Source organism: Populus trichocarpa, chromosome 3 (genome assembly GCF_000002775.5).
Source record: "Populus trichocarpa isolate Nisqually-1 chromosome 3, P.trichocarpa_v4.1, whole genome shotgun sequence".
NCBI lineage: Eukaryota > Viridiplantae > Streptophyta > Magnoliopsida > Malpighiales > Salicaceae > Populus > Populus trichocarpa.
Genome location: NC_037287.2, coordinates 16,077,505 through 16,148,614, shown reverse-complemented (window position 1 = coordinate 16,148,614; position 71,110 = coordinate 16,077,505). Strand labels below are relative to the sequence as shown.

Here is a 71,110-nt window from a genome sequence, read left to right as displayed (position 1 = left end):
CTGACAATGACTTTGTAACTCATTCGTGTTTTCAAAGCCTTTTGGAGAAAAAACAATACCATACAAACGAATAGTGAACTACATAAATCTCAGTGCATGTCAACATTTTGTCGACAGTTTATTATTTGTCACTTTGTACGAGATTTAGTAAAATTTATTTGTTTGTAATTAAGTTGCTCTCAGTTCCAAGTTGATATCCAGATACATTCAAGCATTTCAGGGGCATCAAGACACGGTAGTGAAGTTCATGCATCCTAATAGGTATCCGAATCAACAAAGTGCAGTAACCATGCATGTGCTTTCGCTGTGTCCTGTAAAGGGAGCCAGTGCTGTCTTTCTTTCTTTGTGTGAGGAATCGTAAGGGTACATAAATGAGAAAAGGAACCCTGTTAGTTCAAAATGGGTTGGTCTGTCTTGTAGTATGATATTGGTAATTGTAATTATCTATTTAATCCCGAAGAATTTTCACTTAAAATAATGATATATTAAAAAAATAATATAAAATATATTTTAATAAATTATTTAATAGTATAAATTGTTGGGTTGAATTGATTTTTTAACAATAACTTCATACGACGATGATATTTTAATAATAAAATACAAAAGAGATTTGAGAGTTTTTTTTTTTTTTTTTTTTGAAAGAGAAAATAAAGTTATTAGTATTAGTTGAGTTACATTTTTTATGTCAAATGTTAAGGTTGTTTCATCAATATTAATGTTATGTTTATTTATATCTATGTTTTCAAGAGGAAATGATTCTCCACCATTTCAGCAAAACAACAAAGTTCAAGCACTATAAATATTCTATAGATCATCCAGGTAAAAGGCTCATATTTTTTTAATTCTTTATAGTATTTTTATTTTTAGAGCATTTATGATACATAAATAAGAATAAATATTTTTGTTCTTAATTAAAAAGCTCATTCTCTTATTTATTGTGATTCTTTATAAAAATTCATTAACTTCATCATTGAAAGGTCTCTAAATCCCATAAAAAAAATTGTTTTGCAAGTATCAGGTTTTTTGTTATCAACCAATAATTTTATAAACTCTAGAGAAGAAAATATGAAAATGAATGTATAATCATCTTTTATCCTATCACTCAATATTCTCATTCTTAAGTATAATGAAATTTTATAACATCATCAATGCGAGACACCATCAAGGTGGTGGTTATAATTGAATAATATCGTGATTACAATTAAACTAAAGCATATATATATATATATATATATATATTCAATTCGAGGATAAGTAATAATAATAAAAATTCAGTATTTCTTTTCTTTATTTAATTATATTCTTTTTTTAGTTTTTTATATTAAGAAATGATCACAAAAAATTATTTATTCGAAAAAAACCTTTATGTCACGAATGCAATACTATTTTCAAAACTTTAATGTATAAGATCTCAAATATTAGAAATTAAAACGTATGAACTCAAATGAAAATTCTTATAAAGTACATTTTTGAAAAATATGTTTATCTCTAACCAACATTATTATTATTATTATTAAAACGAAAGGAATATAGGAATGGTTTTCATTTAAAAAAAAAAAAATGGGACCGTGAAGGTCCCAAGTCAAGCATAGGACTGCAGCTTGAAGGGGCCCGAATATAAGAATATTACTATTACTAATTCAGAAATGAAGAGAGTAGACGAATTAGTAATTTCTGAATTAGTAATTGAGGTATAAAGCCCAAATAGTGAATGGGCTATTCCCGGTAGGATACAAGCCCAAATACAATGAAAATTACTAATGGGAACTAAAGCCGAAGCGTAGGTTACAAGCCCAACAAGATTATTACTAATGGATCGTGAAAGAGAAAGATTGTGCTTAATATCATTTCCAGTAATATATTTGAGAGAATTATTTGTTTTTTCTTATTTTTTTTTTTTAAAAAAAAAAGAACGATCAATTTCTCTTCTTGTGGCATGCTGACATGATCAACAAGACTATATAATAAATTTCCCATTATTTTCCTTAAGACAACCATACCATAATAAATTCTCAATTCAAGAAGCACCACAACCACGACATGGACCCTTGTCCCTTTAAGGGTTGGTAGCTTGGCAGGTGAATTGATACTCATCAAGAGTTGCATGACCATCTGGCTTTATTAATTACTAGCACATTTGCGGAATGAGTATTTTTTAAAATTTATTTTATATTTAATTATATTAAAAAAACATTGAATAAAATTATGAAAGAAAAATATATTATTTATCAAAAAATTGTTTTTCTGATTCATGATTTGTTTTTTTTTTTTTTTTTCTAACAACAGAACAGTTTCTTTATTAGCAGTATAGTTTATTAGATAAAAAGCAACAACAGTCATAAAAAGAAATTTGGAAAAACTATTATGATTTGAACTAAAAAGGAAAAACACATATTTTTTATTAAACAAAAACTATATTTCTTATTAATGCATTTCTTTTTTATTTTGATGAAAATATGTTTGTTTACAAGAAGTATTGTTTTTTAAGTAAAAACTTGTTATAATGTGAAAGCAAGGTTCAAATAAAAAATAAAAAATACAAGAAGCTGGATCTCTTCCCTCTCCTCATTTTCAACGACTCTCTTTCTTGTTAAATTTTAGGAACTAAAACATAATAAAATGAAGTTTTGGATTGAAAAACAAATCCCTCGAAACACAAGGACCAAAAACAGAAAAAAAGTAAAATTTTATGGACTAAATTGTAGTTTTTCACACTCATAAACAGCAAAAAAAGGCAAAGGGACTTTTTTTTCAAGAGTTAAATCTGGTCCTTGTTGTTTAATTTTTTGAATCGTTAAAATTAAACTCAATTTTTAAATATTAAGCATTAACTCAATATCAAGATATTTTTTCACATCATGAAAATGCCATAGCACATGAAACATAACAAATTATTAGGCTTAAAACCATATTAACATAACTTGGAAGGGTGAAATTAAATAAAAAAATTCATTAACTGAAATAGATAAATTTGCAAAGGCTAAAAGAAATAAGGATAAAACTCAATGGCATTGTAGTAATCTTTAAGTGAAGCTAAATCATAAACAACAATAAAAGAAATAGTAAGACATTGTCTTCTTTTAGTTTATTTATAATACTAACTTTATGAGTTGTGTTTCACTACAGTTCGTATATTTTTTTTTAAAAAAAAAACAATATTTATACAGAATTTTACATGTTTTTGTATATAAAAAAATCTCAAGGACAATTCAAAAAGTTTAAGCACATGTCTAATTAAATAAATCAAAAACTATTTATGCAACAAAAAATTTAAAAGTGATTGGAAAAAAATCAAATTGAAACAAATTATATTAACTAATTAATAGTCAATTAAATATTAAATAATAAAATTATAAAAAAAAGGAGAAAAAAATGCAACTATGATGGATATATATATATATATATATATATATATATATATATATATATATTTTCCATGGGGTACGCAAATGATAACTGTACTTTCAAGGAACCATTTCTTTTTAATTGTCTCTGCGACAAGCACTACCAAAGCATCAATGTCTTCGCTTTGCTGATGGGCTACAGTGGACGTAACTGGATCAGATCATTTTAATTTCTTGCAACTAATGGGCCACAAGGGACGTTATCCTGGAAGCTACACATATCTGTTCAATAGCTAGGCAGTTTTTTATTATTATTAATTTAACTTCTTTTTTTTAGATTTTTTTTAAAAAATTAGTTTTTATATCTTGATTTCATATGTAAGTGGAGGGTTAGCCGAGTGAACTTGGATTTTTTACTTTGCTGTTTTTTTAATTTATTTTTAATTTTATTATTTAACATTAGATTATCAATCCTTGAATTTTATGATTTTTTTCCACGTATTTGTATCTTTATTTGAAGAATGAAAAAAATCTATTTGGTAATGTATCATAATAGCTAGATTAAACACTAGTACCCCATAGAAAGTAAAATAAAAAGTGTAACTAATTTAACTTTAACATTCGGCATTTTACTAAAAACTTGTGTGTTTTGTTTTATTTTAGCATGAATTTTTCTTTATCCCAACTACAACTATCAAAACATCACAGGATATGTCAAAAGGTAAGCTGGTTGATCAAAGAGATTTGCTGACTCGTTTAATTCAAATCTTTGAAAATCTATTCTCTCAAAATTAAGCACCAAGTGCACCTTAAAATTGTTGAAGAGAGAACTTAATTTCAAATGACAATTAAGCTAATCCAAGAACAAACTCCGACCATTGAAAAATAATAATAAAAAAAAAAAGATACGGGCAAAAGGTAAGCCGAGTGATAGGAGGTTTGTTTACTCCTTTAGTTCAAACTTCGAAACCAACACTTCAAAAATTTATTCTCTTGAATGAAAAACAAAGGCCCATGAATTTCCTAGTATGATGCCATGATACTTGGGGACTCGAGCAGGACGAGTTGAGAGTGACAGATTGTTTTGAGGTGTGAACAACGAATCTTGAAGAACCAGATTACATGTCCTTGGCATTAAGGGTTCAAACGCTATATTTCAAAACGAAGCCAACATGTTTCATATTAAGCATTCACGTGTCCAAAATTCCAAATAATTGATTAATGACGATAACAACCACAACTAATCAGTGGCCACGTTAATACGAGGAAAGAAACACCTACAACTTTTCAAATGAAAAGGATCATGTTGAAGGGGACCCGTTCTTTTGACCCCTACAACTGTGTTGTTAACCATTGGGTCTTGAAGGACCGCGGGACAGCTTTAGACTAGTCTTTATCTTACGGCCAAAGCTGCCATTTTCATAAGGAAATGGCTTCTGTATCAATGTTGCAGCCTAAGACTGTAATCCCATTATGTTTTTCCACCAAAAAAGGACCTTCCTCGGTCCTGTAATTTAAGAGATTATGATAAATCATCAAAAGGATGATCTTAGGACTCTTGATCATAAAGCAGTTGAGAAGGGTATTCAAAATCACATATACGATAGATCATTTAGGACATATCGCCATGTGGGCTTGATTGACAGGGGTTGCAAAAAAAATTCACAAACAATAGTACAAATTGATCAACAAGATGCTCTTCTTCAAAGAGTACAAGTAATCTCTCCCTATCAATTCAGGCCCTCCATATGGATGCGTATATAGACACGAGTTGCCTGGCTATTTATTAAATCACATTCCCTTGGCAAACAAAAACTCATCAAAGCAATGTTAACAAAGAGATAAAACACCCCCAGCAACGGCAATAGTAAAATTATCAGGCAACAGATCGAGGCATGCATTCTTTATCAAGTGTTCAAAAGAACGTAAACAAGAGAAGGTTCAGCAATGAACAAATAAAGTTCCTGGAAACTATTTTTCGAGTCAGAATCAAGACCAGAGTTGGAGATAAAACAACAGCTGGCTAATGAAATTGGACTAGAGCCTCGCCAGGTTGCAATATGGTTCCAGAACAGAAGAGCTAGACTGAAGACTAAGCAGATTGAGAAAGAGTATAGTTTACTGAAAGCAAATTATGAAGCTCTAGCTTCTAGATTTGAGTCCTTGAAAAGAGAAAACCAGTCATTGCTCATCCATGTACCTTTTTTTTGGTTGTTGGACTACAAGCAGTTTTTTAAGTGTAAAGGAAAACCAGTCATTGCTCATCCAGGTACCTTTTTTTTTTGTTGTTGGACTATAAGCAGTTTTTTAAGTGTAAAGGTACCCTTCTGACTGAACTAAACTGTCTGGGATGCATGCTGAATCTAACAAGAGCTTCAATTTTCAACAGTTGCAGAAACTGAAAAACCAACGTGTAAAGCAACATGGGAATAGACACCAATCTGAAAGCAGCCATGATGGCAGATTTGAGGATAAGGGTACTGTCTCAGAATCAAAAAGGAAACCCAGCTTTCAACTGGAAGGTAATGACCGTAAAGAAGACAAGACTTCAAGTGACAATAACAGTAGAAATATTGAGTGCACGAGGGAAAAAATAGACATTTTGAACCAGACCGAAGATGCAGTCGACTCAATGACATCATCCGACTGGCAAAGTTTTCAGTCTAATTGCTTTCTTGACGAGTCGAGATGCAGTTCACAGTGGTGGGAACTCTTGTCATGATCGTTGGGACACTACTTCAAATGAAAAAAGTATGAAAAAACACAAACATGTTTAGCATCTACATCATGGAGAAAAAGTCCACTTGCATCCAATACTTCTAACTGTCTCTTCAAGCAATCTTGATAAATTATTTAGTTCCAAGTAGAAGTTTAATCAAGCATCAAATATATCCACTTTCAATGTGTAATAAAATTGAGGATATTTATCCTTCCTAGGTACTAATGGGAAAAGTGTCAATAGCACTATATCACAACAATCTCCAAATCAAAGCATGCATACAGAGAGTGAATAACATTTAACATTATACCATTAGAATACATCATAAGTTGTCACATTCACAGATTTAAGCAAAAGGTGATGCTACATGGAACAAGTATACAACGTAATCCGGCATAGACTGACTCCTAATGCTACATGGTGAAGTCAAGTTGGTGTAAAACAAAGAATCTGATTCACAGTGGTGTGGCAATAGATCATAAGTTGTCACGTTCACAGATTCTACATGGAACAAGTATACAACGTAATCTGGCATTGACTGACTCCTAATGCTACATGGTAAAGTCAAGTTGGTATAAAACAGAGAACCTGATTCACAGTGGTGTGGCCCCTTAATGCTCTGGTTTTACCTTCACATCTCCGTTGGGTAATGAGCTTTGTGATTGAGCAAGCCGTTTTGCTTCCTGAAAGATGTAAAGAGTCTTAAAATTATAAATTTTTCTTGGGGAAAAAACAAAGAAAGAAAAAGAATAGCTTCCATGTTATTGTTATCTTTTGAAGCACAACTTGCTTCTCCAACAAAGCAACTGGGTTGTCAATCAAAGATCCCAACTTGCAGATGTTTAAATTTACAGGCTAAAAATGTGTTATTTTAAGATTTTTATGCCAATCTAAGCTACAAAGAATAAGTATGTTTGTTCTTGATTCTTGTTGTTGAACAATGCTGCTCGCCTGCTCCATTCATAGGTCAATTAGCACATACACTCATCCACACGTTTTAAGGGTATCTTATGACAAATGATATCTGCTACAGAAAACCTAAAATGCTATTAGATAAGCCTAGGCTAGTTGACACCATTTTACATGAAACTGCTTCCATGCAATAAATTCGGGCTCCTATACAATTTTGACAGGTGTTATGTAAATAATTCTCATTTCTAAAACTGGAAGTCAACAAAACTGCCAAAGCTACACCAGGATGTAGCAACCATATTGAATATGATAAGGTTAATGTGTTTGAGACCACCGAGGAGGCATAAATTTCAGTTGCTAGTAGGTTAATAAACACTAGCTGCTTCAATAATTTCACTGTTCATCATAACAAAAAACATTAAGGATTGTTGTTCCCCACCATAATAAATCTCATGCTTAAGGATTTGCATTGCTGAGAAATCCATCCAACATGTCATAAATATAACTTACAGCAGCAGACATTGCACGTATCTCCCTGTATGATTCAACTTCATCTGGAAAAGTCTGTTCAAGTTCCTCCAGTAGATGCTTGCGTAAACTCTATAAAATCAATGGTTATATAATGAATTTTATCAAATGCACACAAAGCAAACTGCACGCATGAATATCTAATGGAATACATATTGCACAAATACATCCAAAGAAAACAGCATATCATAGTGGGAATCAAAGAAGTACCTTGAAGCCATCAGTTTTGCCTTTGGTGACTTGATTTTTTGTGATGCAGCTGTTTATAACACCCCTTGTGAATTCATCTGGATTCTTCCCATCATCAATCAAACTACGCACAAAGCAATAAACTTGCTATCAGTTTGCCAATGCCGACAAGCTAGAATTGGTTCATCTCAAATAACAAATCACAAAGATACACTCACTTCAAGACCTCCATAGGAACCTGAATGTTGCACCTTTCAGACAATTTAACCATATTGTCCAGCTCGGTAACAAGACCATTACTGCAAATTCACACCGTTATATCATAACACAATGCATCGAGTAACGAACCAAAACAAAGGATTGATAGAAAAGTACAGTCTCTGTAGAAGAGGAAGCTGTGAAGCAGTGTTGAATGAAGAGACTGTTAGGTAAAGCTGATGGAGTTGACCAAGAGTCTTCTGTATGGAATCAATAACTTGGTTCAAATTCTGCTTCGGATCATCCACTGCTGCTGCTGTATCATTCAATGGAGTGGCCAACATTCCATTACCTCCACTCCCCAACACTGTATTCTGCGACGAATCCATTTTGAACAATGCGCCTGTCCAAAGAAAAACAATAAATAGGCCATTGAACATACAGTAAAGAAATTGACAAAATTAAGCAAACAAATGATCAACCACGGCATATACAGAATATAGGGTCCCCTCAAATTTTGTCAAAGCTTCGGAATTCATCCAACAACCTTAAATTAAAGTTCCGAGCTTTACAAATGAAACAAATCAATGAAAACATGCATATATGTTCAGAACATTAAACAAACACTAACGTTTTCCAAATGCATCCAAAATCCTAAAACTGAAAACCCACAAAAAAAAACTGATAATCTAGCTCCATAATTCCATTACTATATTACAGTTAGCAAGAACCAGATCATAAAATTTAAAAAATAAAAATAAAAAACGTGAAAATTAATGAGTTCTACGCGAACCCTGATTGTAAAAGCAAACAAATGACCAAACACTTAACTTTAAAAAAAATGAAACTGGGTTTGCTTTACCTGTTGAAATTGGTAAGGGATCTCTGTTGCTTTTGGGTTTTCAGCAGGGAGAGCGATCTCTGTCGAGAAGGAAACAAAAGTTAGTTCTTCTACTCACATGCCGTTTACATTATATCTACATTGAACCACACGTTGCTCATATGACTAAGGTTTTGGGCAAACCTCTTATAAGTCCCTACGCTTTGGGGTAAATCTTGATTAGCTCTCCATCCTAATTTTCATCTCAATTAGGTCCCTAATGTATGCATGAATTTTTAATCAAATACTTCTTTCGCTTTTAGTCAACAAATGAGTGATCGCGTGAAGTTTACATAAACTTTTCCATAAAAGAACTAGTGGACTTCATTATAAACATTAAAAGAGTTACAAAATCTCGATGATATAATTTTATTTTTAAAAAATGACCACATGCTTCCATTGGGAAAAATTATGACAATTACCAAGCGGATAATAAAAATTTGGATGCTTAATTTTTATGAATTATTGGTTAGAAATAGCATAAAATCATTTATGGGGCTTCACCAAACTTAATTTCTGGTTTAAAATAATTCTTTAATATCGCATTGGATTTTTAATAACTAAATAATCAATAATTCAAATTTCATCATATATATTTTATCTCTAACCAGGTAAATAAAGTTTCAGAACATAATAGTGGTACATCTATGTAAGTTACAGGCTCACGACACTTAAGAGCATAGTTTTGAAACCCGGACCGGCCCGGCAGGTCGACCCGGGACCCGGCCGACCCGGGCATGGAACAGGTCCAGGTCTAAACAAAAACCCGCCTGGAAATTGGCCCGGTGAAACCCAGTCGACCCGACGGGTCAACCCGTGACCCAGCCGACCTGGGTAAACCCGGCTGAGACCCGGCCTCCTTTTTTTTTAATATGTATAAAGGTCACACGATGTCGTTTTGGCTAAAAGGCCAAAACAACGAGATGAACGATGCACTGAATCAGTTAAGTATCATAATTTAGCTAATTCACTTATTTTTAAAGCAAGATGTCCATTCAGTTCCGGATTCTGCTATGTTAGAGACTACATCTTCGTTTGGTTCGACTTCTTCTTCGCCTTCGCTTGCGTATTTGCCTCCGATAAGGGTTCACGTGGAGGATGGTGGTGGAGTTAGAGATCAGAAAGTGGTGGGGATCGAGGATCAACTTGCTCAAATGACTGTTGGTGGTGGCCGTGTCAGGTGAGGCAGGATAAGGGATTTGCGGCTCTGTCATCACCGTCGTCGATGCCTGTTTGAATTGCGGTGTTGAGTGTGTTTGTTGGCGGTCAAATGGTTGTTGGTGAGTATCAAAATCGGGTTTTCTCTGATGATGAAAGATCCGACCACGGGGTTCCTGTTTGTTATAGAAAGCCACCGCAGCCACAGCCTCAGACTCAAATGCAGACTTTGACTCCCCAGAATCAACAGAGGTCAGGCAGTGGCGGCGGTGCTGCTATTGATTTTACCTTCTCCTGATTCAATTTCAAGGTACTTAATTTTCTACTCTTTTTTATATTATTTTGAGCTTTATTTAATAAATAAATCTAAATGATCGAGAATGTTTTGTTGGTATTTGTTATATTGTTAGTTTTCAGACTTAGATTGTTAGTTTAAATGGGAAGAAAATATTTGATTTTGAATTGGGTTTTGCTGGTATTTGTTGATCGAGAATGTTTTCATTCTTCAAATGATACGCTTGTATTTTTTTTTTGTTGACCCGGGTCAACCCATCTGACCCGTGACCCGGTCACTAGACCGAGTCGATGACCGGGTCGGGTTTCATAACTATGCTTAAGAGGTGTTAGGGAACTTCATTACTATTTGTTATAGCCATTAAGAAAATGGCTAAATAAGATGAGAAAGAAGAACAATAAATATAGTATCAGATACTTAACAAATAAAACATGAATCAAACAAAATTTAAAAAACTTCTATATTAACCCACGGGCATAATCAAAAGTAAAAAATTAAGATACCTATATTTATATTTCATTGAACTCTCCGCTTAATCAAATGATCCACGGTCTCATTCATCTTCTTATAAAAATATGTGTAAAGTTCATTAAAAAAAAATATTACAATCAATGACATTAAATATTTCACAATTCAACCTTTATAAGATGTATAGAAATAATTAATATTTAATTGAAGAGCTTTTCAAATTGTCAAAACATCAATCACATTAGATTTCTTTATACATATAAAACCAAACAAGACACATAAGACTATCAATGAGGATTCACCTAATAACCAATAACAAAATTTAAAAAACTCCTACATTAATCCACGGGCATAATCAAATGTAAAAAACTTAAGATACCTATATTTATTTTTCATTGAACTCTCTGCTTAATCAAATAATATGCGGTCTCATTCATCTTCTTATAAAAATATGTGTAAAGTTCATAGAAAAAATAATATTACAAGCAATAACATTAAATATTCACAATTCAACCTTTATAAGATGTATAGAAATAATTAATATTTAATTGAAGAGCTTTTCAAATTGTCAAAACATCAATCACATTAGATTTCTTTATATATATAAAACAAAACAAGACACATAAGACTATCAATGAGGATTCACGTAATAACTAATAACAAAATTTAAAAAACTCCTACATTAACCCACTGGCATAATCAAAAGTAAAAAAATTAAGATACCTATATTTATTTTTCATTGAACTCTCTGCTTAATCAAATGATCCGCGGTCTCATTCATCTTCTTATAAAGATATGTTTAAAGTTCATAGAAAAAGTAATATTACAAGCAATGACATTAAATACTCCACAATTCAACCTTTATAAGATATATAGAAATAATTAATATTTAATTGAAGAGTTTTTCAAATTGTCATAACATCAATCACATTAGATTTCTTTATACATATAAAACAAAACAAGACACATAAGACTATCAACGAGGATTCACCTAATAACCAATAACAAAATTTAAAAAACTTCTACATTAACCCACGGGCATAATCAAAAGTAAAAAATTAAGATACATATATTTATATTTCATTGAACTCTCTGCTTAATCAAATGATCCACGGCCTCATTCATCTTCTTATATAGATGTGTAAAGTTCATAGAAAAAATAATATTACAAGCAATGACATTAAATATTCCACAATTCAACCTAGATGTATAGAAATAATTAATATTTAATTGAAGAGCTTTTCAAATTGTCAAAACATCAATCACATTAGATTTCTTTATACGTATAAAACAAAACAAGACATATAGGACTATCAATGAGGATTCACCTAATAACCAATAACAAAATTTCAAAAAACTTCTGTATTAACCCACGGGCATAATCAAAAGTAAAAAATAAAGATACCTATATTTATTTTTCATTGAACTCTCTGCTTAATCAAATGATCTGCGACCTTATTCATCTTCTTATATAGATACGTGTAAAGTTCATAGAAAAAATAATATTACAAGCAATGACATTAAATATTCCACAATTCAACCTTTATAAGATGTATAGAAATAGTTAATATTTAATTGAAAAGCTTTTCAAATTGTCAAAACATCAATCACATTAGATTTCTTTATACATATAAAACAAGACAAGACACATAAGACTATCAATGAGGATTCACCTAATAACCAATAACAAAATTTAAAAAACTTCTACATGAACCCACGGGCATAATCAAAAGTAAAAAATTAAGATACCTATATTTATTTTTCATTGAACTCTCTGCTTAATCAAATGATCCGCGGCCTCATTCATCTTCTTATATAGATATGTGTAAAGTTCATAGAAAAAATAATATTACAAGCAATGACATTAAATATTCCACAATTCAACCTAGATGTATAGAAATAATTAATATTTAATTGAAGAGCTTTTCAAATTGTCAAAACATCAATTACATTAGATTTCTTTATACATATAAAACAAAACAAGACACATAAGACTATCAACGAGGATTCACCTAATAACCAATAATAAAATTTAAAAAACTTCTACATTAACCCACGGGCATAATCAGAAGTAAAAAATTAAGATACCTATATTTATATTTCATTGAACTCTCTGCTTAATCAAATGATCCGCGGCCTCATTCATCTTCTTATATAGATGTGTAAAGTTCATAGAAAAAATAATATTACAAGCAATGACATTAAATATTCCACAATTCAACCTAGATGTATAGAAATAATTAATATTTAATTGAAGAGCTTTTCAAATTGTCAAAACATCAATCACATTAGATTTCTTTATACATATAAAACAAAACAAGGCACATAAGACTATCAATGAGGATTCACCTAATAACCAATAACAAAATTTCAAAAAACTTCTGTATTAACCCACGGGCATAATCAAAAGTAAAAAATTAAGATACCTATATTTATTTTTCATTGAACTCTCTGCTTAATCAAATGATCCATGGCCTCATTCATCTTCTTATATAGATATGTGTAAAGTTCATAGAAAAAATAATATTACAAGCAATGACATTAAATATTCCACAATTCAACCTAGATGTATAGAAATAATTAATATTTAATTGAAGAGCTTTTCAAATTGTCAAAACATCAATCACATTACATTTCTTTATACATATAAAACAAAACAAGACACATAAGACTATCAATGATGATTCACCTAATAACCAATAATAAAATTTCAAAAAACTTCTTTATTAATCCACATGCATAATCAAAAGTAAAAAATTAAAATACCTATATTTATTTTTCATTGAACTCTCTGCTTAATCAAATGATCTGCGGCCTCATTCATCTTCTTATATAGATATGTGTGAATTTCATAGAAAAAATAATATTACAAGCAATGACATTAAATATTCCACAATTCAACCTAGATGTATAGAAATAATTAATATTTAATTGAAGAGCTTTTTAAATTGTCAAAACATCAATCACATTAGATTTCTTTATACGTATAAAACAAAACAAGACATATAGAACTATCAATGAGGATTCACCTAATAACCAATAACAAAATTTCAAAAAACTTCTGTATTAACCCACGGGCATAATCAAAAGTAAAAAATTAAGATATCTATATTTATTTTTCATTGAACTCTCTGCTTAATCAAATGATCTGCGGCCTCATTCATCTTCTTATATAGATACGTGTAAAGTTCATAGAAAAAATAATATTACAAGCAATAACATTAAATATTCCACAATTCAACCTAGATGTATAGAAATAATTAATATTTAATTGAAGAGCTTTTCAAATTGTCAAAACATCAATCACATTAGATTTCTTTATACGTATAAAACAAAACAAGACACATAAGACTATCAACGAGGATTCACCTAATAACCAATAACAAAATTTAAAAAACTTCTACATTAACCCACGGGTATAATCAGAAGTAAAAAATTAAGATACATATATTTATATTTCATTGAACTCTCTGCTTAATCAAATGATCCGCGGCCTCATTCATCTTCTTATATAGATATGTGTAAAGTTCATTGAAAAAATAATATTACAAGCAATGACATTAAATATTCCACAATTCAACCTAGATGTATAAAAATAATTAATATTTAATTGAAGAGCTTTTCAAATTGTCAAAACATCAATCACATTAGATTTTTTTATACGTATAAAATAAAACAAGACAATCAATGAGGATTCACCTAATAACCAATAACAAAATTTAAAAAACTTCTTTATTAACCCATGGGCATAATCAAATGATCCGCAACCTCATTTATCTTCTTATAAAAATATATGTAAAGTTCATAGAAAAAATAATATTAGAAGCAATGACATTAAATATTCCACAATTCAACCTTTATAAGATGTATAGAAATAATTAATATTTAATTGAAAAGTTTTTCAAATTGTCAAAACATCAATCACATTAAATTTCTTTATATATATAAAACAAAACAAGACACATAAAACTATCAATGAGAAGTCATCTAATAACCAATAAACTTTTTAGTTAAGATAAAAAAATTTATAACCCACTAGTTGGCATGAAAATAAAATAAAATATATTTTGCAATGCATAAACATAAAAAATAAATAAATTGTGAAGCTGTAAGCTGGAGATACCAATTTTAAGCCCCATAAGCTACAACTTTTTATTGAACAAGGTTGATGCTTGTCTCGTGAATCCAATCGATCAAGTTTTACTTTCTTATTTTTCATGGGTTTGATCTAATCCTGTTTTTAACATTAATCTAAATCAGTCAAGTGATAGAAGTATTAAAAAAAATATTCTATCAAACTGATTGATTGGATTGGAGTAATTTTACTTTTAAAAATATTTTTTTATTTGAAAATATATCAAAATAATTTTTTTTTATTTTTTAAAATTTATATATAATACCAGCACATCAAAATAATTTTAAAAATTAAAAAATTATTTTATAAAAATTAAAAAATATTTATTTTTTTAAAAAAAATATTTTTAAAATATAAAAAACAAACCAGCACTAATAACCCTAAGCCCGACACCAAGAAAAGGAATTTAAGAAAATGTGTGCATTGGGCCCTCTTACATTTTCTTTATGTTTCATTGTAATACTTATGTTGAAAAAAATAGTAATTATTGATATGTTAATATGTAAATTGAAAGGAAAAAAAAGAGAGAGAGTTAAAATACCCAATGCTTTTTGTTTTTATAGTTTTCAAAGCTTTATCCAAACTTGCCATTTAGCTTCACACTAGTTTTTAGCTTCCCGTTCCTGAAAATTATAGAAATCTTAAAAATAGTCGTATTAAAATTAAAAGGAATACTAAATGATAGAGTGTATGGAGGATTTGTTAATGTGGTTTGTTGAAATGATTTTTTTATGGTTTGATAAAAGAATGTAAAATCATAAAAGTGCTTTTTTTGGATTAAATAAAATAAAACTGAGAAGCACTTACAACTGCATTATTTGATGTGTTGTGAGACCACATACTTCAAAGCTGCTGGCAGAGAAAGCCCGAGGAGCTTCCCTTCATCGGCTTCGCGGGAGCCACACAGCACTTAGCTGGAAGTTAGAGGGCCTAAGCCTATACCACCTGCCTAACCTTTCGCTCCGAGTGACTGTAAATATTTTGGTAATAAACTGATGTGTTGCCGTTGACTAAAATTACTCTACTGTTTGATAATCTATTATTGTGATCTTTGAATTAAAATTGCCATTAAGGACATAAATTAAATCTTTTTCTTAAGAAACTAAATAAATTGCTTAAGAAATAAATTCTTTCTCTGAAAAACAAACAATTATTAAGAAAAAACTAAAGTAGAAAAGAAACATAAATATAAACATTATATCATTTCTTTTAGTAAATAGAACTTCTAAAGAATGTAATAAGATATATTAGAGTAAACTGCCTATTTTTATAATTTTAATATTATTTCTGTTTTTTAAATAAAACAAGTAGTTTATTATTTATAAAAAAAAACATTATTTCTTGTTGTTTGAGAATAATATAAATTATATCTTGAGACTTCATCTAAAAATTTAAGTTATTAGGTTGAGATTGTTCTTTGATATGATATCAGAGCCTTGATGATCAAATGATCACGAGTTTGAATCTCACAATCCTTATTTATTTGATAAAAATTAATTAACCACAAGGTAATATGGATTTATACAAGTTTCAAACCCAAAGGATTTTTACTTGAAGGGTGTGTTAGAGAATAATATAAATCATATTTTGAGACATCACCTAAAAGTTTAAGTTATTGGGTTGAAATACTTTTAACACTTGTATTTTTGAAATGGAAGTTAACATACATTTAACCTATTTTTTTTAAAAAAATTACATTTCACTTTTAAATTTTAGACAATTGGTTTTTTAAAACTCCTTACCAATACTTTTATAATAAATAAAGGTGATTTTTTTTTTATTATGATTCAAAATTTATCGAATGCTTAATTCAATTAAAAATAAGCAATTCACGTGTCATAAAGTTCCATTGTGAAGAAGGGGGCAAACTGATGATGCTTTTGTAATGGAGAATAATAATAATAAAAATAATAATTCACGTGCTAATTAATATATAATATGTGCAGAAAAATACTCGAAGATACTCTCTTGGTTACTTAGGTTTCAAGGCTTTATCCAGTCTTAATCAGATTTATTTGCACTCTGTTACAAAATCAAAAAGCAAAGTGAGTGTGGCGGCCTTTAGTGCATTTCTGGACATTCATCAAGAAAAACAATTTTTTTTTTTTTCATCGAAAAGAGCAGTTGTGTTTTCTCTACTATATATAATCTGGATGCCAACACGCATATATGCTATGGAATATATAGCAGATTTTCAAGTTTTTTTTTCCTTGGAGCTTTCTAGATTTATGTTGATTTTATTCTTATCAAATCGTATAATATTAGCTAAACGTAAAAAATGAAAGTGTTAGTATTGAAGTCGTTTTCTAGCTTGAAGAAAACTTTTCATTATTTTTATCATAGCGGTTAATTATTGTTATTAAAATCAAATGTTTTTTATTTTTATACAAAATCCATATAAATACAGCTCATTCATATAAAATACAAGAGGAAAAATAATTCAAGACAAATCAAATTAATTTCTTCAAAATATCATACAACTAAAAAACAATATAAAAAGATAAAATACTATCTTAAAAAAAAGTTGATTCAATTTATTAAAAGAGAGAGATATGGAATAAATTAATATTTAAATAAAAACAATTAATAAAAAACAAAAGACCAAACGCTAATGAGCTCGGCGTGCATGGGTCGGGAAAATTAGGATATATATTTTTTAATTTAAAAACCTAATTTGCAACCTATTTTTTACTTGAAAACATTTTTAAAATGCAATATAAACCTTGAAAAATCACTTAACAACTCCATAACATTCCAAAATCACTCTAAAAATAAATCAACTACATAAGAAAAATACCAAACATAACCCGATTTGTTTAACTTATCATGTTTAGAGAGGAAAATCATTTTTTTATGGATGAAATGTGGTCTAATAATAACTTTTTTTTTCTCATTATTTTCTAATGAGTTTCTTTTTCTTGTCTCAAAATTAAAAAAAAAATTAAATAGCAGGGGAGTAGTTTTACTTTTCATGTGAATAGTGAAACTGACACTGGGATATTTAGTAATTTTTTTTAAGATAATTGACTAATTATATTCTGCATATGCATAAAGGTTTCAGAAAAATCTAATTAAGAACAGGTTTTGTAATAAAAAGATTTTCATCCTTTTTTACTTTCAGTTCAAACATTGAAATTAATGCTTAGAAAATTTACTAACTCGAACACATCAAACCAGTATTAAGATCACATCTTTGAAATCGACTGTGAAAAATATTTCTTAACAACAAATTGACGTAAGAAAAGTAATGACCATCCACTTGAAAAAAATAAAAGAAACCATCCCATCAAACAAATGATCCTACTGCAACATGATTGCCTTTGTCAGGGGTCCCCTTAATTGCCCGTGGTTTTATACATGTACAGTTCACTTTCTGTCCTCGAATGGAGCTTGAAGACGTCAATATTATATATCACCACCTGATAACCTTAATCCTGGATCGAAATCTATGGACGTTTGCAGTTATACATAGATTTGTTTCAAGTACAATCGAAGTCTCTGTAAGATATTACAATGTTTTATTCAAGTTTGACTGCAACTTATGATTACAATCCAGTATATGAAGTTGGATAATTCTCTATGCAGTAAGAAAAAGAAACAAAAAAGATGAATTCTGGAGCACAGTTGTATTATGAAACACGGTATTGACAATACTGCTAAATGATCATGGCTAGGGTTCCTGCTTGAAGTGAAATACTCGTAATCTGATTCCAACAAGAATCTTTGATTTAGAAAGCTAGTGCCCATTGATTGACCGGTGTGGATAAGCTAAGATTTGATAATTATTTTCTTTTTAGCAAGCTATCAGATATCTAAATGAAGTCTCAAACGCTAAACTTCGATGCTACGCTAGCTCTACAAGATCATAGCATGGGCCCAGATTAGAGAAAGCATCAATGTGCGATGCTTTAGCCAGCTAGTGAGGTTCATATTAGTGCTTGTGATCTGGACTCTAAGAAAAGAATTGGCTTAGCTGATCAAATCCCAATGCAATTAAAATACAAGATCAAGTTGTCTCAATAAATCAATATGATAATAATCATTCTCATGAATTTGGTTAGTGGCATTTTCACTGGTCCAGCGCAATATAATTGTGATTTGCTATCTTTCTTGATCACAACTAATTAGTATGATGTAGACATGGCCAGCTTAGCCAGTCGTTTGTCAACAGCCATTCATAAACAAGATTATTAATTAGATGAAGGTGGATATGGTGCCCAGGAGGGACTTACTTTGAGCTTTCAAGTTGAACATAATTTAAATGCTGAAGCCACCTTATCTTCCATTGGCCCCGTTTTCTTCCTTGTCATTTCATTATTATTACATACCTTTCATAGTACTTTTCCACCAATGAACTTCTCCAGCAATGCATCAATGTCTCTCATCGAGCTGGACACCATACGCGTGGCAGGAACCACATTTTTAATTGTAGAAGACAGCAGCACAAGTCAGAATCACTATTCTTCAGCCAGAATACTAACGGGGTACGTAATAATCCTGCTGCTGTGAAGAAGATAGGTTGCAGGTTCTGTCCCTCAAAACTAAAGTTTGGCTAACCGTTAGTGTTCGTGTTTCTTCCAAAACGTACGAAATAACTTTTTGTACATATTGTTAAACAATCAAAATACATGTCCCACCGTTCACAGCGAATTACACTGTTTCAATAAACAGTGCAATTCACTTACACTGTTTATACGGACATGTTTTTTTTAAGTGTGTTAATTTTTTTAATAGTTTTTTTAAAAAACTAGTTTAGAGTGAATTAAATTCACTTGCATTGTGATGTGAACAATATTTTTTTCCCGAAAAACTAGTATATATAGAGTGAATTAAATTCACTCACACTGTAATATCAATTTTATACCTGATAATATTTTATCTAATTTTATTACACGCTCACAAAATTATGAAAATTGTAGTTCTTATCGGTTGAATTTTGTACGTAATGGAATTATAAATAGTTTAATGGAATAATAAAAAATATTTTATATAAAATATTATTTATTTCATGATGTAATAGGAGTAGTTAATTCTACAATATTTAAATTTAAAACCATCAATATATATATTTAAATTATTTTATAACCTCAATTTCAAAAGCATTCTTAACCAAACACATTAAATTATTTTTTCTTCAACCTCAATTTCAACCACAGTTTTAACCAAACACCTATTTTTTCAAACCAACCTTAACTAAAAGTACTTTTTATAAAACAATGTTTTTCAAACCACAACCACAACAGCTATCGCAATACCAAACACATTTAATCACTAAAAAAAATATATAATTAATTCAGCCAAAATTAAGATGAGACTACATGAGATCGAGCGTATATTTTTAAAGAATTATCTAATTAATTTCAATTTAATTATACATGTATACGTATGTATGTATGTATGTATAAAGTGTTGAAATAGAGTTCTTGAATCATGGGTCAAATTGAATGATAATGTTATTGAAGAGGTAATTTGTTTTTATATTTTATATAAAAATAATTTTAAAATAATTATTTTTTTATTTTTTATTTTAAATAATTATTTTTTAATTATTTTGATATGTTGATATCAAAAATAAATTTTAAAAATTTTAAAAATATATTATTTTTAATTCGTGAATGGCGATAACGAAATCTGAGTGTAAAGAGCAAGAAAAAGCATCTCTCAGCATTCAAAGATTCACATTTTGAACAAGTTGAGTTAATATAGACCTTCCAAAACCACCTTTAATCACCATATATATTATACTTAGATTTAAAAAGGAATCCGATCATCTCGTGTGCTTTAATTAATTAATTTGCTAAAGTGGAAAAGACCAATCAAATCCACTAAACGTTAATTAAATCATCAAGCTAGGAACTCATAAAATGCGACCAAAACGCTATCTGAGTTATCCTTGACGAACCACTCTCATTCCTTTAGCATCAAATTTTCCATTATAGATCATATAATATGCATATGTTAGAAGTTGTTTTGTAAAAACAATGATTAATTTGCTGAATAATAAAAATATAACCAAGAAAATAGCATACAAATTATAAGATCATAAATATAAGATAAAAAACAATACATGTAAAACACTTGCGGAATTCAAATTAAAACAAGAAACTAAAACAGTTGTTGTCAAAGATGATGATGATATCCTCTTTTTAAGAATAAATTACCAGTTAATTAGTACAAAACAGTCTCAATACAGGTAACTTGTCATAATTCCAACAATAATACCTCAAAAGAATGAATTTTTTCTTAACACAAGGCCTGAAAACTTAAAAAATACAAGTCTGAGCACGCGCAAGTGTTTTTAATACAAAACTCACATCTCCTGGCCCTCTCCTCTACGGGTCCAAATTTCACTTTTCAAGACACCGCTGCAGAAACCACTAGAAAACCTTGTAATCTTCTAATATATATGGGATTTGGCTTTTAGGTTTAAAATCTTGGACAACTAGTAGATTAATTTGATATTCACCTACAATAAGTTTTGACATGTTAATATTCTAAATTATAATTTATATTAGAGAATATTTTTCAATAAAATCCTAATCTTAATCTTAAATATGAGCAAACTCTATATATTTTCAATTTAGTTTCAAATATCTTAATATATATATATATCATGTCATAACCAATTTCCCAATAATACACACACACACACACACACACACACACACACACGATGACAATATGCAAGGTTCTTGATCCCTGGTGTAATCCATATATCATCAAAGCAAGAACCTCTCTCTTTGTGTATGTTCATGGAGAAGGAATCTAGCTAGAACTATGTTGCTCGATGCACAAACCAATTAAATTAAGAAAGAATTAAAGCAATATTGATCAGCTCTTATGTCACCGCTTTATATATATAAATATATGTGTGAAAGTGTATTGTATCGATCGAATAAGATTTGCTTTTCATGTTCATAACTGCACCTTCACTTAATCAATTTCTTTTTATTGCAGCTTAGAAACCACTAGCTAGTGTGGCGATTGATATTATTTAATTTCTTACTCTGGCACTTGCAATTAGTGACGACTTTGAGCGATGACCACGCTGACTTATTAAATTATAGCGTTAAAATTAAATAATATAAAATTATTTATTAAATTATATCTAACAATTTAATTTTTTAAATTGAAATATGATTTTTTAATATATTATTAATTAATGGCGAAACGATTAGCTAATCCAATCTCGTCACTTCATTTCATCCAATCAAATTAATAAAATTAAGTTCAAAACGGTCATGCATGGTCTATATAAATCTTAAGTTTAATAGCATTTCACTTGAGCAAATAATGTAAATTAGATAAAAGTTTTGAATTGAAATTGTTATTTCAACAGAGAAACACATCTAAAAAATGCCTCTTAACTATATATTGGATTCATGGGAATTTTGTCTTCAAAACAATTTTAAATACAAATACAAAGGGTCGACTGAGAATATCCATATATAGGGGTTTCAGTTTTTCATGTTTTCCAAACAAATATTATACACGAAAAGCCTGTTCTTGGGGCCGGGGGAGTGCAGAATGTTGTGAAAAACTGTTCAGTATATATATATATATATATATATATATATATATATATAGTGGTCTTGGTTATAGATACCAACACGTATTTCCTTAGTAACAATTTGAGCGTATGCACAGCCTGAAAACCATTAGCTGTGCTCTAGGAATCTTCTTCCTAGGAATCAAAAGGAAGTTGACAATTAACTAAAAATATCTTTGGTGTAACTAGATATGGGAGATCCATATTTGGGGAAAAAAAGAGAAAAGAAATGAGAGGTATTAGCACTAATCTTTGATTGGAGATGGCACTTGTTGCAGCTTTACGCAAGGAATATATGAACATTAAGAAATATAATTTGGAATAAAAGTATAAAACAAAGTGAGAGCTAGATTTGGTTTGTGTGTATGGATTTATTCTGATGATGTCATTTTAGATTCGAATTTAAAATAAAATTAAAAGGAAAGAATTATTGTAAATTAATTAGCTCAAACGTGAGCACCAATTCATCTAAAATGCAATTGAAAAATTCTTGATAGGTGAAAGTTAAAAGATTAAAAAACAAAAACCCTTCATTAATTGTTTATCTTTTACTTCATTTTATAATATTATGACAAAAGCTAAAAGATAATGGCCTTTTTCACAGCATGATACTGTGGATTGGCAGTCCTGTAATCTTTATCAACTTTTTTTTCTTCTTATCTTCATGTATATGTGGCATCTTGCTCCTCTACCAAAATATCAGCCTCATAATTTCTTTTTAGAAAGAGCGCATCAACCATATTATTCTTTTAACCTTTTCAGTTTCTGTTCTTAAGTCATAAGATGCTACCTGACTGCCTTTTTTCTCCACACAACAGTGTTGGGAAATTAAGTCTAATCGAACCTCCCATCTGAGGAGGATTCAGAAGAAGGGCATATTTCACCATTGAGACTAGAAGGGACAACACGGCCAGCAGTGAAGTGCCAATGGACATTGCCACCATCCAGCACACAAATGGATTGTATTTTGCTGTTGTTTTCTGGCACCTTTTCATGCTTAAGTAGGGCTTAGTTCGTGAAAAAATATGTGATATATAGTCCTACTCAGAACAATTTTGTATTTTCATTCAAATCTTGCCATTTGCACCTGACAGACCTTATCACTTTTTTATACAATGTGATTGCACGTTTAGTGATAACATCCTTCTTCTTGATGTTGCGACAAATTTTACAAGGCCACTATCATATTTTCTTTCGAGAAATTAAATCATTTTCTGTTAAATTGTTTTTTAATAAGATCACTTTAGTCGTGACCATTGTTTTACCCTGCGTTTGAGTTTGCTTTACATTGCGAGAAATAAGCATGGTTGTCCTACATTACTTTGTTTGCTCTTTTAAAACATAAATTGGTGATAAAATATGTTGTGTAAGAACATGTTTAGTCGGTTGCCTACACTCTCGCACTATGTTGGATTTTTTCTTACATATTATATGTTAATTATTGTTTCATTCATTTCGACTTCAAGTCTACATGCTATCATCACTCCTACCAGTTTCTTTTCGTTGTTGCAGCAACCATAGTTGAGTTGGGACTTCTTTTTGTGCATGTTGTCAACATTATCTACATGCAGATGTCAGTCTATGCTGTGCAAACCCAACCACATTCAGTGCTCTTGCTTTTCTTTCATTATTTTTTAATCCAACAAATCACACACTCATCGCATCAATGTGTTTGGTGTTGATTTTATAAATATATTGTTGCTTTTATTTAGCTTAAAGATACAGTAATCATTGGCCTCTCGACCATCTTTCTATGTTGATTTTCCTCTGATCTATTCTCCTATCATGCTTGGATCTTCTTTTTATCTTTATCATGCATGGTTCACTGCCAAACAGTTGCTTTTTAACCCTTCATATCCATGTGTTTTTGTTTGCTTTGTTTTTCCAGGTTATTATGATGTTGTTTGCTTTGTTTCCTCCTCCATTTATTTTCTTTATGAATCCTTAATTTGGAATTTGGTTGCAGGAACAGTCAGCAAGTGGCCACAACTCTGCAAATTGATATATATATATAGATCTTCGTGGAGGTTTTATTAGACCTTTTTTGCTCTTCTCCAGAATCTTTTATCAAGGCCTCTTCTGCAGATTCAGATGAAGGATGCGCATAACAATAGCTTCATTGTTTGTTTCCTTTTTTTAATTTTCCAAACAAGACTTGCGAGGCACGCTAAGAAAATCTATGCTTCTTGAACTATGATCGTCCTAAAAAAATGTATGGTGTATGCATTTACTGCTGGTTTTGGCCTTTTTCTTGCTATGTCTGTTAAAATTCTTCCTCCCATAAAAATTCATTTTTAACTGACCTCATTGCTTTCATTCCAAACCATTGTCGATGAACTTTATTTCAATTGCCTTTCGATTTCAACCAACCGAAGTTAATGAACAATTCAGTGCCTAGCTACATAGCGCAAGCGCAAATCTAGTTATAAACTAAAAGACATAGGCATTTTATTATACTATGTGCACGGTTTACCAAGACATAAAACACCATACAATGCATAGTTCCCTTACAAAGCAATTTTTAAAAGTTCAATTTTCTTCCTGAAATTTTTCAAAAATTTAATTTGGTACCTAAAGTTTTTTATTTTTGCATTCTTGGTCCCTGTAGTTCAAGTGCATATGTTTCAATTTTTTTATTTTCTTCCTGACTTTCCGATCATCTTTTAATAAATAACATTACATTTGTCCAGACAGACAACATATAATTCACTGATTAAAAAAAAAACAATGCCCGACTAAGTTGTCATTTTAGGCAAGGCATATGGGTCTGGCCTTGCAAGCCTAATGTGCCTTGATTGTCTTTTAAAACCTAGGCATGCATGAGTTTCATTCTCTTGACCCTTAAATTTTTATTTTTTTAAAATAAAATTCTTTTTAGATAAATAATTATAATAATATTTAAAAAAATGATTCAATTATATCATGCTTTTTAAATAAGATTAGAGTTTTCTTATGGTAATATTTTTAATTACTTTATGAATAATTATATATGAATCTAATTAATGTGTAAAGTTAAAAGACAAATTAACATATTCAGTAGTTCATTGCACCTATGTTATTTTTAATTAGTAGGACCCTATATAGCTTATATTTATAAAATATTTGTATGTATATTTATTTTTTTGCTTCTTATTAGAAAAATCAACTTCTCGTTTTATTTTTTTATTTAACATTCACAATTCTTTTTATAATTTATTAGTTGACATATTTTTAATTCATTATGTATATATTATCTTTTTATTCTTCAATTAAAATATTTCATGACACCAAAAACTATCTCACTAGCAAACTATTTCATTAAAAATTAACTTAAAATATCAGTAATAGTATCACGTGGATATCATAACTACTTAAAGTCTGTTTGGTATCGTGATAATAGTTATTTTTTAAAATATTTTTTATTTAGAAATATATTAAAATGATATTTTATTTATTTTTAATACTAACATGTCAAAACAATTAGAAAATATAAGAAATTTAAAGTAAAAGAAATATTATTTTTAAATACTTTTAAAACATAAAAATAAAAATAAACATGCTACTATAACCGAAACGAATCTCCGAAAAATCAACCACGGTTTTGACCTCCTGGGACCAACAATAGGACCCAATTGCAATGACTATGACCAGACTTGGACTATCCTGTGGCCTCTCTTATTTTGTCCAATATGTCAACATGACAAAAACAATTATATCCCTCCACTTAACGGCAAATGATTAAGACAAATCGAACATAATTTATTTTAAACAAAAGAAATATAAGGATACTTTCACCATTCAGGCCGCTATCATGGCTAGACGCGTGGTGTATTTCACAGAAGCCTGGGGGAGGCGGGACGCCGAATTGTCGTCGGCAAAGTACTGCATACACTGCATGCTATCATGGCGGGTGGTAATGCATTCTCGACACTAGCTACCTGCTACCGTTGAATAGGATAATTAATTTTCATCTTTCTCCAAATAAAAAAAGAGTAATGCAATCGGATTCACAACAATTATTAATTATTTTCACGGAATATATATATAATAAAAGAACAATTTAAGTATTTTTAATAAAATACCAGGAGGACACCCTAAGCAATAACATTTATTCTTCTAACAAAATATATGATATGAATGATGAGGTAAATGCCTCTACCTCTCATACGTGTGGTTTCACGCATCTTAGATGAGAGTGGGGCTGAATCCATATATATACTAAGTTACTAACTATACTATGTTTTGATTTTAATTTTTCAGCAGCAGTTTATATGACTGGCGGCGGTCTTTGAATGCTTTCGTTACCTTCCATTGAATTCTCGGTTATAATAATATCATAATAATTCACTATTTTTAACCGTTATCAGAGGTACTAGTTGGTATTTAAAAATAAAAAAATAAAAAAATAGTTTATTATATTCCCTTCCCCCTACCCCCATCCTTCGATCTTTCTCTATATAAGCAGCCCCTCCACTTCATGGTTTAACCCAAAAGAGGAAACCCGCAATAAACTCACACTCTTAAAAAACTCAAGTTTTCAGCCTTTTTCTCGTCTCCATGGAAACACAAATAGACAGCTTTTGGGTATTGGCTCTAGTTTCCAAATGCAAAGCCTTTTCCTCTCAAGACCCCATCTTCCTTCTTCTTTCTCTTTTCTTGGCTTGGCTAGCCATTGCTTTGTGCTACTGGGTTTACCCTGGAGGCCCCGCCTGGGGCAAATATTGGCTCAAAAGAGCAACCTGCTCGAAAGCCAAGATGATTCCGGGACCTAGAGGGTTTCCAGTGATAGGAAGCATGAACCTCATGGTAAACTTGGCTCACCACAAGCTTGCTGCTGCAGCCAAGACTCTTAAAGCAAAAAGACTCATGGCTTTTAGCATGGGAGAGACTAGGGTTATTATCACATGCAATCCTGATGTAGCCAAAGACATCTTGAACAGTTCAGTATTTGCTGATCGTCCAGTTAAAGAGTCTGCCTATCAGCTCATGTTTAATAGAGCTATTGGTTTTGCTCCCTATGGGGTTTATTGGAGAACTCTAAGGAGAATTGCAGCAACCCATCTTCTTTGTCCTAAACAAATCAGCTCTACAGAGCCACAGAGACTCGATATTGCTTCTCAAATGGTATCAGTAATGGCATGTCAAGGTGGAGATTACTTTCGTGTTCGAGACATACTGAGGAAAGCTTCACTGAACAACATGATGTGCTCAGTTTTTGGTCGTAAATATGATCTAGGCACATCAAATAATGAAATTGAGGAACTTGGAGGACTTGTTGATGAAGGTTATGATCTTCTAGGGAAGCTTAACTGGTCTGATCATCTACCTTGGCTTGCAAATTTCGACCTTCAAAAAATCAGGTTCAGGTGCTCCAATTTGGTTCCTAAAGTGAACCGGTTTGTGAACCGGGTTATTCAAGAACATAGAGAGGACCAAAGTGGCCAAAGAAGAAATGACTTTGTTGATGTTCTGCTCTCTCTTCATGGACCGGACAAGTTATCAGACCATGACATGGTTGCTGTTCTTTGGGTAAGCAAAAAACTTGCCTCAACAATTTTCTTTCTTGATGCATGTATATAAATATATGCTCAAATTTAAGAGATTCTGATTTACATAGAGAAATGCTATTATCATTCATACATGAGTGGCATATCTGCGAACAAGAGATTATATACTGTGTGATGATGCAGTATCAGTGCGGCATATATGTAGATGCAAGACATTAATATTGTTTTCATATATATGGATCAAAACTTAACTAGTTTTTACATGAATATATATTCTGTGATGTTACCGTAGCACCACAAGATTCGAGTCATTAAGTGGTACTCTTTATATATATTTATCAGAATTGTTGTGTCAGCCAATAAAATCTACATCACTTTTCATTTATATATATTTATTATTTCTTATATGTTTTCTCTCGCGTGATGCTTTTTTTTTATCTGCCCTCGATGATGTTGGTTGTTTTTTTTCTTATATAAATAGGGCAAAGAAAAGAATCGAAGGTGGAATCTTAGCTGAATTTGCAATCTGCTTCTATTCCTTCCTTTCTTTTCTTGGATTTAATTGTCGATCCTACCATATCGCTATGTGTGCTTATCTTTCATTAATTAATTTCTTTAATTATATCGTCTGATAATGCAGGAGATGATTTTTAGAGGAACAGATACAGTGGCAGTTCTGATAGAGTGGATACTAGCCAGGATGATACTTCACCCTGATATCCAATCAAAGGTGCATGATGAGCTTGATCAAGTTGCGGGAAGATCAAGGCCGTTGATGGAAGCAGACATACGATCAATGGTTTACCTGCCGGCGGTTGTGAAAGAGGTTCTAAGGTTACACCCACCGGGGCCACTCTTGTCATGGGCGCGTTTAGCAATCACGGACACTGATGTTGATGGATATGATGTGCCAGCGGGGACCACAGCTATGGTTAATATGTGGGCCATAACAAGGGACCCGCAAGTTTGGGTGGACCCACTAAAGTTCTCGCCAGAGAGATTTTTGAGCAAGGAAGTCACTGCTGACGTGGAGTTCTCTGTGTCAGGGTCTGACCTCAGGCTGGCTCCATTCGGGTCGGGTCGTAGGACTTGCCCGGGAAGGACACTGGGTTTGGCCACCGTTAGCTTCTGGGTTGGGAGTTTGTTGCATGAGTTTGAGTGGGCGCGGTGTGGCCATGAGCCGGTGGACCTCTCTGAAGTGTTGAGGTTGTCTTGTGAAATGGCCAAACCACTCACAGTCAAGGTGAATCCAAGGAGAAGATAATCATCGAGCATCGTCGTCCGATTCGCTTGGAAATGGATGCAGAAAGGCTTACGACAACGAAGAAATGTTATGATGTGATGCGCGTTCACTAAGTTATAGATAAACCCTTCATAGCCTATATATGGAGGTAATTATGGTTCGGGTATTTGCTTGTTAGGATTGATGTGTGCTTTCGGTGGATGATGAAGAAATAATATCCAGCCTTTTCCTTTGCTAGGCAAACAGAGGAAGAAGATAAATGGCATTGATGCATAAATTAATCAAGAGCATTCAAGATTCATTTCAATGGCGCACTAACGACTAATATATAAATGGGCACTCTTCACAATTCGATCTTCTTTTTCATTTTCAATACTCAGCGTATTAGCTTCCGACAAATCATTCACCGTATTCATGATTTTATATGAATTATTCACATCTTAATTAACAATTAAAAAAAGAAGATGTACTTTCCATGAATGTTTTATTCTACTCCTTCTTAATTATAATAGTATTAAAATATTATTAGGGATTGAACTTTTTTAATTTACTTTTTACATAATTATTACAGTCTCATTAGCAGGACCATAAATTTGACGAGTTAACTAAGTTGACTTGAGTTTTTTTTTTTTCTTGTTTGATTTTTTTTTCTTAATTTTATCCTTCAAAATTTAATTGATCAGGAATTAGTCTTCGCGGTGTATTTCGGTTTACTTTCTATAAGGTTATCCTTGATAACTCAGGTCATTTGATCATTAATGTTTTGATACGCTAGGCTGATCCATATCAAAGAATAATATCAATCCAAAAAAATATGCTAATAAATGAATCTTAATAAATAGTTTTTATGCTAGATAGGTGGCTCATGCAATGCCTCGGGTTAACCCAAATTTTTTCCATCGTAACAAAAGAATGTTAAGGCGACATGAGTGTTTCCAAAGAAGCAAAAACAATTAAATCGAGACTCAGGTCATTGACTTGATTAGATTCGATAAGCCCGAATAATTTCAATAACATGAATAAAAAATGCAGCAATAATAAAGAAACTAGAAAAAAAAACTAGCAAAGAAAAAAGCTATAAAAAACTCGAGCCCATCTAGGTTAGTATGCCAAATTTGTGAATTGGTCGTGATACTAAGGTAACCTCGCTAAAAGCAAATTGAATAAACCAACGAAACTCAATTATCAACCAACCCAATGTCGAATGGAGAAACAAAAAAAATATTTAAAAAAAAACAACAAAAAAAAATTTGAGTTAACCCGGGTTAATTCGTTGACCTTGCGATTATAGGCATATGATAGGGATAACCCCATAGAAAAAAAACATAAAGACCAATTTTCAATACATCAAACATTGAAGGATGAGATACAAAAAATAAAAATTAGTAAAGAACCAAAACAAAAACCAAAGTCAACCTGTGACCCTAATCATGAGCCCGAGACTAACCCTATAGAAAATAAACCATAAAAATAAAGAAGTAAAATTCTCAATCACAAAATAATAACGGATGAAATTGGGGGGAAAGACAATAAAAAAGGATGTAAAACAAAATAAATAACAATAAAAAAGGGACCACATCTGACATAAAAATAAATCTAAATTAAATGTTGATGGAAGAAATTAAAAAACAATCAATTAGGAAAATGATAAAAAAAAACAAATAGAAATTAAAAGAATGAGGACCAAATGATGAGGGATGAAATTGTAGGAAAAAAATTAATCTACATAAGATAAAAAAAAAACACGCAAAATACTTAGCAATAAAAAAAATAATGATCAAATTTGATATAAAAACAAATAAAATCAAATGATGAGGGATAAAATTGAAGAAAAAAAATAATCTACAAAATATTTTTAAAAAAATATATAGCAATCAAAAGAATAAGGATTAAATTATATACAAAAAACAAATGAAATGAATTTTTTGTATTTTACCAATAAGCAGAGAAGAAAAGGAGAAGGAAGAGAAAAAAATTCACCAAAACCACACTATTGATCGGTGGTCGACACGCGCCTCACCACCTGCAAGATCTCGGTGCACTGCTTCTAAAATCACCTTGAAAGGTGGTGTTTGACCATTGGAAGAGTCTGCGCATGCCGCTACAATAACGCTGACTCCTCCCATTCACTGATACGTACAAGCTATGTTTTTTAAAAAATATATTTTATATATGTTAAAAGATGTAATTATCCCTGATTTTATTTTTTATTTACAAAAAAACCATAGTGAAAATGATGAAAATACTCCTAATGCAAGTTCAATAAAATAAAAATCCAAGGATATTTAAGTAACTTCATTATGCAACAAAAGATGAAAAAAAATGCCATTTGGCCTCTAGTTAAATTTTCTTTGATTCTAAGGGTAAATAAATAATTTTATTGTGTAAAAAACAAAATGTAAAGAGATCGATTTACCTTTAATTGTTAAAAGATTATTTTGCCTCCAATTTGTTCTCTTTTATATTGTATTGTGAAGGGCAAAAACATATACTGGAATTTACTGAGCCTCCTTGGCTTTTATATATATATATATATATACTAATGAGAAATATTTTTTATTTCTCACTTGTCACCTTAAATGGACTAAGATAATAATAGAAATAAAGAATTTATCTGTAATTATTCTATTAACTAGTTGTGCACCTGTATTAGCGAGAGAGTAATTTAATTATATGTAAAAAAATTGATGCGAGTTAGTAATAGTAAATAGTCTCCTGGAATTCTTTTCAATAAAAGTTTGAATATTTTTGCAATCAAATAAACATAGAGTCTTTCAAAAGAATTTTCCATATATGATAAATAATGTATGGTATCTTGAGTTTTTTCTTACTTTTTTTCTTGGACTAATCGGGTAATCTGCTCATAAATTTTAAAAAATAGATGAAATAAAACCATAATTAAAACATTTTGATGAAATAATATATTTTTACTTATCGTTATTTAAAACCACAATATATATTAAATATTGTATTTTTAAACCACAACAATTAATTAATATTACGGTTTAAAATCATAACATGAATTAAAATTAGGTTGAGCACTTGAGGGGCCTCAAGGCTGCCTTCTTCTTCTCCTGGTATGAACTCGCCACAACCATCTATTGCTTTCCCACAAATAGCTGCTGCATGGTTTTTAAGGCATTCCTTGTACCTCTCCACTTTCTTGTAGGGTCTTTTGATCCTCCTGCTGGGTTGAAGGGGAATGTCCATGGCGGGGACTTGAGTCGCTGTTGCTGTTGCTGTTGAAGTAACAGTGTGCTCGTGGCTAAATTTTTCTCTCTATTTTATTTCCCAAGAAAATGGAAAGAAACTAAAACAAGTGACTTGTGCATAATTTAATTACATGTGGCTTGTGAAGCGGGAGATGTTAAGTTGTTGTTTTTTTAAAGTATGACAAACTAAAAATATGTTATTTTATTATTTTTTTAAATGGTGTTATTTTGCCAATTTATTTTAATTACTGTGCTAATTCTTTTTTTAAAATCCCTCTTTCTTTATCTTTTATGGGAATTTGTTTGTTTTTTTCTTGTTATAGGTTCCTATATTATACCAGCAGTAATGATAATGATAAATATGACATATTCTTTTAAGCATTTTATAGACTAATTTCCCTCATTTAATATTAAATATATATACTTAAGTAATCTATTTACAGAAAGCAAGGGTGTTAGATTCATTCATGTCTTCATGATTAATCATTAATTAGTGTATTTACAATATCAACAACATACTAGATTAAGTGTAATCCTTTGAATGCAAGATATCTTTTTATGATAATGATCATGTCTCCAATAATCATTAAAACAAAAGCAAATCATAAATAATAATTAAATAAGATCACTTACTAGCCTACATGCATCCCCTCACAATCAAAATCATGAACCATAATTAAGTGAGTGTATGTGTCAGCCTCTAAAAGGTCAAAACACACATGGTAGAGCCCATTTTTCCCCAGTCCAAATAATTGAACAAATCATAGTTTCTAGGTATCATAACTACATGCTTTCGCATTTGTTTTACTATATTATTATGTTTTATGACATTGCTGGGTATCATTTTCAGTGGCATTTGATTGTTTTTGTGGGCCTTGGGCCCCTCGTTTACCTTAAAAAAAAAAAAACTATCTCAGGACTATGTTTAGCAAGTAATACACTAAATGCGTGGAGAAAGTACTATTACTTCCCCATATTTTTTTTTTTTATCCTCCATTAGAACTAGAAGGCGTCTATTAATCTGAGCTGTAATATCATAGGCCCCAATCTCTCTGATCTGCCAAACTCCAATTTGTTTTTGGCGTTGTGGGTCAGTTGTTGAGATGAGTTGTCCTAGAAGACAACACCTGGACGAACCAGATCAGATGCTTAAGAGTATTTTATTAGCATCCCATGACAGTGATATTGTTCAAATCCAGCACAGTTTTGTTTTTCTTTTTTTTTTCGTTTCGTTTTGTTTTTCTTTTTTGTTCCTTTTATTTTCGTTTTACATGTTTTTTTTTTTTTATCCCCACATTTTTTTTTGTTTTTCCCCCCTTTTTTTTTTTTTGGTTTTACATGTTTTTTTTTTCAAGATTGTCTTTTTTTTTCTTTTTTCTTTTTGTATTTTTTAAAAAAATATCTTTATCGATTTTTTTATTAATATTAAACTAGTTGAGAATTTATATATATATATATACACACGCAAACTAAATTGTATGGTGGTTTTATTCTGGACATGACATTACGGACACGAACAATCTTATAATTCATTGTGCATTTCAATAATGAATTTCTTCATTTTAATCACCAAACTTTTTTTTCAATTGCATCTTGCAAGTGTTGTTTGTGGTGTTTCATGAGTCTTGCAAGTGCTGGTTGAGTGTTTCTTCTTTTTCCATATTATTGAGAATTTAAGGTTTTTACCATATTTCAAAGCTTGATTAAGGGCAAATTTAATTAGAAATAGTTTGAACTTGTATTATAAAAACATGATTGAAAGAAAAAAGATGAAATTAACAACTAGAAAAAACTGCTTAGTCAATCTCAAATTCTCATGAAAAAATATATATTTGTCCAAGACTTTATGTTATTTACATTTCAATCTTTTAAGTTTGAGAAAGAATAGAAAAAGTTATCGATTAACTACATTTCAGTAACAAAAAATCCGATCCTAGTGTCAATATATTTCATTTAATAAGAGAAGTGTCATTGAAGTGTTTTTGATCATTCATGTTGCAGAAAAAAAAGTAAATTGAGGTTTAATTTTTTTTTATCTGGGTCAGTTTTTTTTTTTATCGATTAAAGGCTAATTTAAGATTAGAAATGAATATATTGTGGTCTCTATTGTTTTTTTTAAGTGTTTTTTAATGAAAAAAATTTAAAATAAATTTTTCTGGCATATATATGTATTCACTCTTTTACATCACACAAATTAAATGTTCCGTTTCAAATCCTTAAAATGACATTCTAATTATCTATCCAACAAAATAGTATTAATAAAATTAATTTCCTTATCCTACTCGAAAGAAAAGACTGATTTATTTTTTTTGGCTTTACAAGGTCCAACAATATGATGTTGATATCTATAAACAAACACTAGCTAGCTTTTGTCTTGAGATCCTTTTCTGGACCCTCCTGATGACCTTAAACAAGAGAATCACATCTCATAAACACGTAGCTGATAGCACGTGAAAACAGGTGGGCTGAAGGACATTGATACTGCTCGGTGAAAGTTCCATTACATGGGAGGAACTCCGACCATAGTTGGCCCAAAACAAAGGTGTGATCTAGTTATGTTCCACTGTATCTGTAGTTATATTGTCAAGCCTCTATCAGTATTTATCAGTCCTAATATAAACAAGTCCTATGCCTATGAACTACATGAAGAATCCAAACGTCTAGCTTGACCACCCCATGTCTTATTGGTTTGCTTCAATGTTCAATCACGTACAGATATGTCTCTGTACGTTTCTGCTTTCAAGATTGAGCTAAGATTTTCTTACGAAACTTATTTTTTTGGGGAGATGCTTGTACAATGTGTAGATGTAGATGTTTATATGACACCTGCTTGTGCATGTCTCCATCTGGTACCAACAACTAAATCTTAGTGGATTCCTTTTGTTCTTCGGAGATAATGCAAGCTTTTTTGCTCCAAATTAAAACCTATAATCTATAGAAAATCGACAGCCTCTAGTTATTTAGTACCTCCTCCTAGTTCACCATCCTCTGTTCAATGCCTGTGCTTGGTCCAATACTCTTATATCCAGGACAGATTATTACTATATTGATATATTAGCCTTACAACTAACAAATGAATGTCATCAAACACTGAATTTTAATTTGTATAACCCTGAATCTTGCAGTTCTGAAAAAGCCTTCTCAAATTGGCTCCATTTCTGGGCCAAAGTTCCATTGAATCCCACAGACATTCTCACCAATCCTGGTGAAATGCCAGCAAGTGCCTGTTCCTTTCACTACTAGTGCTACTACCAGAGCAAGGCATGAGGAATCCTCTCTGACAATTCAAAGGCAACCTTGGCATTCATTAGGCTCCTTGCTGAAGATCCATCATTGAATTAACCAGTTTGGCTGGACCACAGACAGCACCTGAGGATATTCCATTGATGCATTAGCAATAATTCTTGTTTTAAGTTTTGGAATACACCAGAATATGGCTATTGTTGGAATCAGTCGTGTCTACCGTGTGCTAAACCTACTAGCATATGTGGACCATCGGTAGCCTGCCCCTCATAGCCCTCCAAAACCTCTTTTGTTTTCGAAGCAGAAGAGAGGAGAAAAATCCGATCCGCAAAGAAACAAGATAAGGGACACATCACACAAACAATCACATGAGAAACAGAAGGAAATATCAAACTCAAATATAAGAACATCTTTTTGAAATGTCAAAAACAAAACCATAAAAAATATTAAGAAAAATGTATGGTATGAATAATTGGTAAAGTTGGCATGCTCATCTTTCACGAGAGGAAAGATTCCATTACTTCAGTAAATTATATCTTTTTTATTTAAAAGAAATATTTGTAAGCCTAAAAAATCCCCTCAAATTTTGATTCGCATTCCCTGTTTCTTTTCAAAATGAAAAGAAGAATTACCACTCAACGGTACTCTTTCTAAATTCCATTGCCACCAGTTAAAGACTTTTTTTCCCCTTTTATGGCAAGTAAATTAGCCAAATTCCACAACATCTTCACCTAAAAAATAAGCATGGCATTGCTCATCAAACGCCTTTCGCGTTGGACTGCGACAAATCATCTTTGTTGGGCTGCCAAATATGGAAATACATTAATTATGAAAGATGGACTCTTAATTCTGGAATTGGGAAGCGTCAGTTTTTCAAAGTACCTGCAATGAGATCAGCTCCGCCGCTAATAAACTTGGAGATGCTACGCACAACCACATCACCTCCAAGTCTAGCTGGGGACAGAACCATTGGAGCAAAAGTGTTGTCCACAACAGCCGTGACTCCTTTATCACGGGCTATTCTACTCACTTCAGGGATGTTAGCAACCATCAAAGTTGGGTTAGACATGGACTCAAAATACAAAACTTTGGTCTATCCTTCAACTATTGCATTGTTCACCATCCCGTAATCATTGATGTCCGCAAATGTTGTCGCTATGTTACGCGCCCTTGGTAAGAATGGGTGAGTAATGCATGGATCCCTCCATAGAGAGTCCTTGATGCCACCATGCGTCCTCCACTACAGCAAAGTTGTAGCAACACTGATGATATGGCAGACGTACCTGTCCAAAATTAAACCATTACAAGTTCATGAATTTATATACCAGTATATTACACATTAATTTATATGCCTTCTCAAGTGACGTAATTCAGACAATTTGTGCAATTAGGACATACAAATCTTGAAAGGTATAACCATTTATAGCATATTATCAATAGGAATCATAAACAGACAAGATATCTTATTAGAAATATACGTCAGATCATGCATAAGCTGGCCGACTGTGAACCAAAAAGAAAAGCGCTATTCTTAAATCGTAAAATTTAACTTACCTCTGGCTGTACAATAGGCAGCCTCAGTGCCTTCAAGAGCATCCATCTGACGGCCAAGATTTAAAACGGTGGGATTAAAGTGTCAGCTGTATGTGAAGAAGTCGTTCAGGACCAAGCTCGCTGGAAAACATACGGCGCATGGTTTCAGGCTCCATGACAGTGAAGGTGGCAGAGGCCTCAGTGGACATGTTAACACCACCATGTTCACCAAATTCATGCCTTGAGGTAGCCAATGCTGCAGCTGGATCCTCCCACGTGGAAGGCATGCCTGTAGATAACATTGCTTTCTTATTAGCAACAATACAATCATCATCACCATCTTGCCCTGTTGATGATCTTTTCTTGCCAGCAAAAACAAAGCCTTGTTGGTTCTTGGTTTCAGCCATGCCAACACCACTAAAGAAATCAAGAAGAAAGAGATATGCAGAGATGGGTTGGCGAGGAAGAGGTTTTATGCTGCTATATATAAGTGAGAGTGGGGTTAAATGTGTGTGGAATGTTATTGAATATATTGTTAAATTATACCACAAAAAAAAGAAAAGGAAAGAAAATATTGGTAAATTGTGATGAGGTTATAAGTTAATGTGGCTATAAGATATTGAATTTAGACTTGTTTTAGTATAGTGAATGTAGACAATGTAGGCACTTGCTGGCATTTCACCAGCATTGGTGAGAATGTCTGTGGCAGTTAGCTGTATTACTATATCTATACATCAAGTGAATTTTTAGAAAACCTCCATTCGATCCCGTTGGCATATGGCAAGACAATATTTTTTGTTTTTGTTTATTTATTTATCTATCTACTCACTCCATATTTATTTATTTATTTATTTAGAACAATCTCAGCATTCCTTAAAACACTCATAATCCTCGTTTGTAATTTTAACTTTTGTTTATTTATTTGTGTACTCACTGCTTATTTATTTATGCAAACGTTATCGGTGATGAGAACTTACTTACTATATGGTAATCATTTCAAGTTTAGCAACAAACTTAGAGTTGGAAGGATTAAAATGTGGTTTTCAAAAGAAGAAGAAGAAAACTAGAGACCAAAATTTAAATTCTTAAACAAGAAGCTATTGCTCCCAAGCAAGGTCATCAACAAGAGCGATGACAGTAGCACAGAGTAGTTCCTGCATTATGAAAGGCAAAGGATAAGATGCAAAACAACTTTTGTGGGCTTGTAGCTTAGAGTGCCACAGAAAGCTGAGACTTGAATTGAACATCTAATAGTGAGTGGAGACAACAAAAACCTGAAGCCGATTTCCAATTTTTTGTTAGGTCTCTTTGATGAAGGTGAATAGCAGCTCAGTGAGTTTGTTCTGTGCAAGTGATGATTTACTCTAATGACAGGAAATTTCCTCATTAACCGAAGAAAAAGAAATGTGGAGATGACATTTAAGAAACACAAGAGATGTGATAAAATTTAATTGTCATTTTTAGGAGGTATATAAATATCACAGGTTCATGATCTGAGAATGCAACATTCTGAGATATCAGAAAGTTCAAATAATCGAATTTTTATATTTCCAATTGTATACTGAAAACGGTTCCATAGCCAACAAATACCAACTGTTGGATAGCATGGATGTGTCCTGTTTGCTGGGCTATAATTTTAGGTGATGCATGGCCTCGGTAGAGTGTTGCACGCCTTCTGTGCCGCTATGCGATGCCGGGGCTTCACATGCACCACTTTGTAGATATTCTAGGAAATCCATCACTATTGTATCAGTCCAAGGAGCCCCAAGTGGAGCTTCACTACCAGCAATCCACCCTAGATGGCCACCTTTGGGTGTCACGATGAGCAGACAATTTGGATTTTCCTGTGACAGCAAGCCATGTACTTGTTTAAAAGGGGACGGACAAAATGATTGGATGCACAACGAATCAAAGAACATTTAGGTTTGCCCTGGTGGTGATCAATTGGGCGGTTTATGGTTCAATGACATTGTTGTAGAAAGTGAATGCAGACTATGGTAGAAAGTATTCAGTTAACTAGAAAATCCTGAGCTGCCCTGTACCACTAAAATTAGCACCATGAATCTTTTTAAAGAATTTTTTTAAAAAAAAATTAACACTTTTTAAAAATGTTTTAGCAAAATAACACAGTTTGAAAAAGTTTTGACGAAATAGCATTGGTACATGTATACGACATGTAACAAAGTGTGTTATTTCACCAAAACTTTTTATACTTGCGTTTACTTGGCTAATATTTTTTTCAAATGGTGTTAACAAGCGAAAATACCCAAAATCAGCAAAGTTGGGGCATGCCACAGGCTGGCTATTTTAGTAAACTTCGAAACTTGATGACCAACGAGAGATTTCCTAAAGCATTTCAAGTCAGACAATTCGGACAAGATATTTGATAACTTGCTTAAAAATACTACTAAAATTTATTCTGGACCAAATTTAAATTTTTATAGATGTAGGAAGGATCAACATTATTCCCAACCTAAAAAAAAATTCCCATCTAAAATTGGCTTTTGTATACTTACTAAGAAAAGGATAAACCATTTGGGAAGGAACGTCAAGATGAAGAAAATCAAACCGTGGTTATTTTAGGTATCATGACTTCTAATTTTAAAATGGCATATAAAACAATTAACAAAGATGAAAATGGTGGATGAAGACAAGGGGTGACCATTGAAGAATATCACTGGATCAGGTAAAGAACACATGCAGAAATAATGAATTTATTATAGTGTGCTAACAATTGTGACTCTTGATGAAGCTAAAAGTATTTAGTAGAACCAGAGTACCTTACCTGGTTATGCAGAAGTGAAAAATGGCACAAATAGCTATCCAGAAAGGCAAGGATATAGAAGGATACAAGTTAGGGGGATAAGAGCACTACATGACTTCTAGGGACAGAGCCCTGCATACCTTGATATCTTCATAAGGAATTCCCCGGGCTGGAGCAATTGGATCATTGGCGGCCTGCAAATCAATTACAAGTAAATCCAAATCTGAGCCAAATCTGAATACAATTTCACAACTTTCTGAAATCCAAGTATCAAAGAAGGATCGCAATCATTGGCAGCCTGCAAATTAATTACAAGTAAATCCAAAGCTGAGCCAAATCTGAATACAATTTCACAACTTTCTGAAATCCAAGTATCAAAGAAGGAACGCAATTCAACACATGCAACTCTATTTTCCTAAATAATCTTTGATGTATCATGGGAATTACAATGCTTTTAGCTCCTTATAGTGAGTAAAAACAACCAAAAGTCAAGTCCTCAATTGCTTCAGGTAAGTAAGATTGTGAGTATATGTTAGAGAAACATCCACGCTCCTAGTAAATCCTTCACCCAGAACTAAATAAGCAGTCATACGAGCCTAGTTGGTATAGACAAGACAAGACAGAAGTTCCAAAAATATCACATATCAATGTAGCTCGACCACGGCTTCAGCAACAAAATATGACCAAAAGTTCAATGCCCAATTAATTCTCTACAGCACAGTATCAGACAAGATGTTCATGTAATCTGCAAAATTGGCACAGATGCATACCTGGATGCAAAGCAAAGGTGTGCGAACGTGTTTTATGGAATCTGAACTGCATGAATTAGAGTAGTAGTCATCCACCGACTTGAAACCAAATGAAACTGCCCAGTGAAGTTAAAAGTTGTGTGAGCTGATGGCATACCATAATAACCTCCAACACAACCATCATAAAAGAAAAGGAGGAATTGCTTCTACGAGGAGCATCTACCTCGGGTTAGTCCTTCATCAAACTCCCTGACAGACTTGGCATTGGCAGCCAAAGGTATATTATATTCACCACCCATATCTTCAAAGAGAATAGCATGACTGCACAAAAAGGAGATTATGATATCATCTCTAAGAAGAAATATTGGCTGTGAGATGGAAGAACTTTATTGCAGAATTACTTCTTAAGAATTTTACGCAGAGCATTTGTGAGAGCTTTGTCATAAACAACATTAAAGCCCTTACGGAAGTCCTCATCTGCAATGACCAAATTGAAAGGATTACACAATGATACAGCCCCGGTTATTGTTTGAGGTTCCTGCAAGCAATAAACAATGAAAAATAAAATAAATAAATAAATGCAGTAGTGCAAGAATATGGAAGAGGAAAAGGAAGCTAAAATAAAATAGCTGGTCCTTATGAATACATCATCAACATACAGTAAATTTATATTTCATAATTCAATGTAACAGAAAAAATATTCAGCACACAGAAAAATGAAGTACTTTAAAGTTTAAACTGAACTCGACCTCGACGCCCCGATAATGCCTAAAGTAACCCATCACAACTCAACTAAACTCCAATCTCAAACTAGTTGGAATCAGCTCCAATAGTTCTGTTTCCTTCATTGAATGTGTCCATGGATCTATGTTGGATATGGCCAAACCATCTCAAGCATCACTTGTACTCAATAAATGCCCTCTCCAACTTCCAATGGATGCACCCATTTCACATTGGTTCCTATGTTTCCACATCTACATCAAAAGTAATAATCTCAACATTCCAGTTCTTGATGGCTATCTCAAGTCAAATACTTTTCGTACCTTATACTAAAACCTTCAACTTTAACAGTTTTTTTTCTGAGTTAGAAGAGGATTACAGCATCTTTTCCATAAAAGTTCCACGGACTTGAAAGGTGTCGATTGGTTGGAATGAGCAGAAAATATGTAAATACTATAACAATATGCATCACCATATTCTCTAGCAAGAACTAAAAACTATCGCGCGCACAGATATTTTAAAACTAAATTAACATTTCCAGTGAAGTCGTTAAACTAAATAAAGCAACAAGCAATGATACTTACCTGAGCCAAATAATTGACAAGAATGTTGGCACCAAGAGACCACCCAACAGCATACAAATTAGCATTTGGATATCTAGTCCCAACATGTGCCACCACTTCATGCATATCTCCTATAAACGAAGCCGAATAGAACTGCATCATCAGTCCTTTACTTGGTAAAAATGATCACATACTGAAACCAACTCCTTCTTTATTCCGACACCAAAATCAACTAGAGATTAATACAATAATCACATAAAATGTACCTGAGGAGTAGTGACAGGGCTGTTTCCACATCCTCTGCTATTAAAAACAACAACACGCCACCCTTTATTTCTTGCTTTAATTAACATATGCCTTACATATGAATCCCCACTCCCTCCTGTTAATCCTGGCTGCATTATAACCAAATCCAAACAACTCTCTTAATATATATATATATATAAAAAAAAAAAACCTTTATTTCCTTTTGCTACCAATCAATAATGTGCATAACGCCCTTACTACGTAGACTTAGGTTGCGTCTGGTTAATATCCCATAACAGAAAAGAAAGATGCAAAAGAGATGTGTGTTGGGTGGAGAGACGGAGACAAAGACATAAAAACAAATCTATGCTTGAGACAATTTTGGAGTGAATTTATAGACATGCAGACATGTCCCTTCTTTCTCTTCTATATCTATCTTTTTTGTTCCGAGATAGTGACCAAATGACAGAGTCATGCCAACAAAAATAAATAAATTTGATTGTTCTAGTCGGTGCCTTTATCAATATTTTTAGTAAGACTGTTGAAAAGGTACCGGTTGACAATGTTTGAAACATCCGTTCGGAAATTATCAATGCTTTAATTTCTCGGTGTCTTTGAATACACTAGGATTGCGTTTGATAATGTTTTTGAACTGCATTTCAAAGTGATTTTTGATGTGACTTTTCAGCTTTTTGTTCGAATGTTTTCAGATGGTTTTGATGATTATATCAAAAGGTCAAAAAAGAAATCACGAACTTCTCACCTCGTTATCAATTATAAGCTAAACAAGACAACTGCTAGTATACATAAACAGAATCTATCCAGAAAATTTATCCACAGAAAAATTAAAAACAAAGTTTAAGAAGCTTTATAATAAATTCATACAGACCAGTAAAATGAGAACAGGAGAATTTGGTGGCAAGATTTGGTGGTCACCGGAGACCCAATCAAGAGCGACAGCACCATCATCTTTTGTACGGAGGCACTCACGTTTAAGCCTGGCATCAGGGGTGGCACGAAAGAATGAAGCAAAAATGGTTTCGACGTGACAGTTATTGCCGAGAAGAGGGAAAGGAGTGTAAGGACGGTGCAAGGAATTGAAGGCTGGGAGAAAGAGGTCACGTGCGCCACCGATTATCTCGAGGGAAGGGTGGGGAGTGTGTTGGTCAGGCATGGTGTTGGTGGTGGTGGTGGTGGTGGTGGTGGCGGCGGCGGAGGCGGCGGCGGTGGTTTGGAGGGAGGAGTGCGGTGGACGGTGGCGGCGGACTGGGGAGATGAGTGTGGATATGGGGGTTAAAGAGAGTTTGGCCATTTTGGTGGTTAAATGGGAGCTTGTTGAAGGGTGGACGGTATGGTGTGCGATACAAAGGAGTAGGTGTCATTGGATGGAACAGAATATTCAAATTGATTGGTTGAGATTATAGGTGGGGAAAATATATATAATCAATTTTCAAAGTTTACCCCTTTTTAATGTTATAATGCAAGAGTTTTTTTTTTTTTTTTTTTTAGAAATAAGTATTTTTATCTGTTCAGTTTTGGTTTAGAGAGTATTATAATTTGTTTTGTTTTGTATGAGGTTAATTATTATAGTTTTAAAAAAAAAATAGTATTTAATTGGTGTTTAATTTTATTATTGTTTCTTTTTCTTATCAAATAATTAATTATAATTACATCATAAAGATAAAGATGATTATAAAAAACATTAAAAGGTATGAGAATTATAAGAATTATACTGTATATAAAATATTATCACCATCTCATATTTTACTATGGATTAGTTATTCATAATTTTTCTTTTTCTTTTTTTTTCTTTTTATTTTGATTCTCAAAATTTTTTTTCACGATTACATCTTTTTGAGGCGAGGATGAAGTACAATTAATTCAACTTTGTTGAACAAAGACAAAATTGAAAGAAGATGGACCAATATGGAAAAGGATCGAAAATAGATGGGGGTTTAAAGTTCTTATAAAATGTTCAATTTAGTTCTTAAACTTCCCAAATCATACTCATTTGGTCTCTTAATGTTTTTTGCAATTTAATTTTAGTATAAAAATTTATTTTTTAGTTTCAGAAAGAGATAAGAGAAAGAGGCCGTCGAATCTTAGTGGTAAAAAGAGAAGATCAGTTTTGACACTTATTTTAGCAACTAAAATGGTCGATCTTGATGTCAACGAATTTTATTTGGTAAAGGAAGTTTCGCTTAGGTTTTTTCACCTAAAAAATATCTTAAAAACTTATTTAAGATCAGGAAGATTTGTTATTTCGGGTTGATTTTGTGTTTTTGTGCGGTTTTTTAGTTGTTTAAGACCATTTACTAGATATCAAGGTGTTTAGGGTCTTTTGGGTTAAAAATGGGTTTCTAGGTCAAAAAATCATAGACCCCGATTTAAGATTTTGATGGCCAGAATTTGAGGAAAGCCAGATAATGCGTTGTATGGAATTTTTTTTCAAAAAATATTAAGATGGATGATATGTCGTCTACTCTAATTGCATTTTAAAAAAAAATAGGTTCCTCGCACAAGCTCTTTCTAAGTGGGCAATGTACAAGACCTGGAGGCGTCTAACCTCTTTCTATTTTTTTGTTTGCTTTTCTATAATTTTGCCTTAAAAAAATTGATATTTTTTTATACATGTTCTGTTAAAAAAAAAATTAATTTATATTCAAATTAATACTCTTTTTCTCTGATTTTTTTTATTTTTTTGTATTTAGCTTTTGTTAAATAATGGTAGTTTTTTTAATTATTGTGTATATATTTGATTTTTGAAGAGATTATTCTAACTCATCTATATTTTTTTATGTTTTATATAAATAAACTTTATTTTTAAAAATAAAAAATATTTATTTTCGGATAGTATTTCTAATAAGTGTAATCTTGCGTGATATTCTTTTCCTTTGATTTTATTTAATCAATTTCATGTATGTGTCTATTTCTAATATCATTTGATTAAATAAAAAATAATAATTTTGATAAATAGGGTCATTGAATACATCCAAGTAAATGATTCGTGTTGTGAGATCAAATATCTTGATTTATATCCGCCTTTTGACTTTTTCAGTTATTTATTTAGTTGTCATTAATAATTTTTTTCATTTATTAATACAAATAGTTCTTGATTTTTTTAATTAGATGGGTGCATAAGATTTTTTATTTACATTTAATATTTTTATGTAAAAAAACATATCAAAAAGTCTGCATGTTTAAATTTTTTATTAGAAAAAAAAAATACTTGGCATGTGCCAATGGCGAAGCACGGGTTAAAATTTAAATAACTAGTAAAAACTAAAGGGTTTGGGAATAATACTATTCACGCACACTCATAAACAATGTGAATTACAATAGTAATCTATATTGTTTTGTAAAATTGTATTTTTGTGTTTTAGTCTTTTTTTTGCTTTGATTATTATTTTTTATTTTTTATGTAATCATTATATTATGTGTTTATTTAGTCAAATAAAAAATATTTTAGAAAAAACCAAAAATTTATGGAGTCAACAATCTAATTTATGAATTTAACTTAACCAAATTTTTTCAACTTGTGAGTTTTAGTAGAGAGCTCCCCCTCCTCGTGTACCCATGTTGTCTCCTGTTGTGCTAGTTTTTTTAAGGGAAAAAAGGCTGAAATTTCTGGGATTTGAATGCTGGAAATCCGAGGCTTTCATTGTGATTGCTGGAAATAATTTTGAACAAGGAAAGCTACTAATGGAATGAAAAAAAAAAAAAAACCCATTTGCATGCACACAGTTATTAGAAATATGCAAAGTGCATTAAAAAACTTGGGGCGTTACACTTAGAACCTACTTTCATAATCACAAAATATTTCTCATTTTCTAAGTAATAATATTCTCCACTTTAAGAGAAACAAACAAATTAATTGAACTCTTATCTCCCTTCATGCTTGTTAACAAAAGCCATTATAATTTTTTCTCCAACATAATTAAATGTTTAAAAAATTAGGAATAAATAATGATGCATTAAATTTTTTTTAAAAAAAATTTTTTTGGGCTAGGTTGACATTGCCTGACACCTTTCCACCGAACAACTTTTCTAAACCATTTGGTTTATGAGAGCAAGCCCAAACTGGTTGTCCGCCATGCTTTCTGGCCTTGACCCAGTATTCCCAGCTACCAGCATACATCACAATACTAACTAACAAGCTCACTCTTCTCGACTTGCTCCTTGGTATGATACCAATCTTTTCTTGCCATAAAATAGCACTTATTAGCCACAAACCTCTCCATTAATAGCATAACGAGCCACCATGATCAAAAACAAACATTAACTTCTCTACCAATGAAACAATGACCAGCAACTCATTTTTCTCTACTTATTATTATAAGGCAACTTTCCATCATTATACTAATCTCAACGAGATAGGGTTTACAAATATTAATATTTTGGGTCTAAACAGTTTAGATTAAAACCATTCAAGAACAATCTCCAGGTTCATTCGCCACTCCTCGCTCTCCTAGACACCACCACCTCATGGTTATTACCACCTTCTGGTCACTTTCATTTCATGATAACTACCACCTCTTGTCAGTGCTACCTCCCGATCACCACCTCCTACTGTTCAGCACGTTATGATCACTACCACTTCGTGATCATTACTGCCTCTTATCACCATCACTTTCTAGCTAGTTAACACCGCTTGGCCACAGCTTCTTAACACCGTAAGCACCTCCTCATACCGTGATCACTTGACCACTTATTCACAATCATGACCATCCTCCTCACACCTCGTGCTCTTTCTCTCACACCTTTCGCTCTCGTGTAGTATTGTCTTCCTATGTTTATGAACTTAGATATCAAAGGTCCTATATTCTAAGACTTGTTTTTGTAAGAAAGCTCGTGGTGTCATCCCGTTACCTCACCAACTAGTAGTTTAACCTAATCAATCCAATAACCCAAGGCGCAGCCGTGAAAAACCCAGCCTGGTTTGAAGTTCATCAATCCCTGAATTAAATTAAAGGATTGATTAAAACGACATGAAAAAAATAACTGAGATCGCACAATACAATTTTTTTCTTGAGGTAAGAAACGACATGAAAAAAAATCATGGAAACTTGAACAGCAGCGTGTTTATTGATGAACATAATGAAAGACTACAGCAGTTAAAAGAATTGATGGACTAGATTTCATTCATGGACTTCCTCCAGCTTTTCCTGCTGCTCCTGCTTCTCCTCGTCAGTCATGAAAGCAGAGACAGGGAAAGACTTGCCAATCCCCATTGGAGTCTTGAAGAGAATTTTCTTGCGCGAAGGATTTTCGATGCTCATTTCAGATAATGGTACCCATAAGAACATCTGCTTGCTCTTAATCCCAGTCATTTTCTTCATCTTGAACTTCTCTACATAAGCAGTCACCTCTGTGGCATAACTTACTTTTGTGTTGGATCCGACAAAGAAGTGCTCATAAGGAGCCTTTTGTTTCATCCACACAAACCCGGTTTCTTTAACCCTCCCACACTCTTCAAGATCTTTCAGAGGGAGGACACCTTTAGGGAATCCTAGCTCTTCAAGAAGCTCTATGGAGTGGCGATGACACTCTTCATGACCATACACAATTTCTGCCCCTGCACGTTCATCTTCTTTCGACCTGATCAAGCCTGCCATTTTTATCAAGAATTGGCTGTGCGTTTTAGAGTTTTGAATGATGAAGGATATAAGAGGCGTTGGGGTATAGATAAATGAAGAGGAAAGGACAGGGTAGTTGGCTGGAGGTTGATGATATTCGGCAGATAGTTCACCTAATTGTTAATAATCACATCACATTAATTATTATTGTTGTTGACAAAACTCAATTACGTGGAAAAATACTGTAGTTTTTTTTTTAGAAGAAAGTAGATTATTGTAATTTTCCTCACATTGACTTTTTTTTTTTATGTATTTTTGAATACATTTTTTGTTTAATTTTTTTATTATGATTTTTTAAAACTGTTTTTATTGATTTTTTTTTAATATTGAGATGATTGAAATTTTTTTTGTAATTTGTTTTTATTTTATTTTTTTAGATTAGTGTGGTTTGCAGATTTGTCTAAATAACCTTTTTTGCCCTAGTTTATGGGTTTTTTAGAATGTTTTTTTTTAATTGAATTTGATTTTTTTATAGTTTATTTTTTTCTTGTATGGTTTAAAAAATTAGTTTTAGAGAAAAATCATGTTATTAAATTTTATAAATTAACAAAAATTAAAAAATATAGGGAAATCATTATTCACCTATATCCATTGCACTGTGGAATATTTTGCTTTTTTAAAAAAAAATTGTTATGATTCTTTTTTTAAAATTTTGTTTTTTTGATTTTATCTTTTGAAATTATAATAGTTGAAAATTTAGCTTTGTAATTTGTTTTTTAATTTAGCTTTGTAATTTGTTTCTTTTTATTTTGTTTTTATATGAGGTTAACATAGTTTGCAGATTTGTCTAGGTAACTCAGGTTGTCCTCATTTACAGATTTGGTGGGTTTTGTTTTTTTAATTGGAATTGACTTTTTTATAGTCTTTTTTTTCCTCGTATAATTAAAAAAAATAGTTTTAGAGAAAAATTATGTTATTAAACTTTATAAAATAACAAAAAATAAAAGGTGTGGGAAAATTATTGTTCACCAACACTAATTGCATTGTAGATTACAATAATAATCCAAGGTGTTCTGCTTTCTTTTTGGATTTTTGTTATAATTTTTTTTCAAATTTGTTTTTATGTATTTCATCTTTTTAATACCAGGATGATTGAGATTTTAGTTTCATAATTTATTTTGTTTTATTTTATTTTTCTATAAGGTTAGTGTGGTTTACGAGTTTGTTAGGGTAATTCAGATTGTTTTGATTTACGAGTTTGGTGAGGATTTTTTTTTAATTAAACTTGACTTTTTTATTATTTATTTTTTTCTTGTATAGTTAATAAAAATTAGTAATAGAGAAAATTATTTTTATTAAACTTTATAAAGTTCATGGACCTATATACTAGTTTGGTCAATTGACCTAGTTCGCAGGTCTGATAAGTTTAACTTTTTTTAACTAGTTTTTTTTTTATTTTATCCTTAAAAACATCTCGGTACTGAATTGGTATTTGATTTTGCAATCATTTATTTTTGTTATCGTATAGTTAAATAAAAAATACTTTCTAAAAAAAAATTATAATCCTAGTAGAGTCTATAACTCAGTTCACATATTTGATGTGCTAGCCCGGGTTACCCGATTCACAAGTTTGACAAGTTTACCCACCAACCGGGTATGTTTTTTTTGTCTTTTAATTAATTAACTTCATCCTTCAATATTAGATTGATTGAGAAATAGATTACATGATTGATTTTTGTTTGCTTTCTATGATGATAATTGTCTCAAATAAGTGTATTTTTAGGTTGGTGCTCAATTTTGTAAACATCTATTTTTATTATATAATTAAATAAAAATAGTTTATAAAAAAAAGATATTAAACCTAATAGAGTCCATGACTTAGGTTGCGGGGGGCTGAAGTAGATTCAATCTGCCATTGTCTTATTATTTTTTTTTTAAATAGTTGATCTTTAAATTTTTTTAAAAAACTATGTCATGTTTTTATAAATCATCACGATTGTATTTTGACTCATGAAATCGATCGATTTAAGTCGAGTTAGCTCCCATACGGTTTTATTATAAATTCAAATTAGATAAAGAGTTAAGTCGAAAGGTTTTAAAATTGACTAATTTAGTTAGGTTTAATAATACTGTTAAGAAATTCTATGCACTGTTAATATTTTTTTATATCTAAAAAAATTGATCTAATCCGCAGCAAAACACGGGCAATAAACTATTGGGTTCTTATAGTTGTTAAGGAAGAAAAAATATATTTTAATTATATAAATGTTCATGTTGCTTTTTGTGTCTACTTTGATTTTTTTATTAAAGTAAATAAAGATGCTAGCGTCATGTTATGCTTGTTTATTTTTTATTTTAATATATTAAAAAGATTTAAAAAATATAAAAATAATTTAAAATATAAAAAATCAATAATTTTTTGAAATACGAATAAACCACACTCCCCAAAATATTCTTACTTGGATAAAGAACTTGTTGCTTTCATGGGTGGATGGTTGAGTGTAACTAAAATAAAGAACTCAATTTTTCCAAGCAAGCAAAAGAAGGTTTCAATTAATTCATCGGAATTTATTCCATGCTTTTCAGCTATCATTTGCTTTTTCACCTTTTCTCCCCTTGCAAATTGATGATCCCAAAATCTGGCAAGGAAGATAAGTGATGAAAAAAACCAAATTCCCAGGTGATGTTAGCACGGCAAGTCTGGGAAAAGGATGGCATCGTCTCTTACCCCGCAACAATGAAGTTGATTATGCTTGGGAGGGTAGAACGATTTTTATAATATAGTTTTAAAAATAATTAAATAGTCCCTATGTTTTTAAATGCATTTGTAATTTGATCCTTTTTACCCAATTCATGGTCCTTTCAGTTTGTTTTGTTTCAAGAAATAGAATTTTTTTTTAAAAAAAAGTAAATAGATAATATGAAAATATTGGTGAGAAAAGAAAATATTCTCTTACAAAATAAATATTAAATTAAGCATGGTCAGTATAGGTTAAGGGTTTAATTAATAAACTAGAGGAACTATTTAATTTATTTTTCAAAACTAGAGGGACTAATATATAATTTACTCTTTATTGGTTTGATTTAAAGTATAGAACCAAAAAAAATGTTTGGTTAGGATTCTAAAAATCAATTGCTTAACTTTTAAGAGTGAAAACAGATTTTTGTAAAAGCAATTTAAAAATCTTCACCTCAAAAAGCATGGAAAGTGATTTTAAAAATTAAACATTATTTATTTATTGAAAAAATAAAAATGACTTTAAATATTTTAAAATTAACCAACATCGGTCATTTTTATTTTATATACAGTAATTAACTAACATTTAATTACAGAGTTTATAATCTTAAATATTTTAGAATTAACTAACCTTAATTGCTGTATTTAAATGTATTAAAATTCAGCTTTTGTGCATCTAAATTAAATTATTTAGTAGTTATATTTTCTAAAACATAACTATGTAATATGATTATTATTTATTTTGTATTTACATTTTTTATGATATTTATATGTTTTTTTTAAAAAATCATTTCTTGAACAATTAAATTATTTTCTTAAAAAATATTTAATTTAATTAATGATAATTATAATTTATATAATCTTACTATATGATGACACAACAATACATTATTAAACCGTTACTATTTATAATTTTATAGCAAAACACAACACAGAACAACTACTGCAAGGGTCAAAATCAAATAGGCCCATAATCCAAGGTTAAATTGTGAAATAATTAACTTTCCTTTTCAGCTGCCTGGTACTTCAATTAGCACAACGCTGCAAACTTTTTCTTCTAATCCCCCAATTCACGAACCGCTAAGCGGGTCCTGTACTGTTAAGCGAGCGTTTTTAGCCCAAAACGAATTGTCAGGGAAACATGATAGGCCCATTGGACTACAATTGTGCTTATTGGTGTTAAAAAATATTAACTAATCAATAATATTATTTTTATTATCTGATTCAAATAAAAAATAAAATAAATATAACAGATTGGGACATGAATTTTAAATAGAAAACTTTACATTTTAGAAAATACTTGTATAAATAATCTTTTTCTTTCTTTTTGTTCAATTTCTTATCTCTCACCACCTAGGCTTGTATTCTCCTAACCACCATTTTAACAGACTAAAATCAATAATCTTTAACCTTAAAAAAAAATCAAAACCCTTGTAATATAAACTAGTCTAGTGTGTGTGTCTATATATATAAAACTAGTGAGCAAAGATAATTAGTTATCATCACAAACGGATGCTAAATAAAAAATGTTCAATAAAAACGTAGAGTTTATACTTGTTTTAAAACTCTAAGTACATAAAAGCATAACTAATAATAAACATGCTTTCAATAAAAAATAAAAATAAAAATAAAATATTAGCATGCATACTAAAAATATATTCAAATTTGCAATTGATATAAGATAACAAATCTTAGCATGCATACTAATAATAAAATCAATTATGTTTAAATTAAAATTAGAATGATACTCGTTGAAATATTTTAAAGTAATGAGTCTTTTAAAATAAGAATGTAACTAGGATGTTTTTAATATGTCTTTCAAAATTCCAACAATATCATCTTGGTTCAAATGCACTTTTAAATAAGATTTGTGAATCAAAGATTATGTAACTCAAATATCTCTCAATAAGATGAATTTAAACTTTAGATTTGAGAGGAAAATCAAAGCATAAAAAGAAAGAGAAAAACATTAAAAATAAGGTGAGGAAAAGTAAGTGTGTAAAATCTGAAAAACTCAAGTTAGAAACTCTTCTTTCATCTTTTTTTTTTTATAATAAATTTTAGAAGTTGGATGGTTGAAGAATTAATTATTATTATTACAGTACAACATTCGATTAGCCATAATAAATCAAGAATTAAATATAGAAAAATCAAAGGTTATTTGAGATTAATTTCTCATCCATAATTTATTTAATTAAAATAAATTTTCAACACCAGCTATATCCATGAACGCTCGTAATTGTACTCCAAACATAATCATTCGAATCAAAGCTACCATAACAACCACTGATCTGGAGTCTGTACTCCTAATTCGTGACGAGATTTCACCTGCAAAATGTAATTAGGTCTGTTATTACTCTTCACATGTTGGTAAGGTCATGGGTTGAAGGCTGGTGAGTATTGGCCATGGGGAAGGGCCTGAAAGCAAGACCGTGGAGTTCACGAGTCCATTAGAAGCTACGTTTCATCTTTCTTGTTATTCAGGCAACATATACGGAATTTGAGTTTCTTTCTCATTTTCCGGCCAGGCTAGTGATCAAGGGACTCTGTTGACCGTTGGCTTCATCACACGAAGCTGTTATTTTTAAACATGGCAGTGAACGTAACTTGTTTCGAATTCTCAGGCGTGTGTCCTTCGTTGTTAGACAAATTTTTTTTGTTGATTTCTCTGGCAGATAGAAATTCAGTTGATTCTTGATATTTAGGAACTGGGATCAGGTCATTGCCTTTTGCAAACATCATGATTACATGTAGGCCCAACCCATAACTACCGGTGGACCCATTGGGTGATGGTGGCTTACCTCTTTATTCTTTATGGACCTTCGAAGACATTGACAATGAACACAAAACCATATAATTTTAAAAATGTTTTTGATTTTTTTTGTTTAAAATATTTTTTTTATACATTTTTTAATTTTTTGATTAGTTGATATAATAATAATAATAATAATAATATTTTAATCCATTTTCAAATAAAAAACACTTTAAAAAATAACTGCTATTACAATACTAAAATACTAAACAAACTTGTAATAATAATGTGTTTCTGATAATTAAATCTATGATCACTGCTGAGATGCGCTTAATGTTTATTCAATATCTAATAATTAAGAATAACATGCTATAAGATGGCATAAGTTAGTAAATCTTATATATATATATATAAAGAGCAATGTATCTTTAGAGTTTAGATACTATGTATATTGAAAAGAACAAAAATAAAGCTCCATCCATGTGACACTGGAGTGCAGGGCAAAGCAAAGGCATGTGGTCCGGCATAAATGGGTGTCTTTGTCCCCCCCACGGCCTCTCTCCTTCCTTTCCTCCACCTATTTTGTGGTGCCATGGGTGCTAGAATCCACCTTTCATTTTGCCCTACCATAAACATGATTACTTGCCTTTGACTCCTGTTTTTATGCTGGGTTTTCCATCTTTCCTTCCCTTTTCTTTTTGCGAACATGTTTAGGATGGAGAGGATGTCCCCCGTTAAATGCTCCGGCGAGAGAATCAAACCCATGCATTAATAAAAATGGAAGCACTAAATCAACAGTGTTGTTGTCTCGTCCGAAATAGATGCCACGTACAGTCCACGCAGCAAGAGGATAAAAATGATTCTCAGGCAGTCATCGCTAGTGATGGTGATGAACTGAATCCTCAAATGAGATCCTTCCACAGGTGACAATCACCAGACCAACACATGCCTCTGTGTCTTATACCCGCCAGCAGCGTTGTAAATCTTATGTGATAATGACCAGCAGAGATCATGGTTTGGCGTGCTCCCATAAGTACACCTGGAAATTGGAAAAAAGAAGAAGAAGAAGAAGAATTACTTAACTATCAATCCTCCCTTTTCCGTTCAGAGTGGTAAATTATGTTCCGCAACAAAATGAAAGTATTCTTTTCTCCACTTTTGCCATCTTCGGTTATTCTCTTAATAGTGTCGAAAAATATTTTAATCTCGTGAAAATAAATATATTTTCACAATACTAAACTATAATATTCAATAATATTATTATAATTACTGTCATCATCACACCTCCATACCATAACTACCACTCTAAACATCATTTTATTATTAATATAATTACTATTTTATCAACATCCCGTAATAACTTTTCATTAATGGATATTCCTTCTTTCTACTATTTGTATATTAAGTCAAAACGCCAACATCATTTTTACACCAATAAAGAGAGTTTGTTGAAATAGAGAAAGATGTAGAGAGAGAGAGAGAGAGAGAGAGAGAGAGAGAGAGAGAGAGAGAGTATATTTTTTTATTTTTTATTTTAAATTGTTTTTTTATTTTTTAAAATTATTTTAATATATTAATGTTAAAAATAAATTATTTTAAAAATATTATTTTAATAAATTATTTAAATAAAAAACATTTTTAAAAAATCAACGATTGAAAAAACACTGCCTATAATTATTTACTTCCTTTCATGAAAAAGAGAGCTGAGCACTGAAAAAGCAATTAAAATATCGAGAGAATAAAATAAGAAAAAAAAAAAAAACACTCTGAGAGAGAGAGGAGAGAGGGGGGCCTTTAGGCCTTAAGAGTCTCTTCACTTTGGTGATGGTGTTATCGAATCAAAAGCCGGGACTCCTATTACCACCATCCCTTAAGGTCATCTCCGCCATTTCACTGTTGATGCTCTTCTCCTCCTCCGCCGGCGGCGGTGCTTTTTGGAAATGGATCGTGTTCGCCGAAGCTAGCACCGGAAACACTGGGACAGGGAGGAACGGCTGGGTCGTTGGTGGCGTTGGCGGTGGTTTATGGGGCGCCGCTACGTCTTCTTCCAATGTTGGTATAGCCATCGCTGTCACGGCCATGGCCGGTATCGCCTTGGCCGCCACCGTCGTCTATTCTCGTAGGTAAAATAACAAAGTCAACAATAAAAACCCCCCCCAAGTGTTCGAATAATTGACACTCTAATTCAAAACTTAGATTAACCGTCGCCAAAGAAACCCTAGATAGATATATTTAGATGTTGATGCAACAAAAACCGTTAATGAGAGCCTTAAGGCGAAGCCATACTCCTTTTTCCACAACTTCTTCGACGTCAAACTCCTCCTCCTCACCGTCATCGTCATCATCATCGTCGTGGATATATTTGAGATCAGTTTTATTAGTAGTTGCCTCCTCTTCGTTGTCCTCATCATCTTCCTCCTCACCAGCTTCTACTAATCGGTGAGTTCTTCAATTCCTTTCTGTAAACTTTTCGTTTTTTTTTCCCAAATCCAATCTCTTAGTCGTCTAAAAATGACCCCCTTTGCGCTCTATGTTATTCTATCAAGCTAGTTTCTTATTCTTCCTGCTCCTTTTACTTGCCTTTTGCTGTCTTGTTATTAGAATTTCGGAACAGTTCTCGAATCTTCGATGTGCAATTAAAGAATAAATTCGAAAGTGTTTAGGCCTCGTGGAAGAATACTGTCCCTCATAGAATTAGTTGTTCAATGTAGACTCCCATCTAAGAAGTAGTGGAAGCAAATCGTTAATAGTATCTTTGGATGCCATATGGGAAAAAAAGAATTTTGAGTTGTAATCGGTGGTTTGGGAATTTTGTTTTTGTAGATGATTATCATTGAATAACTGATCTTTTGTTTCTTCGTCTTTTTTTTTGGTTCAGGGGTAGTCTTAAATCGCCTTGGTCGCGTAGGAGAAGAAAACATGCGCTTTTACCAAAGCAATGGAAAAGTTTATTTATGCCTGATGGGAAATTGTGTGATGGTGGTGTCAAGTTTCTGAAGAAAGCCCGAAGTGGGGTATGTTGCAGTCTCTACTGTGACTGATATTTTGACTGTTTTGTTTAGTTATTCATTAAGTCTTATGTTGTTATTTATATTTCTGATTCTGTATTTCTAACTGCTTAAGGAGTGTTAATTTTTCTTAAACTCTAATGCAGGGTGTTGATCCAAGTATTAGACCAGAGGTTTGGCCATTTCTCCTTGGAATGTAAGTTCTGTTTTAAGTGGCAGTTTGTATTTGATTTTCTTAGTATTTATATACCAGCTATTTTTTTTATTTAGGTCTCTTATTTACTTGAGTTTGCTTTCTGAGGCTATATTTATAACCAAGCAAAGTAGCAACTTTCCATCAGTGCATTTTGTCATTGAGTTTTTTGGGCAAAATCATGAAAGGTAGGCCAGGAACAATGTGATTGTTGGCGACACATTTGCTAAATGCAAACATACTCATAGCAATGTCCTTGACATTTATAATTTTCCTATTTGGAATGTGTGCCTGCATTATACGCTATCATTTTTCTGATTGTCCATCCTAGGAAGCTTTTCCTTTTTGTTTTGTGTTCATTTATTGTGATGATGTATGAGCACTGCTCTTTGTATTGATGTTGAGTTCTTTTCAACAGCTATGATGTGAACAGTTCCAAGGAAGAAAGAGATTGCATTCAAGATGAGAAAAGGTATCATAATTCTCTTCCTGTACAGTTTTTAGTTATGGATGAATGCTCTCCTTTCCAAATTCCTTGTAATCATGTATTTTCATTTCTTTCCCTAGTCAAGGTTCTTATATATATTTGCACTGCAGAAAAGAATATGAGAATCTACGGAAACAGTGCCGAAGACATCTCAGATGCAATGATAGGAGTTTTAAGGCCAAGCAAGCTGTTGGAATCAGCAGCGCTGAGGTTAGCGGGGACTCGAGTCAAGTCATGGATTTCCCTGGATTAGAAGATGTTAATAGTACCAGGATGACACCTTCTGCTGAGCAAGGCAACTTATCTGCTGAGGATTCAGATTTCCCTGATGAAGCTCCTCAGGGCTCTGAATCAATATTGGAAGGAGGTGATGATAGGAGTGTGGTCACCTATGAAGATGGCTTGGCTGGAGACACGGAGTCAACTGATTCCGATTCCTCTGAAGAACCAGAAATTGCAGAATCTTTTCTTGCAACTGAATTTACAGGTGAAAATGATTTTGATTTGCCTTCTCAGGAGAATTCCTCTCCCTTTGAGACAAAGAGCAGGTTGAACTTGCAGAAAGATGAGGATTTTGCCACATGGCAGAGAATCATTCGTGTTGATGCAGTGCGGGCAAATGGTGAATGGATAATGTACTCTCCATCTCAGGCAGCAGTATCAGAGATGAAGGCACGACGATTGGCTGAGAGTGTAGGGTTGCAGGACTATGATCACTTGGAGCCAAGCAGGATCTTTCATGCTGCTCGCCTCATCACTATCCTTGAGGCATATGCACTTTATGATCCTGAGATTGGTTACTGTCAAGGAATGAGTGATTTACTCTCACCCATTATTGCAGTGATGGAGGAGGATTTTTTAGCCTTCTGGTGTTTTGTGGGCTTCATGAAGAAAGCTCGGCACAATTTCCGTCTCGATGAAGTGGGAATCCGGAGGCAACTGGGTCTTGTTTCCAAGATAATCAAGTGCAAGGATAGCCATCTCTACAAGCACCTGGAGAAGCTTCAAGCAGAGGACTGCTTCTTTGTGTACAGAATGGTGGTGGTTCTTTTCAGAAGGGAGTTAAACCTTGATCAAACACTCTGCCTCTGGGAGGTGATGTGGGCTGACCAGGCAGCAATACGGGCAGGGATTGCCCAGTCTGCCTGGGGGAGGATGAGGCTAAGGGCCCCTCCTAGTGATGATTTGCTGCTTTATGCAATAGCAGCTTGTGTGCTGCAGAGGAGGAAACTGATCGTTGAGAAGTACAGCAGTATGGATGAGATCATGAGAGAATGCAATAGCATGGCCGGTCAGTTGGATGTATGGAAGCTTCTCGATGATGCACATGACTTGGTGGTCAACCTGCACGACAAGATTTAAGAAATAATTCTTCCTTTTTCTCTTGCTCTTCGTAGATTTCCATTTCGTCCTTGTTGCTGTGCGCAGATCCCTTATTCTTCGGATCACTTCAACTCCTAGCTTGAAACAAAAGCAACTGATAGGCAATTTGTTTAACGGGGTAAATTATGGAATTCTGAATGCTGTGCCCGCACTCTCCGTGAGTGATAGTGGCATCAATGCAAATTTAGCATTTTGATCTTCCTTTTAACTTGGCTCCTTTTCTTTGCAGTTTTTTGTATCTTTCGTTTCCAAAGATACGGGCAGACAATTAAGCTCAATGCTTAACCTCTTTATGAATGCCTTAGGATCACTTCTTGCTCAAGATTGTTGGTAATGTGGATCTTGGGTGACGCAGACAGAAGCATGATAAGGATAGTAACAACACAAAAAAGACAATAGTTTTGGCAGAAAATAGGATTATCACAACAGAACCCCTTAGTCAGTTTTATTTCTGAATTAAACTCAAATAAGTTCTGCCTCACTAAGCCAAAAGTAAAAAACACAATTTGCATAAAATCTAGAAAAATCAAGAAGGAATAATAAAATTCGCTCAAATAATATCTTTGAGGTCTAATTTAGGGGTTTTTGGAGCTTGGTTGGTTACAATTGACTAAGCCTTCTATAAAACTAGACCTTGGAAATCTCTTAAAAAAATTGAGCTTCATTTAATAGTCAGAGTTTAATTTAATAGTCAGATCAAAAGTTATGATATTTTATTACTAATATGGTGGTTTGGCGTAACCAAACCTCTTTTTAGGCTTAATCGTATCTCACTGATCCATAAAAACATCTTCTAAACTATCTGCATTGTCACACCATAACAAATACGAATCTCATTAAAATTAAAGGGAAAAATAAAAATATGGAGTCGCCATATAATAATTAAAGAAAACTAGGAGTTCTAAAATGAACATTAGTTTCATAGTTTCATGTGGTGGGTTAGTTGTGTTTAAGAAAAGATTGACGTCGCCCTTATCGTATCCTTTCAAACGAAAGGTTATATTTGCCATGTGTTTTATCCTAAATTTATTCTACGCATACTATTAATTGTCTAAATTCATTTCTAAGCTTATTCGTGATTTATTTAAAAAAATAACGTCAATCCCTACGAATAAGAGACTCGTCGATAAAGGAGAATTTTAACATTAATTCCTAAAAATAGATGATTTTTTTTATTTTAAGAAAATTTGGACATTGATCCATAAAAATAAGTGATTATGTCGATTTATAAAAAATTGATGTTAATAGTTAAAAATATATGATTTTGTATATTTTTTGATTTCTTTCTTTTAAAAACAAGATTTAATTTCGATAAAGTCTAAGATAAATCCAAAACGTAAAATTTTGATTAAGCTAATTCTTTCCTAATAAACAAACCTAGATAAACAAACCAAACCCTAAAAGAAAAGGTTTCAAGCATCTTCTTATTCATTCATGATTCATTTAAGCTAACAAAACATGAATATAGTCCATGATTCTTTGTGTTTATTATAATCAAGGATATTTAGCATAAACTCTAATGAATAAAGCAAATAGAGCATGTACTATTTAAATTAAAGCGATAAAAAACTCTAAAAAAGTGAGTTTTAAGTCTCCAAAATATATATTTTCAAGTTAAGCATAGCATCTAAAGAATAAAACCCCTAAATTATAAGAACCCTAAATTGTCATATTTTCCCAATCAAAGGACACGAATGTTTTCTAACCACAATAATGGACTAGAAATCTAGAAAATTGACATTTTTAGGATTTAAGAGCATCGGTAAACATAACATTTCATATCCAAACTTTGTTCAAAGAAAGAAGAGAAAGCTTCCATGCCACATTTTCTAATGGATCAAACATCAACACTTCTTGCTTAAAAGGTGTCAACTTCTATAAGCATGATTTACTTCTAAAAGGATTATTTGGCTTAACATAAACATAAAAAGATCTTCATTATTGACTTGTAACAACCAAGTTTAGTTCAAACCAAATAAACAAAACTATAATCATCTTTTTTTTTAATGGTTTTCATAACATAAATAGCTAAGGAGCTTTCATGTTTTATGGTTGTTAGTCCCCCACCACCTGATTTTCAGACTTCCATCACCCATATTAACTTAAAAACATGAATAAAAAATCTCAAATTCATAACCATAAGTCAACCTTCAAGCAAGGTCCCTTTGGTAGGTTTTTACCCAAGATATTCTCATGACTTGTGTTTTGAATACCTTAGTGTTTATTACTCAAGTTTCATTGACATTCAACGACTAAAACTAAGACTAAATGAGATCCATTTAACTATAAAAGGAGGTTAGGAGCTCATGTGATTGTTGTTGTTTTTACACGATTGACTTCATATATTAAGCTGCCACCACAAATTAAAAATGTTATTAGAACCACTCATGGTTTTTATCAATTTCTGAAGATGCTACTGTTATCCCAGAATTACCCAAACCATAAATAATCCTAGAAGATCGATCGACATAAATGTTTATTGCTTTAAATTTTGCCCTTGTTGTTTCATGTGTCTTTTTTTTATTATCATTTAATTAAATAAGATATTGGTTCCCATAAACAACATTACTAAATACAATTGAGTCTATGACTTGTGTTTTGAGATTAAATATCTTTATCCAAATCTATCTCTCAACTTTTGTTTTTTTTATTATCATTTAATTAAATAAGATATTGGTTCCCTTAAACAACATTACTAAGTACAATTGAGTCTATGACTTGTGTTTTGAGATTAAATATCTTCATCCAAATCTATCTCTCAACTTTTCAGTTTAGTTTTTGACTAAATATTGTTTAGCTTTTACTTGATTTTCACATAAATAAAAATAATTTTTTTTTCTAATATGTGCAACCTTGCATAATATTTTTTCTTTGATTTTGTTTAATCGCTTTCATGCATGTGTTTATTTCTATTATTGTTTGATTAAATAAAAAATATTATAATAAACAAATTTATTAAACATGATTGGGTATATAACTCATATTGCGAGATCAAATATCTTGATCTACATCTATCTCTTGACTTTTCCGGTTTAGTTTATAGTTATCATTAATGATTTTTTTATATTTATTGGCACAAATAATTCTCGATTTGTTTAATTAAATGCATGAATAAGCTTTTTCGATCTATGATTATGATTTTTTTATGTAAAAAAAAAAAAAACACTTTGGAAAAGCTTGCATATTCATTTTCTTAGTTGAAATAAAAGATTATCTGACTCGTGGAGATGGACCCGTTAAATAGCTATTACTTGATGTTTGCATATAAAATTCTTGGAATGGTTTTTTTTGCTTAATTTCAATCTCCCACATGTAGAGCGTGCTACTGTTTCTGTCATTAGATTTTATTTTGTTGGTGATAATAGTGTGCAAAGTTTTTATTGTTAGTTTTATGAGTGGTTGGAGTGGATGTAGTGGTTGTTTGTGGAGAAGGAGGTTGCAATGGCCTTTGGAATGATGGTTATTTGAGGAGAAAATAGAGGAGAGTATGCGGGTATTTTGGGTACTGGACTATGAAAGGTTGGGTTGTGAGATGAAAATTATAGCCTCAGTTTGAAGGATGATGAAGATGAGATTGGTTATAGTGTGGCGTGGAGAAGTGAAAGCTTGAAAAAATTAGGGAAGATTGATTTGTGTGTGTGTGAATATTTTTTTTCTCTGGACAATGATCACAAATTATGTTGTGAGATGAGAGGATTGAGGCTAAGTACAATGATGAGGAAAATTGAAAAAAGCGCTAGAGGTGTTTGATGAATATAATATCTATGGATTTAAGAAACAAGTTTGGTCTTGAGTGGAAGAGGGGTTGCGTTTACTTGATTAGTGTAGGAGATTACAATGTGGGTGGTTATTGTTTATGAGTAGACAATGTTGTTCTTGATTTCCAGTATTATTGATTAATAAGCGTTGAAAAACATTTCTAGTGTTAGTGGTGGACCAAAAAGGAAACAATTGGTGAAGGGAGGCTCCATTTCTTTTTTTTTAATGGATTTTTAGGGTTTATATCTTAGATTTTTTTTAATATCTTTTATTTTTGTAATTTTAACGCTGTAATGATTTTTTAATTAATAATTGAAATATAATAACAATTTTATATAAAAGTCAATATATTTTTTTGTGTAAATGTAAAATGTTTTGAAATTATAAATATAAAATTGAAATTATATTTCTTAAAAATTAAAAATAAAAATAAAATAAAAAATAACTAAAATAGAAGAGTGTCATAGTAATTTTACTCTCATGTTCGAAGTTTAGACCGGCCTCGCTCGGCGAGCCACACATGCCATAGAAGTGAGGAATGTATTCGACTAGTTTATCACTATTGGGCTTCGTTTCAATTTTTTAAAATCCCATACCCTAAACAAACAAAATCCAAAAATTCTGGAGGCCCATAAAAAAATAGTCTAATTTTCCTTTTCCTTTCTTCTCTTGTCTACTGTCCCCCCCCCCCCCCCCCCCCCCCACCCTCTCTCTCTCTCCCCCCCGTCCGAACCCACATTCCACTTTACTTAAACAAAACAGAAAATCCTTTGAACCACCTCCAATGACTCCCGAAGAACCCGAATTGAAAAATGGACTCGAACCTAAACCCGCAACTGAACAAAAACAAGATCCGGAGCTAGAGACAATGGCAGCACCGGAATCAAAGCCAGCACCGGAACCAGAACCAGAACCAGCAACAATTCACGTCAGGAGCGCAGATCCTGAGGCAGAGGAGCCAAATGAAACCGAGATCCAATCAAACGAATCAGAGAAACCTGAATCGAACGAGCAAAATGCGAGTCGTCCTGCTGAGCTACAACAGAACAGAACATTCACGATGAGAGAATTGCTCACTGAATTAAAAACCGAAGAAGGCGACGATGCGGCAAGCACTCCTCTCAGGTTCGGTTCGGTTTCTACGATTAATACATTTCATTGTCAAACGTTTCAATTCTTTCGCTTTCACGCAATACACGTGATTATTGAGATCAGATTAGATTAGATTAGATTAGATTGCGTGTTATTTTAAGTGTCTTTCTAGATCTTACCGTAAGATTCTGTAACTGTATCATGCCTGATAGATGAGAAATTTTGTTAGACTTCTTAGCGTGTGATTTTTGAAAATTTGTTAACAGTCAACAGAGCACACAGCAGCAGCAGCAAAATAATGCGGCAATGGAATTGATTGATAGTGTTACCAGTACTGATGAGGAAGGTCGGTCGCGTCAGCGTGTTCTCACATTTGCTGCCAGGAGGTAATATATTCATTAATCAGCCTTGTTTTTTGAGATTTAGATGCCTTATTATTGATTGTTGTAGAATTTTGCTATAGGTATGCGAGTGCTTTAGAGAGAAATCCAGACGATTATGATGCGTTATATAATTGGGCATTGGTTCTTCAGGTATGTGAAAAGAAAATGCTTCTATGAAATAGTAGTTATCTTAAGCATATTGAGATTTTTTTTAAAAAAAATTAGAATCTAGATTGATTAATTGTGTTGATGTGATTGGCATCTTGGTTTGCAGGAAAGTGCAGATAATGTTAGTCTGGATTCTACTTCACCTTCTAAAGATGATTTGCTTGAGGAAGCTTGTAAAAAATATGATGAGGCTACACGTCTTTGCCCAACACTTAATGATGTATGTTTTAAACCCATATGCTAAATGATCCTTTTGAATGTCTATAGATCAGGTTATGATGAGGATTCTGACTTCCTGAAATGCAAAAGTGAGATAATAAACTGAAAAAAACTTGCTGGCTGCTTTGAATTCTTGCAAGTGATTATATTTAATATTTATCCATTTGAGCTGGTTTCCTTTTCCTGGCAAAGAAAAGGAATCTTATTAGATAATGAGTAAAATATAATTGCTAAAATTGAGCATTTGCATGAGGGCCATGTGGTAATGATTACTCGTTACGGATACTTCTCAGATCACTTATGAGCCTACACACCATAGTGGGTTTGGAAGATATGCGTTAAGATAGCATTTATTCAATTAAATTATTGATCTATTTTATGAATATATGGATTGTGTTAAAGATTCATTTTTTTATTTCAAACTCTGTATCCATGTTTCCTGCAAAAAAAAAAAAAACTAGATTTAATTGCATCTATGTATCATTTGAACACGATAATATTTGTGGAAAAAGAGATGATTTCAAGATTTTACTCACCCAAAAGTTTTGTGTTATGTTTATTGACAGGCTTTTTACAATTGGGCTATAGCAATTTCTGATCGGGCCAAAATGCGTGGTCGTACAAAGGAGGCTGAGGAACTGTGGAAGCAGGTTGGTATATAATATTGTTTCACCAATTCAATTTTGTTGGTTCTGCTTTTGTGTGCGCACCAAGTGAACATGCATCTTTGTATCCATTTTCCCTTCTATGAAATCATGCTATCATGTGATATGATAGGCAGTCATTCAGGGTATGCGACCTTTATAACTTGTCAGGAGCCATTTATACTCAAAGCAAATTCCATTTTGCCTTTCCACCTAACCTTTTCAAGCACGCTTGATTTTCTTATTGCTATGTCCTTCATTTACATGCAGCTCTGCTCATATTTTCCTTAAGAAAGTTCTTTTTAGAGAAGTGAAATTTACAATAATCTGCTTTTTGCAGGCAACGAAAAACTATGAAAAAGCTGTCCAACTTAACTGGAACAGCCCCCAGGTATTTTTTTTTAATTAAATTCTTAAAAGTTCTTTGTTGTTTCATCTGAAACCAAGGTCCACAACTTTCCCATCTGTTTGTAACAACCATCTACTGCTGATTCCAATTGTTTATGAAATCCATTTCAGGCACTCAATAATTGGGGACTTGCTCTACAGGTATTTTATGTCTCCTGATTCAACACTGTTTATACTTCTTTTCTTCCTGCAAGAACTTTTGTTGAGCTTTTGTTTCTTTTAAATTTTGATACTTTGAGATGTTCTGGTACGTGTGGTTGTTCTGGTTAGTTTAATTTGATGCTATATTGAATTTTGCAATTTTAGGAACTCAGTGCAATTGTTCCTGCAAGAGAAAAACAAACCATTGTGAGAACTGCAATTAGCAAGGTACAGAAAGTCATTTGGAGATGTTAGAGTGCTTGGATGAATATATAGGACAAGCAGCAAAGTGATTTTGATTTTGGTATGTCCTAGGAATAGGTCTACTTGTATCTTCTGTCCTTATGATCCCTTTTGCTTGTTTCTAATGCAGTTCCGTGCAGCAATTCAGTTGCAATTTGATTTTCATCGAGCAATCTACAACCTCGGAACTGTTTTGGTTTGTTTAATCCTTTCCATCCTCATCTGTAATATCATGTTTCAACTGTGATTATATCTGTTTTCTTGCTTTATTTAATTTGTAGGTTAAGACAAGATAATTGACTGTCTTTTCACCTCCTCCCACAAATCAGTGACTTTAAATCCTAAATATAAATGCTTTTTTTTGGCAGTATGGGCTAGCCGAGGACACATTAAGAACCGGGGGAACACCCAATGCTAAAGATGTTTCCCCTAATGAGTTGTATAGCCAGTCTGCTATCTACATTGCAGCTGCTCATGCATTGAAACCAAATTACTCGGCAAGTATTGCACAGTTTCATTTTTATTAAACGTGCTTGTTTAAATTCTGTGATACAAAAAGCATGTACCCTCAGAATTATAATTTCAATTAGCCAAAGGATTATAATTCAAAGCTAAAATTTATTTGATTCTTTACAGGTATATAGCAGTGCATTGAGGCTTGTGCGTTCCATGGTCAGTATTGCATTTTCTGAATTTATGGTTGTTATTTTATCCTAAAATGCCGCCTTCATGATAGCTAACTTCTTTCTCAGTAGTTATGGCTTATGAGGTCTGTGTTGTCTTTTCTTGGACTTTTGATATTAGGGTGGGACATGTTCTGTGACTTATGTGAACTCTGTTGTTGTCTTGAATGGTTGACCATTTCCTAAACCTTGGATTATCTACTAGTTCTTATGCTTTTGGTTTTTGCATTGTTGCCCAAATCTGTGGCTTGACCCCTAAGCTGCTGTTTCAGGTTAATATGGGCACATAAAAAACTGAACTTCATATCCACCCTTTTCATTCCATAATTTTGGATTCAATCAATTCCTCCACACTTGTGTGTTGTGTTTGCCAGATACTTTTTTTGATTTTATCAAAATACATATTTCCATATTGCCCAATATCTTTTCTGCCTTATTACTACTTATGACTGGAACTCCTATAGCTCCCCTGATAAAATGCAAGGCATTTTGACTTGAAAATGAATTTGTTTTCATAGGTCTTTCTCTATATATCTGAATTTTAAACTGGCTGGAGAAATTATTCTTTACAAATTAAATCTGATCAGCCCCAATTTTTTGACAGTTACCTTTACCATATCTTAAAGTTGGATATCTAACTGCTCCGCAAGCAGGGAAACCAATTGCACCTCACAATGATTGGAAGAGATCAGAATTTGTTTTGAATCATGAAGGGCTTCAACAGGTAAAATCTAATTTGTTTTGTAATTGTGAATGTCAAAACAAATTAAATGGATCTAAGTTATCTTACCTCTCAGAACATCACAAATAAAAATCATGGCTTTATTTCATTAAGAAGAATTTCCATGTCGGTTATCCATAATGTTGCCAACTTTAGTTCCTTGGAATACATCTTTCATTTCCTGAGCAGATTAGCAAATCAGAGCAAAAACAAGTTCGCCGGAGCCTCTCTGGCAGACCATCAGATGTATCGAATAGTGACAAAAAGGCTATCAAAGTCGAGGTTCCAGATATCGTTTCTGTATCAGCATGTGCTGATCTGACTTTGCCACCTGGTGCGGGCCTCTGTATAGATACTATTCATGGGCCACTTTTCTTGGTAAGCACCATTTCTTTTTCATTTTTCTTTGAAATATGCCTTTACAATCAGATGATTTTGACTTGCTTTCAGTGTTCAAAATAGTTAATCTTAGCCCTGGAGTGATCATGTAGTGAGATTTGCTCATTTGAAGAGCATCTGTAGCTCTATCTAGTATCTCCTTTAATATAGCATCGATTCATTTGGCATCTATGGTTTAGGGAATGGATAATTTAATAATTTAAACAAGCTCAGTTGTCAGCATGATAGATTATTAAAACAGGACAGGACAGGATATAGGTGACTGGGATATAAATTGGTCCTCTTCTCAAAATTCTTTTCCTTTTCAGGTTATATTCACGATTATTAGAAAGAATTTTTTTTTTTCAACTTTACTATTCTTCAGTGAACTGTAATCATTTTGAGGGTCTTTTTATCCAAAAACTGGGGATAGAAGTTATACTGTTTCACATCAAGAACCCATGTTTAAATTCTGCCCATTGATCAGGTTGCTGATTCATGGGAATCCCTGGATGGATGGCTTGATGCAATTCGTCTGGTGTACACAATCTATGCACGAGGCAAGAGTGAGGTCCTAGCAGGTATCGTAACAAGCTGATTGCAGTTATGAATTGTCTGCTTGAACGATGCAACCTTCTTCTGAAGATGTATGTATGATTCATGTATTGAAATTGGGATTTGGTCATTTTGAAATAAGCTGTATATGATAGAATTTGTCATAGAGATGCACTTCTGTAAAATTTTCTCTGCATGATCAAGTGTTGCACATCAATTTTAGTTTTGGGTGGCTGATGAGTAATTTTGATGCGTAACATTACATACTGAATGAGTTGGATTCGTTGATTTATGTTAGGCACGTGTTTTGTTTTAATCATAACATTGGCACTACAAATGTTTTGAGATATAATCCCAGTATATTGCATTCTTCTGGCAATTCCAATAATGATGTAGAAATGAAAGCATACCATGATTCATCGAGTCTCTTAATTTACAGTGCAATATTCTGCCTGAAGTCTTGGATCCTATAGCAAGGGAGAGAGAAATTTGGAAAATTATGGAGATCTGATTGATTTCCGTGTTTGATTTAGAACTTCACCATTGTGTAGGATTAGTTCTCAAAGATTAATCTTTGGTTTGATGCATAGAAAGCTGTTACCTTCATCATACGCGTGCGCTCACGCACACATCTATCTTTTCATGTGGTGGCGCGTAAACATAAAATGAGTGCTGCCATTTGCTTGTTTGGCATCTCCTGTGTTTGAGTGCATGTGGTTTGAAATATTATTAAATTAATATTTTTTTTAGTGTTTGATGTATTGGTGTTAAAAAATTTTAAAAAAAATCTGAAAAAAATTATTTGAATGTATTAAGTAGAAAACACCTGCATTTCTCTGTTTGTTTTTGCGGTGGTAAAGTGTTTTTGTGAAAAAAATAATTTTTATTTGTTTTAATTTATTTATTTTTGATGTTTTTAGATTATTTTGGTATGTTCATGTTAAAAATGAATTAAAGAAATTAAAAAATATATTATTTTAATATATTTTTAAATAAAAATTATTTTAAAAAATAATAATTATCACAATACTAATAATATTCTCCATAATTTTTAACTAAACTTGCAATATTCTTTCGTAATTTAACGATCTCAAATTTCATTTATAGAGCAAGTGTTTTTCTAGGAAACTACAAATATATTGCGAATGGGTGGCTTTAGTTGGGCCAAAGCAAGAACAGCTTCAGGAAGAGTCCACAGCTCTTCTCCACAAGATTAAGGCCGAGGCGACAGCAGGAACCTTCAACTCAGCTTTCTTGGCGTTTCGTTTATGCCATACGAAAACAATCAAACTTCCAATACCCATATCTACTGCAGCTAACGATGGGAGGGGTGATATTGCTTAATATTGATTATTTTTGTATAGATAATGAAACGGGCTAGTATGCCTCTAAGTACGTCTTAATAAAACTTGAAATGAGAATTAAATTAAAATAAAATCTAAAATTATGGTTTAAAAAGTAATATTATTTTATAAGTGGACAAACAACTAATGCTTCTTTTTTAGTAATTTTATTACCTTAAATCTTTCATTTGATACTCATTTTTTTCGCCAAGTCCAAATTCTATCCAATCTAACTATCCTTTGCATTTTATGTGAAAATTAAAATCTTACTTGTAAGCATATACTAGCAAATGTACCAACATGTTGCCCCGAAGTCATTGAGTGAAATAGCTTTTTATTGGAACCGTGGTGTCATGTTTTTGCTCCTCCACGTAAAAATAAAACCTTAATACTAGCTTCCAAGAATATTTTAGTATTTTTGTAGTTTACTACAATCTGCAGAACCACAGAAACCACTTAAAGATCATATCTTTTAACATCTGGTTCACTCTCCTTGTTCTTTCTTAAAGCTTGTCATGTTTTCTTAATCTACCCTGAAGCATATCATCGTCATGCTGGTTACGTGCTTTGATTCAGTCTTTCCTTGCCCTTTCTTAACAATTCTAAAACCGAATTCTTACCTCCCCTGTGACTAAAGCAGATTGACCGGTGTGCTGGAAGAGCCGTGCTAGTCCTATACTGCAATCTAGTGTCTCCAGAGGCTTCGTTGCACCAGCCTTGCGTATTCAAATTATTAGCAGGCATCACACGTTTGAGGCGTAATAAGATGCGCTCACTTTTGAGTACTCATGATACCTAAAGGGGTTATTGTAATTTACCCAAGAAAAAAAAAAGAATTGTTCATGTACTGCAGAGATAGCAGGACTGAAAACAATGCGGTTTCTATCTTCAAATCCAAGCAGCAATAATCACAGGGTTCTTACCAGTCAAGCTGTTTTTTGGTAGAACGTAGCCTGGGTCATTCGTGCTCCCGTCGAGGTCCAAATTTTAGCAGGATAAATCGTAAGAGAGAGGCCTCTATTCAGCTTAGCAATTACCCAAACATTGAACTTTTGCCATTGTCACTTGTGAACAATTCACAGAGGGTTTAGGGAACTAAATCTTCCGTCCGTTTGCCATTTATTTACGCTGTAAGACGCTCTTTTAACCAGTCCGGCTGCCATCATTTTAGCTGGTAATTTTTGGGTGTCAAAAAAATGATACTTGCGCCCCCAGATGCAGAAAGAGTTGTTCTACTTGAGCACAAATAGTAACGACAGATTTAAAGAGCCAGCAACCTTCCCAGATGCGGAAAGAGTTGTTCTACTTGAGCACAGATGATAACGACAAATTTAAAGCGCCGGCAACAAGGTTTCTCCTCCACTTTTTATGAATGCAAACATAAAAAATGCATAGTGTCTACCGCTTCGACCACAAAGGCATGTCAGTTGGGGACAATGTCATCCAGCCCGTGTTATGTTTCATTATTGGAACGATTTGTCATTTTTAAGTCGCAAAACAAATTTTGTCCCTCTGCTTTCCTAATTCAAAACATCAACATGGGAGTATCTCTATCTTGTGATCTCATATCTAAGGCCGAAATATGTTTCCAAAGTAGTGTGCTGTGAAGGAACAGGAACCATGGCATTGCTATCAAAAGAGCATCTATTTAACCAAGTCACATTAACCATGAAGCTGTTGTTCTATTGTTTCCTCTGCTCATCATCGTCATCCCAACCTCCATTTGAGTGCGCTCGATTTTCTGGGTGGTTTCTTGGGACTCCTCTCTGCCGAAGCTCGTTTCTTGATTGCTTGTCTGCGGTTGGCAGATTCATGTGTTCTCCTTCTCTCTCCTAACATGGAAAGTGAGAAACTCAACTATAATCTCACAGATCATTAGAAGAATGAAACGAAAATTAAAAAAGGACTTCCATTGATTGATACCTCCTCCAATGGTTCCTGATGCTCCCTCAAAATGATATCTTTCTTTTTTCCCGGCAATGGAAGAAACTTGGCTGCTTTGCTAAATAATTGAAATCCCTGAACATCTCCATTTTTTATGCTTGCTTCTAGCTGCAAAAAATTAGTGGCACAAATATGAACACTTTATATCTTGGATGACGG

The 71,110-nt window shown here is 32.3% G+C and overlaps 7 protein-coding genes, 1 long non-coding RNA gene and 1 pseudogene across 11 annotated transcripts in view; 3 read left to right on the top strand and 6 right to left on the bottom strand.

Annotated features, from left to right (window-relative positions):
* Positions 1 to 6,346: 6,346 nt before the first annotated feature.
* Positions 6,347 to 9,014, bottom strand: LOC7465342 (mediator of RNA polymerase II transcription subunit 10b). Of its 2 annotated transcripts, XM_052451798.1 has the most exons (7): positions 8,915 to 8,996; positions 8,753 to 8,811; positions 8,068 to 8,293; positions 7,911 to 7,991; positions 7,714 to 7,816; positions 7,486 to 7,575; positions 6,347 to 6,746 (listed from the first exon to the last, which is right to left on the bottom strand). In XM_052451798.1, exons 3-7 carry the CDS (start codon positions 8,277 to 8,279, stop codon positions 6,675 to 6,677), a joined length of 558 nt encoding a protein of 185 aa, XP_052307758.1. In that variant the 5' UTR covers positions 8,280 to 8,293; positions 8,753 to 8,811; positions 8,915 to 8,996; the 3' UTR covers positions 6,347 to 6,674. The 2 variants fall into 2 exon arrangements, with proteins under 2 accessions (XP_052307758.1, XP_002303692.1); XM_002303656.4 differs by having other exon boundaries at positions 8,753 to 9,014.
* Positions 9,015 to 10,446: 1,432 nt separating this feature from the next.
* Positions 10,447 to 14,176, bottom strand: LOC127905144 (uncharacterized). Its single transcript, XR_008058896.1, has 3 exons — positions 14,137 to 14,176; positions 12,097 to 12,440; positions 10,447 to 10,726 (listed from the first exon to the last, which is right to left on the bottom strand). It is a non-coding gene; the product is annotated as an uncharacterized LOC127905144 (long non-coding RNA).
* Positions 14,177 to 26,788: 12,612 nt separating this feature from the next.
* LOC7497521 (cytochrome P450 78A3) lies at positions 26,789 to 29,453 on the top strand. The gene is made up of 2 exons (XM_002304544.4): positions 26,789 to 27,883; positions 28,502 to 29,453. The coding sequence occupies exons 1-2, from the start codon at positions 26,912 to 26,914 to the stop codon at positions 29,123 to 29,125; spliced, it is 1,596 nt and encodes a 531-aa protein (XP_002304580.1). The 5' UTR covers positions 26,789 to 26,911; the 3' UTR covers positions 29,126 to 29,453.
* A 6,571-nt stretch (positions 29,454 to 36,024) lies between these two features.
* Positions 36,025 to 38,393, bottom strand: LOC18097060 (methionine gamma-lyase-like; annotated as a pseudogene).
* A 137-nt stretch (positions 38,394 to 38,530) lies between these two features.
* Positions 38,531 to 43,498, bottom strand: LOC7497518 (embryogenesis-associated protein EMB8). Of its 2 annotated transcripts, XM_052451796.1 has the most exons (9): positions 43,352 to 43,498; positions 43,024 to 43,321; positions 42,155 to 42,283; positions 41,910 to 42,041; positions 41,007 to 41,143; positions 40,829 to 40,926; positions 40,627 to 40,721; positions 39,997 to 40,050; positions 38,531 to 38,936 (listed from the first exon to the last, which is right to left on the bottom strand). In XM_052451796.1, exons 1-9 carry the CDS (start codon positions 43,444 to 43,446, stop codon positions 38,721 to 38,723), a joined length of 1,254 nt encoding a protein of 417 aa, XP_052307756.1. In that variant the 5' UTR covers positions 43,447 to 43,498; the 3' UTR covers positions 38,531 to 38,720. The 2 variants fall into 2 exon arrangements, with proteins under 2 accessions (XP_052307756.1, XP_002303690.2); XM_002303654.4 differs by having other exon boundaries at positions 43,024 to 43,485.
* Positions 43,499 to 47,195: 3,697 nt separating this feature from the next.
* On the bottom strand, positions 47,196 to 47,875 carry LOC7465341 (uncharacterized). The gene has a single exon (XM_002303653.4). It carries the CDS (start codon positions 47,747 to 47,749, stop codon positions 47,273 to 47,275), a length of 477 nt encoding a protein of 158 aa, XP_002303689.2. The 5' UTR covers positions 47,750 to 47,875; the 3' UTR covers positions 47,196 to 47,272.
* Positions 47,876 to 54,651: 6,776 nt separating this feature from the next.
* On the top strand, positions 54,652 to 58,478 carry LOC7465340 (rab GTPase-activating protein 22). 2 transcript variants are annotated; one of them, XM_024597984.2, is made up of 5 exons: positions 54,652 to 55,638; positions 56,078 to 56,213; positions 56,354 to 56,403; positions 56,819 to 56,872; positions 56,998 to 58,478. In XM_024597984.2, the coding sequence occupies exons 1-5, from the start codon at positions 55,436 to 55,438 to the stop codon at positions 58,247 to 58,249; spliced, it is 1,695 nt and encodes a 564-aa protein (XP_024453752.1). In that variant the 5' UTR covers positions 54,652 to 55,435; the 3' UTR covers positions 58,250 to 58,478. The 2 variants fall into 2 exon arrangements, with proteins under 2 accessions (XP_024453752.1, XP_002304579.2); XM_002304543.4 differs by having other exon boundaries at positions 54,917 to 55,322.
* Positions 58,479 to 62,731: 4,253 nt separating this feature from the next.
* Positions 62,732 to 67,908, top strand: LOC7497517 (protein HLB1). Its single transcript, XM_002304542.4, has 14 exons — positions 62,732 to 63,154; positions 63,388 to 63,507; positions 63,585 to 63,654; positions 63,779 to 63,892; positions 64,458 to 64,541; positions 64,876 to 64,926; positions 65,055 to 65,084; positions 65,250 to 65,312; positions 65,458 to 65,523; positions 65,696 to 65,824; positions 65,964 to 65,999; positions 66,615 to 66,734; positions 66,921 to 67,109; positions 67,597 to 67,908. Exons 1-14 carry the CDS (start codon positions 62,814 to 62,816, stop codon positions 67,705 to 67,707), a joined length of 1,524 nt encoding a protein of 507 aa, XP_002304578.2. The 5' UTR covers positions 62,732 to 62,813; the 3' UTR covers positions 67,708 to 67,908.
* A 2,526-nt stretch (positions 67,909 to 70,434) lies between these two features.
* The window catches only part of LOC7497516 (uncharacterized), a 2,231-nt gene continuing 1,555 nt past the window's right edge, over positions 70,435 to 71,110 (bottom strand). The window contains exons 5-6 of the mRNA XM_002303652.3: positions 70,931 to 71,059; positions 70,435 to 70,839 (exon numbers count right to left, since the gene is read on the bottom strand). Coding sequence (XP_002303688.1) covers positions 70,690 to 70,839; positions 70,931 to 71,059 — 279 coding nt within the window. The 3' untranslated portion in view covers positions 70,435 to 70,689. The remainder of the gene's footprint in view (positions 70,840 to 70,930; positions 71,060 to 71,110) is intronic.

Bases quoted from the DNA above. Each gene is read 5' to 3' on its own strand.
- LOC7465342 (XM_002303656.4), bottom strand. From the start codon at position 8,279: ATGGATTCGTCGCAGAATACAGTGTTGGGGAGTGGAGGTAATGGAATG. The intron at 7,992-8,067 runs GTACTTTTCTAT...GTGAATTTGCAG, and splicing joins CTTCCTCTTCTACAGAGACT to TAATGGTCTTGTTACCGAGC. The intron at 6,747-7,485 runs GTAAGTTATATT...TACATCTTTCAG, and splicing joins TACGTGCAATGTCTGCTGCT to GAAGCAAAACGGCTTGCTCA.
- LOC7465341 (XM_002303653.4), bottom strand. From the start codon at position 47,749: ATGGCAGGCTTGATCAGGTCGAAAGAAGATGAACGTGCAGGGGCAGAA.
- LOC7497517 (XM_002304542.4), top strand. From the start codon at position 62,814: ATGACTCCCGAAGAACCCGAATTGAAAAATGGACTCGAACCTAAACCC. The intron at 63,508-63,584 runs GTAATATATTCA...ATTTTGCTATAG, and splicing joins CTCACATTTGCTGCCAGGAG to GTATGCGAGTGCTTTAGAGA. The intron at 66,735-66,920 runs GTAAAATCTAAT...TTTCCTGAGCAG, and splicing joins ATCATGAAGGGCTTCAACAG to ATTAGCAAATCAGAGCAAAA.
- LOC7497521 (XM_002304544.4), top strand. From the start codon at position 26,912: ATGGAAACACAAATAGACAGCTTTTGGGTATTGGCTCTAGTTTCCAAA. The intron at 27,884-28,501 runs GTAAGCAAAAAA...CTGATAATGCAG, and splicing joins ACATGGTTGCTGTTCTTTGG to GAGATGATTTTTAGAGGAAC.
- LOC7497518 (XM_002303654.4), bottom strand. From the start codon at position 43,446: ATGGCCAAACTCTCTTTAACCCCCATATCCACACTCATCTCCCCAGTC. The intron at 40,722-40,828 runs GTAGATGCTCCT...TTCACTGGGCAG, and splicing joins TGATGAAGGACTAACCCGAG to TTTCATTTGGTTTCAAGTCG. The intron at 40,051-40,626 runs GTATGCATCTGT...ATTGATTTGCAG, and splicing joins CACCTTTGCTTTGCATCCAG to GCCGCCAATGATCCAATTGC.
- LOC7465340 (XM_002304543.4), top strand. From the start codon at position 55,024: ATGGTGTTATCGAATCAAAAGCCGGGACTCCTATTACCACCATCCCTT. The intron at 55,323-56,077 runs GTAAAATAACAA...TTTTTGGTTCAG, and splicing joins ACCGTCGTCTATTCTCGTAG to GGGTAGTCTTAAATCGCCTT. The intron at 56,404-56,818 runs GTAAGTTCTGTT...TCTTTTCAACAG, and splicing joins TGGCCATTTCTCCTTGGAAT to CTATGATGTGAACAGTTCCA.